The sequence below is a fragment of the Doryrhamphus excisus genome, chromosome 19, assembly GCF_030265055.1.
Source record: "Doryrhamphus excisus isolate RoL2022-K1 chromosome 19, RoL_Dexc_1.0, whole genome shotgun sequence".
Lineage (NCBI taxonomy): Eukaryota > Metazoa > Chordata > Actinopteri > Syngnathiformes > Syngnathidae > Doryrhamphus > Doryrhamphus excisus.
Genome location: NC_080484.1, coordinates 6,526,977 through 6,596,438, shown reverse-complemented (window position 1 = coordinate 6,596,438; position 69,462 = coordinate 6,526,977). Strand labels below are relative to the sequence as shown.

The 69,462-nt window shown below is 42.7% G+C and overlaps 10 protein-coding genes across 20 annotated transcripts in view; 8 read left to right on the top strand and 2 right to left on the bottom strand.

Moving 5' to 3' along the window:
• The window catches only part of LOC131107414 (myocyte-specific enhancer factor 2C-like), a 12,326-nt gene extending 9,270 nt beyond the window's left edge, over positions 1–3,056 (top strand). For 2 of the 4 annotated variants that reach the window (XM_058057415.1, XM_058057418.1), the window contains exons 6-12: positions 1–161; positions 458–499; positions 587–750; positions 845–868; positions 1,092–1,218; positions 1,283–1,412; positions 1,482–3,056. The exon at positions 1–161 is cut by the window's left edge. In XM_058057415.1, coding sequence (XP_057913398.1) covers positions 1–161; positions 458–499; positions 587–750; positions 845–868; positions 1,092–1,218; positions 1,283–1,412; positions 1,482–1,797 — 964 coding nt within the window. In that variant the 3' untranslated portion in view covers positions 1,798–3,056. The remainder of the gene's footprint in view (positions 162–457; positions 500–586; positions 751–844; positions 869–1,091; positions 1,219–1,282; positions 1,413–1,481) is intronic. The other 2 variants (XM_058057416.1, XM_058057417.1) reach the window with 1 other exon arrangement.
• A 2,035-nt stretch (positions 3,057–5,091) lies between these two features.
• LOC131107549 (arrestin domain-containing protein 3-like) lies at positions 5,092–10,658 on the bottom strand. Of its 2 annotated transcripts, none has more exons than XM_058057684.1 (8): positions 10,138–10,658; positions 8,318–8,399; positions 8,091–8,238; positions 7,912–8,017; positions 7,532–7,788; positions 7,294–7,447; positions 7,071–7,219; positions 5,092–5,911 (listed from the first exon to the last, which is right to left on the bottom strand). In XM_058057684.1, the coding sequence occupies exons 1-8, from the start codon at positions 10,415–10,417 to the stop codon at positions 5,834–5,836; spliced, it is 1,254 nt and encodes a 417-aa protein (XP_057913667.1). In that variant the 5' UTR covers positions 10,418–10,658; the 3' UTR covers positions 5,092–5,833. The 2 variants fall into 2 exon arrangements, with proteins under 2 accessions (XP_057913667.1, XP_057913668.1); XM_058057685.1 differs by having other exon boundaries at positions 7,912–8,014; positions 10,138–10,654.
• A 1,830-nt stretch (positions 10,659–12,488) lies between these two features.
• On the top strand, positions 12,489–23,724 carry LOC131107416 (multiple C2 and transmembrane domain-containing protein 1-like). Of its 7 annotated transcripts, XM_058057425.1 has the most exons (21): positions 12,489–12,927; positions 16,601–16,709; positions 16,778–16,920; positions 17,078–17,157; positions 17,228–17,351; positions 18,287–18,325; positions 18,534–18,680; positions 19,449–19,579; positions 19,648–19,840; positions 19,917–20,010; positions 20,071–20,173; positions 21,402–21,504; positions 21,572–21,673; positions 21,735–21,809; positions 22,065–22,184; positions 22,250–22,363; positions 22,435–22,482; positions 22,565–22,674; positions 22,884–22,993; positions 23,066–23,163; positions 23,270–23,724. In XM_058057425.1, exons 1-21 carry the CDS (start codon positions 12,550–12,552, stop codon positions 23,339–23,341), a joined length of 2,493 nt encoding a protein of 830 aa, XP_057913408.1. In that variant the 5' UTR covers positions 12,489–12,549; the 3' UTR covers positions 23,342–23,724. The 7 variants fall into 7 exon arrangements, with proteins under 7 accessions (XP_057913408.1, XP_057913411.1, XP_057913410.1 ...); XM_058057428.1 differs by lacking the exon at positions 18,287–18,325 and having other exon boundaries at positions 18,537–18,680; XM_058057427.1 differs by lacking the exon at positions 18,287–18,325.
• Positions 23,725–24,378: 654 nt separating this feature from the next.
• On the top strand, positions 24,379–26,197 carry LOC131107418 (zinc finger and SCAN domain-containing protein 2-like). The gene is made up of 2 exons (XM_058057429.1): positions 24,379–24,512; positions 25,010–26,197. Exons 1-2 carry the CDS (start codon positions 24,437–24,439, stop codon positions 25,831–25,833), a joined length of 900 nt encoding a protein of 299 aa, XP_057913412.1. The 5' UTR covers positions 24,379–24,436; the 3' UTR covers positions 25,834–26,197.
• A 1,101-nt stretch (positions 26,198–27,298) lies between these two features.
• On the top strand, positions 27,299–28,936 carry LOC131107155 (histone H2B-like). The gene has a single exon (XM_058056899.1). The coding sequence runs from the start codon at positions 27,320–27,322 to the stop codon at positions 27,692–27,694; it is 375 nt and encodes a 124-aa protein (XP_057912882.1). The 5' UTR covers positions 27,299–27,319; the 3' UTR covers positions 27,695–28,936.
• An 824-nt stretch (positions 28,937–29,760) lies between these two features.
• On the top strand, positions 29,761–31,484 carry LOC131107685 (histone H4). Its single transcript, XM_058057935.1, has one exon. The coding sequence runs from the start codon at positions 30,680–30,682 to the stop codon at positions 30,989–30,991; it is 312 nt and encodes a 103-aa protein (XP_057913918.1). The 5' UTR covers positions 29,761–30,679; the 3' UTR covers positions 30,992–31,484.
• A 332-nt stretch (positions 31,485–31,816) lies between these two features.
• Positions 31,817–32,584, top strand: LOC131107682 (histone H2B-like). The gene has a single exon (XM_058057932.1). It carries the CDS (start codon positions 31,833–31,835, stop codon positions 32,205–32,207), a length of 375 nt encoding a protein of 124 aa, XP_057913915.1. The 5' UTR covers positions 31,817–31,832; the 3' UTR covers positions 32,208–32,584.
• An 881-nt stretch (positions 32,585–33,465) lies between these two features.
• Positions 33,466–35,029, top strand: LOC131107680 (histone H1-like). Its single transcript, XM_058057930.1, has one exon. It carries the CDS (start codon positions 33,782–33,784, stop codon positions 34,385–34,387), a length of 606 nt encoding a protein of 201 aa, XP_057913913.1. The 5' UTR covers positions 33,466–33,781; the 3' UTR covers positions 34,388–35,029.
• Positions 35,030–36,540: 1,511 nt separating this feature from the next.
• LOC131107681 (histone H2A-like) lies at positions 36,541–37,190 on the top strand. The gene has a single exon (XM_058057931.1). The coding sequence runs from the start codon at positions 36,647–36,649 to the stop codon at positions 37,025–37,027; it is 381 nt and encodes a 126-aa protein (XP_057913914.1). The 5' UTR covers positions 36,541–36,646; the 3' UTR covers positions 37,028–37,190.
• A 1,567-nt stretch (positions 37,191–38,757) lies between these two features.
• Positions 38,758–39,443, bottom strand: LOC131107684 (histone H4). The gene has a single exon (XM_058057934.1). The coding sequence runs from the start codon at positions 39,423–39,425 to the stop codon at positions 39,114–39,116; it is 312 nt and encodes a 103-aa protein (XP_057913917.1). The 5' UTR covers positions 39,426–39,443; the 3' UTR covers positions 38,758–39,113.
• Positions 39,444–69,462: the final 30,019 nt, after the last annotated feature.

The following is a 69,462-nucleotide window of genomic DNA, read 5'->3' as shown; positions in this document are numbered from 1 at the left end:
CATGGGCGTGACCCTCCCTGGCGGCAACCCCTCTGGACTGCTGTACTCCCACCCGGGCCTAGGGGGCACTGTAGGCAACCACAGCCTGCTTCCCATACATCACCCCTCCCTACAGAGGAACAGCATGTCTCCCCAGCGCCCCCCCAGCACTGGAGACACAGGTGTCTAGTGTGTGTGTGTGTGTGTGTGTATATAGTGTATCGTGTGTGTTTATAGTATGTAGGTGTCTATAGTGTAGGTGTGTATAGTGTGTGTATGTATGTTTATAGTATATGTGTGTATTGTGTATAGTGTATGTGTGTATGTTTGTTTATAGTATATGTGTGTGTGTGTGTATAGTGTATAGTGTGTATGCGTTTATAGTCTAGGTGTGTATTGTGTAGGTGTGTATAGTGTGTATGTGTGTATGCGTGTATAGTGTAAGTGTGTATCATATATTTCCATGTGTGTGTTTCAGGCCTGCTGGGCTCAGAGCTGCCGAGCACCGTGGTCAGTGTGGGTAAGACACCATCATCATCATCATCATTATCATCATCATCAGTCATTGAAATAAAAAGGTTTTGTTTTTGTTGTGTTTTAAATGGAGGCTACAGCAGCCAGTGCCCCTCCCCCTCCTCGCTCATGTCCCCAGGGGGCGTGGCCAAGACCATCCAGGACAAAAGTCCTCCTCTGCCCATGAGCATGACTCGCAAGTCCGACCTCCGACCCCTGATGGCGGCGACCAACAAGTGCGGCAACATGCCGAGCCTTGTGAGTCTCACGCCTGCTAAGCGCTTTTATTGCCCCCCCCCCCCCCCCCCCCCCCATGACTAACTGCCGTCTGCACCTCACTGCTGCCCTCTAGTGTGAGGACTTTGACCTCATGCTGGTAAGATCACATCTTTCTTCTCTTTGCTGATTGGCTCAATATTAGCTGGTATTCCTAACTTATGAAGATGATATAAATATAGATATGACAACATCTATCAATATTCATACAATTCATACATTTCTTTCTCTATTGTTGCCATGGTGACCACTAGTTGTTGGCCACTAGAATGTAGTCGCCTTTCCAAGGCTGAAGCGCTTCTCACATTCTTGTGTCATCGCAGAACCAGCGGATCAATCACTCGCAGACGGCGCAGTCTCTGACGAGCCCGGCCGCCTCCGTGTCCGCCCAAACTCTTCCTGGCGGAGGGATGGGCGGCTTCCCGTCCTCGTTGTCCTCTTACGGCACAGGTGAGTTGGCTCAGGACCACCCGGCGTTCCTTTAGAACCTGGCTGAGCTGCTGTGTTCCTGCAGAGTTCTCCCTGGGTGGAGACCTCTCCTCTTCCTTGTCTGCCTTCGGGTCTTCTGGTCTGGGATCAGTGAGCGGCGGCTGGCAGCAGCAGCAGATCCAGAACCTCCAGCACTCGCCGCTGGGACACATGGGGTGAGTAGCACGCTGCTGCTTGTTTGAGGATGACGATGAAGATGACTCTCCTTCCTTCCTTCCTTCTAGAAACTTATGCCACAATTCCAACCTCAGCTTCCCATCCGGACACCAGAACCTGCACATCAAGTCCGAGCCGGCGTCCCCACCCAGAGACCGCGGCGCCGCGATGGTGGGCACCAGGCTGGGAGGTGGGGCCTCGCTGGCGGGCCAGTCCCCTGCCAACAGCGCGTCCAGCTGCGGGAGCTCATACGAAGGCGGCGAGGAGCACGACGACCATCACGGCGGCGCCGACACCTTCCTCCTGCGGCCGCCGGCCGGCCAGGACGACCGCCGTAGTCCGTCGGTCAAGCGCATGAGGCTCACCGAGGGCTGGGCCACATGATGGGGGGATGGGGGTAGGGGTGGGCGGGGGTCAGCGGCCGCAGGGGGTGGGGTTATTAGAGACGTTACCTTCTAGTGTTATTATATGCTAATGATCATATTAATCATGTGATGAGTGGGTGTGTCTTTGTGTGTCAGTCAGGATGCTGGTTTCCATGGTGATGCTGACAACGTTAAAATAATCAAACCCTTGAAGCTTCAGTAAAAGATCCTCGTGAAACTCCAAAGGGTTCACAAAAGAACCCTGAGGAACCCCGCAACTGAAAGTGACCTTATAATAATAATAATAATAATAATAACAACGCACTTTGTGCTCTTGGAGGAATCGTATTTATTTAATGATACGTTTTTGACTCACAAGTCCAAGTTTCAGTTGTTTGGGGGCGGGGTCAAAGATATGAAAAATGTGAAACGCACAAAGACTGCAGACAGCCAGGAAAGTGTTAATGAAAGTTGTTACGTTTTAATAAAGTTATTAGGCGTTAACAGTTCAAGCGTCAGATGGCAGAGAAGGTCAGAGGAAACAGGAAGTGTGAGGGCAGTGACAGGAAGTAGAAGTGGGAAGAGGATGTTGGAAAAAGTGACTGCTGATCCTTGGTATGAGGGGCGGGGCCAGGTCGGGCCCCGCAGCCAATCACAAACCAGCCTGTGGGGGCGGGCGGGGCCCGAGGTTCCCCTCCAGGTCACGAGTAGTGTTAGCATGTAGCTGTTAGTTTGTTGTGCGTTAGCATTAGGGAGGACTGCGGGACAGTGATGCTTGAAGACGGTTATGAAGTCCAAAGTTCTGCTGGTGTGCACCCTGGTGGTTGCCATGGTGATTGATCGGGAAGATCCTTGACGGTCGCAAAAGTGTTTGTGGGCCTGTCACCATGGCAACATGCAGTGCCTGGCGGGCCAAGCGGGTCTGACACCAAACTTGGTCGGCTTCTGTTTGAATTTTTGTTTCCCAGTGTGGTCACCAGGCTGAGGGTTGTTTGGACATTTGAATATTTTGCTGATAAAAATGTATATTTGGAGGCCAAACCCTCAGCAGCTTCTGAACAGAACCCACTGTAGTTTAGAACCCACCCAGCTCCACATCACAGTGTTGTCGTCTGGAACGCTGCTGTCGAGAAAAGGGGCGGAGCCCACAGGGAAAGAAAACCCAATCAAATGTTTTATTTTGGAGCAGGTCACACACACACAAAGGTTCTGTTCAACCACGTGATCCTGTTGCTATTTGGAAGAAAACATACGAAATAAATATACATGCTCTGTCAACGTCTCTGCCATATTATTGACAAAGATCACCAATGTTGATTACCAATGTAAACGAGCTGCAGTTTTAGCAACTGGACACCAGGTGGCAACAAAGTGCAGCAGAAATTCTATTCAGAAATTCAGAGTTTGCGATGGTCATGTGACTTCCGTAACAGGTAGGCTCATTTCCAAAAGCTTTTTGTTGTACCATTAAAGCTAATTTGAAACGGATTTAACTCTTGTAATGCTTTAATAGGATGTTATTACTATATTTATTAGATAAAATCACAGAAAACAAGCTAGGAAAATAGCACGAGCCTTCCAATTGCAATGGAAACTGACGTATTTGTTAGCCAAAATGCTATTAAGACTGTAAATGTTACCATGTCAAAGATTTTCAGTCAATATGCATCTCTTAATTTTAACATCACAGATCTTCACACTACTATTATTTTTTTTTAAATGTCTTTCTGCTGCATTCCACTCCACAATTAAGAGTTAACATGTTTAATATTTGTTCTCCATCACATTCAATGAGTTTGATTTCTTCTAAGGTTTAGTACTTGTGACTGATTTTAATATGATAATGTGTGTTTACACTTCAAAAAAAAAAGAAAAGTTGACGGTTTGCATGTTTGTCGATGGTTAGCAAGGTGTGTGTGTGTGTGTTATTCAGAGTTTGTGAGCTTTCAAGGTCACATTGTTTGGCCTGCAGCCTGCATGTGTGTGTGTGTGTGTGTGTTTCGTTCCCAAGACCAAGTCCAACAGTCAGCATATTTACAAATTATGATTCAAATGATGAATTCTCATCTGGTTCCCGTGACGACATCTAACGTTGTTTTGTGACGTGGTAAACATGCTCCTGCCTGTTTTTAACTTAATTGTTTTATGAGTCGCAAAGAAGCCACAAGAATAATGTGTGTGTGTTAGTACTGTTGTACTGCAGGGAGAGCACTTTCACTCCATTCTACTATACATGGACTTCAATGTACAGTAATACACTGGATAAACACGAACACGTTAGCCATGCTAGCTAATTTCTGTTGAGTCGATGATGTCATATTAATAAAAGGGTTTCAATAAAAATATTGAATAAACTCATTTTCTTTGTTAAAGTTAACTGCTAGCAGCCTGATTGGACCACACCGAGCTTAATGTGTATCTAATTCATAATCTACTTCGTAACGTCCACAAAACAAAGTTGTTCGCTGAGTTGTGGACGAAAACCCGGAAATGCTACAAGTTGTGCGAGTAATGAACGAGTCGTTCAAAACGTTTTTTTTTATGTCGTCGTACACGAGAACCCAGATATGCTGAAAGCTAGTGGAATAGAGTGTGAGCCATGAATGAGTTTAAAAACTCACAAGAATTACCCAATCGGGCCTCTCTGGTACTAACTCCTGCGCCGTGATTTCACCGACTCACGGGTGCAAATTGTTTGTGACATCTGACTCAAGTGAATCAGGTACCCGATTCAGTAAATAGAATGGAGTTTCCCATCACCACAAGCTAGTCTGTAATTACCTGTTTATATAGGCGCCGCACACAATCAACCTCCTTCTCCTTTTTATTGATCGGTGCACCCATCGCAGCACATCCCTAGTACATCAGTCCGTATTGCAGTTTTTCAAATACCTGGCTATTTCATGGTTGACTGTGGCCTATTATAGTGCAAAATATTGAAAGACCAGTTATATAACTAGGCATTGGTAATGAGACGATACCATATATTACCTTTCAGACTGCAGCGAGACTGGCTACTGATCCAGGAGAGCCGACATGCTATGGCTGGCATCAAGTGGGGGGGAAAAAAAGCATCTCCTCTCATTCTGTGTGGAAGTGGTAAGTTTGTCTTTTTTCACCAATCCATTTGAGACACTTAGAATAAAGAAACTAGTTAGCTTGCCAACTTGCTATGCTAGTGTCTGTTACGTCCCTGCAGTGATCACGTAGCCTGAGCAATGTGATGGGAACATAGAATAGGCATGTAGACGTAGCAAAAGCATTGGAAATAAAATACTGTCGACTAAAGTAAAAGTTAGAGCAGTAAAAAGAGTTTCCACAAAATAACTTTTATTTTTTTTTTATCAAAAATTGATCATGACAGCAAGAAAATCATCACATGAATAATAATAATAATGCAGAGAAATGGAAGATATGCAAAAGTTGTGCTAAAAAGGACATGAGATATAAAAATATTGCACTTTGTACTTTTAGGAGGAAGTTTGAACGTCAAATTCATTCTTGTGTAAACATTTTCACTTTGGATGCTCACTTTACTTTTTTTTTTTACTTTAGAAACATCAACAGGCGACTTGTGGTTCTCCAAGTTGGTCGTTTGTGCTGATGCGCGCGCACGCACAAACACGCACACACACACGCACACACACACGCACGCACACACACACACACACACACACACACACACACACACACACACACACACACACACACACACACACACACACACACACACACACACACATTCATACAGTTTAAGTGCATCGGTGATGTCATCATCAGTTATTTTCTTCAACATGACCTTTGCCCTCTGATCCAGGACACACAAGTACTTCAGTTGTGGGCGCGGTCAAGTCGTTTAGATGTCCCGTCCGGAACGTCCTGTACTTGTCCTCGGGGGGCACGCCGGGCGTCTGTGAACATCAATCAAGCGGTCATTGGATCCCGGGTCAGGTGACCTCGGTGGGGTGGAGTCGGGTGGGGGTGTTTAGCAGGGGCGACTGGTGTTGATGTTGATGTCATGTGACAAGTCACAGCTGACGGTGTGGCTTCCCTCCTCAGCGAGACGGACACGTGTCCAGTGTCCTCGCCTCCAGGACGGAACACGCCTCTGCCGGGTCAGGATAAGGGTCCACCTGAGGGGGAGGGGCCACAAAAACGACGAGCAACACTTTACTTAAGGTACACAAAATGGCAGTAGTTCATGAAGAAAAAAACACCTAACCCATCAATGCCCGTACTACAACTACTTGAACTTATACTACTGCGAGAACTTTAAAATACTACTACCATAACTTTCAACTACTACTACTTTTTCTACTACTACTTTCTCTGACTAGTAGAATGTTAACTGTAAACTACCACAACTTTATAGTGCTACTATAGAACTTTCTACTACTACTACTACTACAACGTTAAACCAGTACCACTCAAACTCACCACTTTAAGTTCAAACAACCACGATTAGAACTTTAAACTGCTTTGTAGTTTCAATTACTACTACTATCAAGTACTACTCATACTAGTACTTTAAACTACTACTACTTAAACTGTAAACTTTCACTACTTTAAACTACTAGTAATAGAAATTGTAACTACTATAACTACTAATAGTACAAACTATAAACTACTACTACTACTAGAACTTTAAAGCACTAGTACTACTACAACAATTTTTTAAACTATGAAGTACTTCTACTTTAACTTTAACTCTGACTTTAAACTACCACCACTACGATTTAAAAATACTATGACTGGAACCTATATTACTGTAACTTTATACTACTGCTTCAACTTTAAACTACAACTCTGAGTATAACTGACCATCTACTACCAGCCACCAACAACTACTACTACTACTACTACAACGCTAAACTATTACTAAAACTTCGAGTTACTGCTATATTAAGTACTTAAAAATACTACAACTTTTCACTATTACTACTTTATCCTTAAACTAGTACTAACAGAACTTGACCAAGTTGGTGATGAAACTAGTACTACTATAAATTGTTGAACTTAACAACTACTTTAATTTTTAACTTGAAGCTACAGTATTTGTACTTCAACTATTATTGGAGAAGTGTACTGCGTAGTGTACATTGACTACCACAGTAGTCGAGGTTGAACTTGAAAGTACTAGTATTTATACATATACACACATGTATGTATGTGTGTGTGTGTCTATATATATACACACTGTATAAATACAGTAATATATAATAGTTGAGTGTAAAAGTATGGCGTTGTGTTGGAAGATGAAGCTGAACCCGACAGGAAGTGTGTTGCTTTTACCTCGGCGTAGAGCGGGGGGGGCAGGTATCTGAACTCGCTGATGTAAGCGAGCAGCGGCGCCGCCTCGTGCTCGTGACGCTCATCACCGCCGCGCAGGCAGTGGCGCCGATGTGCCTCGGAGAAGGCCAGCTCGCTGTAGCTCGGTGGCGCTGGAAACACAAGTGGCCGATTAGAGACGAGGGCGCCCGCACGACAAGAGGCGGGCGCTCTGCCGGCGCCATACCCTCGGGCCGTTCGGGCACGCCCCCCCAGCTGGATACGCTGCCGTGGCTACTGATGCTGGACGTGCGCGAGGCGGCGGCGTGCAGGGGGATGGTCCCGATCACCAGCGGCAAGGACAGAGACAGGTTGAGACCACCTGGGATGTCCACGTACACCTGCAGGGGAGGGGGCGCACAAGGGGTGGTCTCAGCAGTAGTACTACAACAGTAGTACTATAGTAGTAGTATGACACGGCTCACCACAAGGGCGTACTCTACGCGTATGATGGGACAGTCCAGGATGGACGGGGACACTGGGGGGATCTTGAGCAGTTTGCCCTCCCAGCTCTGACTCTTGCCCTGCGCCAGGGACTCGCCACGCAGGTTAGACACCAGCTGCTGGATCTCCTTGCCTTTGCCTTTGGCGAAGAAGGTCTGCGTCTGGTAGAGCGCCGCCTTGGGGACCACCACGCGAGACGAGCAGTTCTCCACCTCGGCGAAGATTTGGATGGAGTCGCCTTGGAGAGAGGGGAGAAGAGATCAGTCTGTCGGACTGAGAGAAAGAGCAGATGTGAGTGAGCGGGAAGAGGAGGAGCAGAAGGAAGGGGGCGGTGTGATGAGCACGAGGGGGCGGAGCTCACCTGGCGTGTAGCCTTTGCGGGCTATCTTGGCGCTCAGCGAGATGGGACCCGAGGCGCAGAACCAGCAGCACAGCGTCTTCTCTTTGCTGCCCGCTTGGGGGGCCTGCTGACGGTTACCATGGTGACCACACAGTGCCACGACCGATGGGTGGGTGGGTCGGAAATTGGGCGGGGCCTACCAGCAGCAGCGGCGTGTTGATGTCTATGTGCTCGAAGACGATGAACTCCTTCTTCACCTTCACCGGTAGCATCCAAGGACGCTGCAGCTCGGCCTTCACCCAGTACCTCACGCTGCCGTGCTTGCCCTCGAACGACGTTGCCAGCGCCCTGCCAGCACCGACGCCGCATGTTTACGCACCAGCACACTACTTTGTGTGTGTGTGTATGTGTGTGTGCGTGCACTCACATCTGCGGCAGGTGGAAGCTGAAGGCAAACTCGTGCAGGCCAGCGTGAAGCAGCGTCACGCCTTCGTCCACGCCGTCCTCGTCTGACAACACAAAGTCATGTGACCCGTCAATCACCCTTCCTTTCTCACAGTACTCATCGTACTTCTAATAGTAGTATACAGAGCTTCTCACAGTGGTGGACAGTAGTAGTTCTGGTAGTAGTATACAGGCGCTGCAATTGTAGTATACTGTAGTAGGTCTAATAATAGCATACTGTAGTTCTAATATATACTTATAGTATACAGTTCTAATAGTAGTATACAGTAATAGTACTCATAGTAATATACAGGATAGTACATATATGTATACCAGTCCATGTACATGTATACCAGTCCAGGGTGTACCCTGCCTCTATTCTAATATTATATACTACTATAGTACTATACTATAGAACTACTACAGTAGTTTTGTCGTATATAATAATTTAGTTGGTCCAGTAGTATATATTAGTAGTATATATGTACTGTATAAAATAGTAGCCATATTTGTAGTGTAAGTATATAGTAGTTCTTTATAGTTCTAGATAGTAGTGCAGAAGTACATATGTAGTACTTCTAATAGCAGTATATAGGCAGACACATTACAGTAATATATAAATGTGTAGTAAATTGCAGTAGTTACTTGTAGTAAATAATAGTTCAAGTAGTATATATGAGTTTTAATAGTGGAACATAGTTGGTACAAATAAGAGTATATGGAAGTTGTAATGTACTAGTTCTATGAGTAGTTATACAAGTATACAGTATTTATAGTAGTTTATATGTATATGTTAAAAGTTGCAGCCAGATGAGAGTGTCAATTAAATGTAAATATAGATATAGTCAGCTTTGGTGTCGACGTGCACGCGCTTTCATGTAGCAGGAAGTCGAGCGAGTTGCAGCGTGTGCGCGTTTTGTTATGCTGTCAAGAACAGCGTGTGCGTGTGTGCGTGCGTGCGAGCCTGCCAAGTCGCCGGCAGCGAGCAGAGCAGACCGGTCAGAACCAGCCTGAGCAGCATCCTCCTGGCCGGATGACTCCGCCTCTCATTGGAGGAGAGACAGACATAGCAGACAAGAGCTCGCGCTGTGATTGGCGAGAGGCCACGCACGCCCCGCCCACATCTCCACAACCATGTGGCGCTTGATCAAGGGCGGGTGGAGGATGTAAAGAGGGGTAGGGGGAGGAAGGGCGTGCACTCGTTGACAAGAACTTGACGTCACGTGGTGACATCCAAACATTCACTAATTAAAACAACAAACAAAGACTTTCACAGTAAAAGTCTTTCGAGGGGATGGACTAGCCAACTTATTATATTATACTTATGTTAGCTTTGTGGAAAGGAAGGTTTGTTTAAAGTTACCGTCTTAAAAACAAACATGACGTCACACACGAACGAAGGACCTGCGGTCCCACAACTCCTTAGTCAGCAAAACGAAGATGGAGAATGTGAGACAAGACATGAACCATCTTGTCCTTCATGGCCTTTCATAACATACACACGCACGCGTGCACACACAGCACACCCCCCCTCCGTCTTGCAGGCAGCCTGCGCGTGTGTGCGTGCGTGAGTGTGAACAGGTTTGAACCGCTTCTAGCAAACAAAAGGGAGTTGTCCTCCTCTCCTTCATGCCATCACTTGACTCGTTAGTGTCGCCTGAAGGCCGGCCTGGTTCTCTGGTTCTCAGCCTTTTGTACCTCATATGCCAAAGTGTGTGGAAACTTTTGCTGAAAGCGTCAATCATGATGGTGGTGGTGCGTGTGCAAGTTTGGCCGAGCGAGGTAGATTACGGGGGGGCTCACCTCTGTCCTCGCCAATGAGACAGTCCCTGTGGTGCAGGTACTCCACCTCCTCGGTGTAGTTCTGCGTGTAGGCCGTGTTGGCTCCGGCGTTTCGGGACTCGGTCCAGCGGACCTTGGCGACCCCCCTCGCGGTCACGTCCAGACTCCTGACTCGAACATCCCCGGTGACGTCCACCAGAACCCGGCCCGACACCAGCTCCCCCCCGGAGAACACCGGCAGGTTGTTCTCGTTCAGGGTGTCGAAGCACACGGCCAGAGCCCGAACTTTACCCAGAACCATGACGGCGGATCCAAGACGAACAAGACAAGTCCTAGGAGGGCAAGAGCACAGCCCAGTGGGACTAGGTCCCGGTGGCCCTCACGGAGCCGGCCCGGCGTCGGTGCTGGCTCATCAGGTTGGACCCTCTCAGCTGATGGTGGCTAGGTTCGGCTCTCCTCCGCTCGCCTGTGCGTTTAGTGCTGCGGCGCGCGCAGACAGGCTGCGCTCTTAAAGGCGGCGTGCATGCGCAAAAATAACCTCACTGGGCGTGTGCGCGCAAGCATGTGTCCTCCCGCAGCACCTCCGCGCGTACACGCGCCGATGACTATGAGAGAGGGGACGCGATTGTGACGTCACTCGCTAAAGCCATCAACCAATTCGTCACTCAAACACAACCCGGAAGTGCAGCCCGGAGCACAAACCCGAGTGGACGCTTCATTAGGTACACTTGCACACCACCAGGTGCCAAATAGTAGACACAGATGCACAATAATAAACATCATAATTGGAAGTGTGACATAACTGCCCCGATGACTTAGCGTCATGACGGCATCCTGTGTTCTTTCACTGCTGTTGTCTTTCTTTGTGCTGCCCCTGGGGGGCGTTCTAACACAATGACTATGACTATTAGATGACTAGCTGGACAGTGTACCCGACAGTGTGTGTATTTGGGCACACGCCTCACATTTCCGCAAATATTTGAATTGAAAAGAAAGACACTTTGATACAATGTAAAGTAGTCAGTGTGCAGCTCGGAAAACTGTAACTGGCCTTTGCTGGAGCCTATCCCAGCTGTGTTTGGGTACACCCTGGACTGGTGGCCAGCCAATCACAGGGCACATATAGACAAACAACCATTCACACTCACATTCATACATATGGACAATTTGGAGGGGCCAATGAAGCTAGCATGTTTTTGGAATGGGGGAGGAAACTGGGGAGAACCCAGTGGTTGCCAGTGGTTGAGGCATGAATGGTTGTGTGTTGACTTATTTTGAAGGGACAGCTATACACTGACTATGGTTGTGTGTTGACTTATTTTGAAGGGACAGCTATACACTGACTATGGTTGTGTGTTGACTTATTTTGAAGGGACAGCTATACACTGACTATGGTTGTGTGTTGACTTATTTTGAAGGGACAGCTATACACTGACTATGGTTGTGTGTTGACTTATTTTGAAGGGACAGCTATACACTGACTATGGTTGTGTGTTGACTTATTTTGAAGGGACAGCTATACACTGACTATGGTTGTGTGTTGACTTATTTTGAAGGGACAGCTATACACTGACTATGGTTATGTGTTGACTTATTTTGAAGGGACAGCTATACACTGACTATGGTTATGTGTTGACTTATTTTGAAGGGACAGCTATACACTGACTATGATTGTGTGTTGACTTATTTTGAAGGGACAGCTATACACTGACTATGGTTGTGTGTTGACTTATTTTGAAGGGACAGCTATACACTGACTATGGTTGTGTGTTGACTTATTTTGAAGGGACAGCTATACACTGACTATGGTTATGTGTTGACTTATTTTGAAGGGACAGCTATACACTGACTATGGTTGTGTGTTGACTTATTTTGAAGGGACAGCTATACACTGACTATGGTTGTGTGTTGACTTATTTTGAAGGGACAGCTATACACTGACTATGGTTATGTGTTGACTTATTTTGAAGGGACAGCTATACACTGACTATGGTTGTGTATTGATCCGCATACTGATCACAATATTATATTTTTCGAGTGTATTATGTTTTTAAACTCATGCTAACATATTGTTAGCATGAGTGCTAGTGAACATTAGCAAGTCGGTGAGTTCAAGCCGGATTAAAGGTGCTTTGTGTGCTCCTGTTGAGGTGTGGATGGACGTATGGCAGCCTAAAATAAAGTATAATAGGTGTCAAATACAAGATTATTCTCCGTGAAGGTAAACGTCCTTGTTTAGTTTGGAGGATGGGTGTCCAAACACCCGCGGGCCCTCCGCTAGCTGCGGCCCTGCTCAGCCTCCAGCACAAAAAAAGTGCAGGGAAAGGGGGCGGGGCTTCCGCGGAGGGGGGGGGGGGGGGCAGGACCAACTCGACGTGCTTGTGTACCTCGCGCGGACTCGAACACGGACCCACAGCTCTCAGGCCGCGCAGGATGGAGCAAGGCGAGAGCACCTGGAGGCAGCACTTCCTGTCCCGAAGCAACAAGCCGTCAAGCAGCAAGGACGAGAAGCCACGAAGCAGCTGGTTGTTCCGCAGGAGCAAACGGAAGGAAACCGCCGATTTGGACCGGGTCATCTCCCTCTCGCAGCCCGACCTCATCTTCTCGTCTCGCCCCGACGAAGAGCCCAAAGAACGGCCACACTGCGGCACCGGCAAGTCCGCGGTGGCCCACTTGGTTCCGTCCCACCACAAGAGCTCCTCTCTCGGTTCCGCGGGCCTGGAGGGACTGGACGGAGCACCAGGAGGGGGGGCAGGGGGAGGAGAGGAGGCGACGACTACAACTGGAGAACAGCTGGACGAACAACCTGCAGTAAGACACACGAACATTATATTATGATCATATTTATGTAATGCTTTATCATTCTATTTACAATTCCATATAAAAATTCACATACACATATATTATACATCATAAAAATAAGCAATGGAATAATTAAAACATATTTCATTTAATAACAGAATTTATTTTATTTATCCAATGACTGAAGCTTTTAAAATACATATAAAATATGTATACATATGGATAAAATATTTCTAGAATTTATTTGTATATGTATACAGTAGCTGCACAGTGGTTGAGTGGTTAGCGTGGGTTCCACCCCCATTCCAAAAACATGCTAGGTTAATTGGCCACTCCGAATTGTCCATAGGTATGAATGTGAGTGTGAATGGTTGTTTGTCTATATGTGCCCTGTGATTGGCTGTCCACCAGTCCAGGGTGGAACAAAGACCGCTGGGATAGGCTCCAGCACCCCCCATGAGTCTAAGCGGTAGAAAATGAGTAAATATAGGACATGGTTACTTTAGGACGCCCGTGCGGGGCGTCCTGACATGAAAGTGTCCAAAGTTAGCTTGTGGAGACCACACCCACCAAGGACATCGCCCCGCCCCTCAGGCCAGCATGTGGTCATTGTTCACACGCAGGTTCAAGTGGCCTTTGTGGGACCTTTGCTGTGAAAGAAAGCTAAGGGTTGCCGCAGAGGACAGGAGGTTGAGGTCAGGGTTCATGTGACAGTCCCGCCCTCTCACCTGTTGCTCCGCCTCCCCTGAGCTTCCATACCTTGCACCTCATCCGTGCTAGTGTTCTGCAGTTGAGTTGTCCGAGTTGAGTCGCGCTTGGTGGGTCACGTCTCGCCATCCAAACAATGACTCCTCTTCTCTGTTTGGTGAGCACCTGCCGTCCCTCCCTGTCCGTCTTTGAGCCGATGCTGGACGGAAGCATGTGTTTGCTCACATGACTTCAGAGGTCTTTGTTAGCAATCACCAAGACGTGTGTGTGTGAGAGATGGGATGGTGTATAATCTGCTGCTATGACATCACTTCCTGTCTGCTAATCTCTATAATCTTCTCCAACGCTGGTTAGCATGTGTTGTTTCCAAACGAGCTGCAAGAAAAAAATGGAGATGTTGTTGACTCTTTAACTTGTCTGATGATGTTTCAGCAGCTTTTTAAGTCAACACACACACACGCGCTCACACACACACACACACACACAGTGTGCTGTTGCTTGACAGGAAGTAAGCGTGTTGCAAGCGACACCTTGCAGGCAGCATTGCAAGTTTCCTCCAACATGCTAACAGTAATTACAATTAGACGTGGTCACATGACTTCCCGCCCGCTATCAAGTGAAATGTTCCATGGTCTTGATGGAGAACATAGTGATGTTCCATCCCGCCACGACTCTGTGGAAATAAACATTGATTCACGGAGTATTTCCTTTGCGCTAACGGTGATGGACAGCAGCTCCACATCGTTCCCTGTCCAGGCCTGCGGGCGTGATGGCTTGGAGAACCAATGGGATCATTGAAGGCGTATGTCCACACGTGCACGCCACAACAACAGGTGGCGCTGTAGCTTCATGTTAGCAGAAGCCTGCAGAAAAGACAACATAGTGTACGACTGATATTTTGTAATGTAGACATGCTAACAAGTTGTATATATACAGTATTAGCGCTGTCAATGTTTTAATGACGTGTTAATGATCTACTGTCGCTGTTTTTGACTTATTACGGATTCCATGGCCTGCCAGAGACTGGAGCAGTGCAGGTATTGTTTTTATTGTCATATACAGTGCTACCTTGGCATAAGAGTGGCCACACTAACCAGTGCTTTTCACATTTTGACATCTCACTGATGATTTTGGCATTGAACTGCCAGCTAAATTGGACTACCGGCTGCTATTGCTATTGCTGAAGTCCAGTGTTTTGCTAGCATTAGCCATTTAGCATGGAACTACCACAATGATGCACATTAGCACTCAAAGTCATCAAATCTTACCTTTATGGGTTCCCACATAGTATCAGCATTTGGGAGCAAGTATGAGGGGAAATAAAAAGGTGGAAAATACATCAAAATACATCCATACAGCCGTCTGGGCATCTGAGAACGGTGCAGCGGTGCATTCAGTGACCGTCAGAAAAGTAGGACCAATCGTAGCTCGCGTAAACATTCAAAAACTGGGGGATTTCTCATGAATAGTTGGAGCATTGTAATAAAATTATATATACTGTAATATAATGATGAATTTCTATGTATTTTAATGTGTTTTAAAAGAGAAATGACATCATTATTGAGTTAGCAATTATATTAGCAATGTTTTATGACTATTGCCATATGTTTTAGGTATTTTCATTTGTACATTTCATGAAAGAAAGGTGCATTGAGGCAAATCTTTAATAATAATCCTTTCTGAATGTTCCTAAATAGGCTTTTTTACTCACAAACATTTAGAATTTAAAACCAGTATCATAAATGAACAAATCTTATTTTGAGCTGACACAAATAAACCAAAACATGTTAGAATGAGAGGTCTCACTTGCTCACATTTTGGATTTGCTGAACGTTTGTGGGCGAGTTTAAGAGCTAATATGTTCCCCATAGTTCCCAAATTGATATCCTTTTACATCAAATTGGATGTTAATTATTGTTGTAGTTGTACATCAAATCCTTTACCACAAAGATATTCCCCCTACTTATTATAGATAAAAATGTATTCCTGTATGCGATGAAATGCGATGAATTCAGAGTTAACTGTGGCCAAAATGTGATTAATTGCAATCAAATATTTTAATCGATTAATAGCCCTAATATATATCTATATATAAATACAGGGAGGGGGTTGCTAATAGCCGTTTCCCTTTCCCCACCACAATTAGTGGCCACATTAGACGTCAGCCATGCTGTAGAAAAGCTAAGGCTAAAATGCTAAAGCTACTTAGCATTGAGAGACGTCTTGAAGTAACCTCTTTTCTTTAGAACCTTGGGACTGTCCAGTCTCTACTTTGGATGGGATTGGGGATCCAACACATATGGCTGGAAGTTAAAGCCCACATTTTATTAACATACATCAACTCCTATACCGTTAGCTAGCACCACAAACCCGGAAGTCCTTTCAAGTACTCGCTAGTGTGACCAACCACAGCGGAGTGGGCGTGCTTGCAGGCGTGCTGAGGGTGGAATACATTAAAACAGACATTTTTTGCAGGAAACACCAAATCCAAAGAAATCCATGTGAATAGGTGCAGATTGTGGAAGATCTAGAAAGCTTAGTGTGCTTGTTATTGTGTGTAGCTGCTCTTTAGGAGTCCATAACTCAATACCAAGGGGCCAACATAGGTCCCTTTTAATTCTTCAACTTTCTGCTACTTGCTTTTTGTTTTTAGTTTTCTTGTGTTGTCTTCTCCATTCGGGGATCTCTGTGTGGAGTTTGCACGTTCTCCCCAATGGTCCCCCCCCATGGTTGTCCAAAGTCAGCTGGGTTAGGCTCCATAATAAGCAGCATAGAAGATGGTTGGATGGATGGATAGCTTTCTGGTGAAGCGAGAACAAATAGAAGAAAATGTGTTGTTGCTCTGATGTCCAAGAATGGAAAAACACTTTGGCAGGAAGTTACTCCGCTTCCATTTCCTGTCAGGATTCCTCCCAGTCCTAATGGACTCAAAGGCTTTGTCTGCTGGTAAAATGTTGGTGATGTCATCTTGCAGGGTCTGGGTGCCGGCCGGGCTTCGAGGGTCCCGCCTGAGCGGGCCGGGATGTACAAGCTGGACGTGGAGCTGCGGCGAGGACACAACCTGGCGGTCCGGGACAGAGGAGGTAGACCCATCACGTCGGTTCTGGTGTGGCCTCTGGTAGGTTCTGGCAGGTTCTGCTGGTGCTTGCAGGCAGCAGCGACCCGTACGTCAAGCTGAAGGTGGCGGGCAAAGAGGTGTTCCGCAGCAGAACCATCCGCAAGAACCTGAACCCTGTGTGGGACGAGAAGACCACGGTGCTGGTGGACAACCTGAGTGAGCCCCTCTACGTCAAGGTCAGCACACGTGCACACGCACATGCACACGTGCAAAGTTGTTGATGTGAAATGAGAAGAAGAACCTTGTAAACGATGCAGGAGGTCCATTTGGTCTGTTCAGACATGTTGAACTGCAAACTGGTCTTCTAAGGTTCTGGTTCTGGTTCCGGTGCAGGTCTTCGACTATGACTTTGCTCTGCAGGACGACTTCATGGGTTCGGCTGAAGTCCAGCTGGACTCTCTGGAGCTGCAGAGGTACGGAATGTTGTCACAGCAGGTTCTCAAAGCGCTAGCGTTCCACATGAGCCTTGTCTTTGTGGACCAGGACCACTCCTGTCACGCTGGTCCTGAAGGATCCGCTGCACCCAGACCAGGACCTGGGTACGCTGGAGATGGCTGTCACGCTGATACCTAAACACAGTCCACTGGAGGAACGGAGAGACTCCATGGTACGCATGTTGTTGACATCATAACACATGCTTACACACACACACACACACACACACACACACTAATGATGCAATGCATGCCGTCTCAAGACTTTTGTTAACAAAGTGAGTTTAGTGCTTTAGCTTTAGCGTTAGCTCACAGGCTAACCGTGTCACGGTTGTAGTCCTTTTAGTTTCACTTCACAGCAGGGGCGTCCAAACGTGTACTGCTACACAGGACGCTAAATAGCTGGTCCATATAAGTATGAATGTGGGTGGGAATGGTTGTTTGTCTATATGTGCCCTGTGATTGGCTGGCCACCAGTCCAGGGTGGACCCCACCTCTCGCCCCAAGACAGCTGGGATAGGCTCCAGCATACCCTCACCCTAGTGAGGATAAGCAGTATAGAAAATGAATGGATACAGTATATACAATATGTATAATTGTAATATATGATATAACTATACTTTACTTTTTATACATTTCTGAAGAAGTAACTGTATTACTAATTCAGTTACTTTTTGGGGAAAGCCACTGGTAACTGTCATGACTTTTCTTTGGAGAATGTGGGAATTACAGTGATATTTAATAATGCATCTCATTGAAAATGAGTCCTATTGTATTGACAGGGCTAATAGTGAAAATGAGCTAGCATAGCCGTGACTGTAAAAGTGGATGGGATTCAAATAACTTGAGTTAAGTTGTCATGCTGTCGTCAAGCTGCTTGTCTGTGTGTTAGCGACCCCTGGTGGCCCAAACTCATCAAACGTCCAGTTTTCCTGTCAATTCCACCAGGTTCGTCCAAAAAGCTCTTGTGATTGGTCGCAGCCAAACAGAGCTAATTAGCATACAGATCATTAGCATAAAGCTCACGAGCGCTTTGATGAGTTGTGGGCAGGATGTGTCGCCCTCTAGCGGCGACGCACTATTGTGACGTACTGTACTGTATGTTCAGACCATGCTGCTCAGGAAGTCCTGGAAGAGATCCACCAAGGTAACCAACATCTTCCTCTTCTTCCGCTCATCATTCGCAGGCTGTGGGCCACTTGTTGCTCATGAGCCTAATGTCCTCATCGGAGGTGTCCCATTTTCAACGTCCTCATTCATAGTCGTGTTTGTTCACATCTTTGCTTCCATAAGCGTCCATGTTTGGTCATGAGGGTCATACTGTGTGTGTGTGTGTGTGTGTGTACAAACCTTAGCAGTCGCTAAGTCGTAAGTCTCAGCTGTGGCGAGGCCTCGTCAGCATCGCTCTCATCGAGGGGCGGGATCTGGTGCCGATGGACCCCAACGGGCTGAGTGACCCGTACGTCAAGTTCCGCCTGGGACAGCAGAAGTACCGCAGCAAGGTGACGCCGTTTTTCTTTTACTCTGACACTTCCTGTTTCATGGAGTCAGCGTTTCCTTTCATTTTCTTACCTGGTACATATTTCTTCATTGAACCAGAATGTATGCAATATGGCCTATATACATTTATTTCATCATATTCATCAAATCAATACTTGATATAATAACTTCAATATAAAATATAAAATATATAAATAATAATATAAAAATATTTTTCATAGAAAATATATGTATTAAAAATATTATAAAAAATTTAAAATACACATATTTCTTATTTCTAAATAATATGAAAAAATAAAAAGAATTTAAACATTTTAAAATAACAAAATGCTCCCTCTAATATTCATTAATTTGCATTATTTATAGATAAAATACATATGGATTTCACTTATTCTATTCAATATGTCATAAATATATAGAATATTTATAGATAAATGCATAAAATAAATAAAATAATTTAATAAATTAAAAAATATAAAAAATATATATTTTTAAATATATTTAAGATATAAAAATAAAAAGTAAAAATTGAAATAATACTAAATAAATTTAATAAGAAATAATACATGTTGTATTATTTTAGTATAAAATATTTACTTTTATAAACGAATATATAAGTAATAATTAGAAGATCTTTTCAATACATTTGTAATTAGTATTTTGTACTGCATATTGGAGATATTTCAAGGTTGTATTGAAGTAAAAACTAGAAGTACAGTACAGAAGTAAAGGAGGCTGGGGTTGGTATTTTTGTCTCTCCAATTGTTCAGACGCTACCGAAGACGTTGAATCCGCAGTGGCGGGAACAGTTTGACCTCCATCTGTTGGAGGAGACGGGGGGCGTGCTGGAGGCCACCGTGTGGGACCACGACACGGCGTGCAGAGACGACTTCATCGGGCGGCAAGTCGGGCGTCTTTTTGGACCCGCTGTCGGTCGCCATGGTGACGGGCTCATTCGTGTCCTTGCAGCTGCCAGCTGGACCTGTCTTCGCTAGCCAAGGAACAAACCCACCGCCTGGAGCTCCCCCTGGAGGAGTCCGGGGGCGGGGGCCACTTGGTGCTGCTGGTCACGCTGACTGCCTCCGCCCACATCTCTATCTCGGACCTCTCCGTCGCGCCCCTGGACGACCCGGGGGAACGCGGACGGATGCTCGGACGATACGTGAGTGGCGCTCAGCTCGTTTGAGGGAGGGGGGGCATGAGCCTGGCGCTAACGGTCCTGTCCTGTCCTCCCACAGGGGGCGCTGCGGTCCTTCTCCAACATGAAGGACGTGGGCGTGGTGCAGGTCAAGGTGCTGCGAGCGGAAGGCCTCATGGCGGCCGACGTGACTGGTGAGGAAGTTAGCCGCATCCGCCCGGCGAGCGTCTCATGTGTGAAATGTTTGATGTCAGGTAAGAGCGACCCCTTCTGTGTCGTGGAGCTTAGCAACGACCGACTGCAGACGCACACCGTCTACAAGAACCTCAACCCGGAGTGGAACAAAGTCTTCACCTTGTGAGGCCTTTCACGTTCTAGCATATGCCCTGCTACACGGCTGCCGCTACGGTACGGGGTGTCCAAAGCGTGGCCCGGGGGCCATTTATTGGTCCTTAGCACCTTGGAAAAATAAACAAGAAAACAAAATAAATGGAACAAAGTAGAAAGTTGGTGGCCCTAAAATGGAAAATAAAAATACAGTAAATACACGAAGAAATAAAAAACAAGAAAACAAAATACAACAGAAAAATGACACAAAGAGCACATTTGCCATTTTTATACATCGCTAAATTCAAATACATTTGATGCATTTCAAATAAATAAACAAAAAACAGAAAAAAATGGTGGCTTTGGCAATGTTTAATTATATTTTAAAATTAAATTATATATTAAATTAAATTATATGTATATATAATAAATCAATACAATAACCGTGATAACATACCATAACTACTTTGATAGTTATCTTATTTCATCCAAAAAACAAGAACTTAAAATAGATTAAAAAAGCAGTCTCCTGTGGTGTTTGAAACAATAAAATAAGATATAAAATACGGAAAATAAACAAAAACAAGAAAAGTAAGAAAACGACAGCAGAATTGCTTTTTTCAAATTTTTTTAATTTATAAAACTCAATAAAATAAAAGTAATTTTAGGAGTATAAAGTATAATATTAGGAGGAAAAAATGTAATCTTGCAAGAAAAATGTGAATATCATGATTTTTTATTTTATTTTAGCAGAATAAAGTCGAAATATTAAAGCAAACCAAAAAATTGCAATATTGTCAGAAACAAGCAAGATTATGGAAAGTTAGGTTGGGAAAATTTATAATAATATGAGAATAAAGTAAATAAAGTAAAAATATTCCTTTATTTACTTTATAATAAATAAAGTAAATAAATAATAATAAATAATAATAAAGTAAATATTCCCAGAAAAGAAATGGATGGGAAGAACGTTGACGTGTTTGTATGATGATGATGATGATGATTATTATTATTATTATTATTATCTATAGTGGGAGTAATATTATTTAGTATTATTTAGAAATGAAAAGACAAAAGGAGCAATAAATCCTTCATAGTTGTGTAGAAGTGCTTGATAAAAGTCAAATGGAAGTCGGATAGAAGCGCCCCCTGCGGCAGACGGTGGTAGTACACGTAGCTGAGCTTGGCACGCTAACACCCATACATGCGTACGCAATGAAGGTGTACTAATGTGTGTGTGTGTGTGTGTATGTGCCAGTAATGTGAAGGATATCCACTCAGTATTGGAGGTGACCGTGTTGGACGAGGACCGAGACAGGAGTGCAGACTTCCTGGGGAAAGTGGCCATTCCTTTGCTGCACGTGAGTGGAATTCATCCTTGGAATGTACTTCACCTGTCCTTCATCATCACGTACGCACGTGTGTCAGGTGCGTAACGGCGAGCGGAAGTCGTACGTGTTGAAGAACAAGGAGCTGAAAGTCCCCACCAAAGGACTGGTCTTCCTGGAGATAGACGTCATCTACAACACGGTCAGTCCGACACACGACCTTTCACCCTGGACCGGTCACGTGACCCTGGCTTTGTCGTCAGGTCAAAGCGGCCTTGAGGACGGTGGCCCCTGCCGAACAGAAGTTCATCGAAGACGAGCCCAAAGTCTCTAAAAATGTACGCCGGCATCTTCAAACACTGGCTACACCGGGTTTGGTGGGAGGGGCCTGTTGATGGGGGGTAAAGTCCTAATTATTATACCCATAAAGTCCAAATATTATGAAAAGAAAATGAATGGCATGTTTGGCAACAAAAGTTAGGACTTTTCCACCATGTGGTCCCCATTGGGATGACATTGGGACCCCCCGGGGAGGGGCTAGAGTAGTTTGTGGTGGGCGGGGCCATCTGATACTAAGTGTCATGTGCCATCAGCTGCTCCATCAGAATCTGGTGCGTGTGAAGAGGAGCATCATGGTGGTCCTCAGCTGGGGGGCGTACATCAACAGCTGCTTTGAGTGGGAGTCGGCACAGAGGAGCATCATCTCCTTCCTGGTAACGCACGTGCACACGCACACGCACACAACGTGACGTGCGTGACCTCTGCCCCGCCCCCTCAGCTCTTCGTGGTGGGGGTGTGGCACTTTGAGCTCTTCATGCTCCCGCTGGCGTTGCTGCTGCTGCTCGTCTGGAACTTCTTCTTCTCACGGAGCCGCGACGCCGCCGCAGACACGGTGAGGCGTCACTCCACATGTATCTTCCTGAGATGTTTGTGCTGTAGCCGCTCCGCCTTCTCTCGCCGCAGCCTGTGGACGCCGTGTTAGAGTGGGACGACGAGGACGAGGACGACAAGGTGACCACCGCGTCGTGAGTTAGCGTGGCACGTGACCTCGGTGACGCCCAAGCAAAGACGCGTGTTTGTCCATCCCCGCCAGGACGCCGAGCCGCGAGGCTTCATGGACAAACTCTACGCCATCCAGGACGTCTTCATCAGCGTCCAGAACATGCTGGACCAGGTGGCGTCCTTTGCGGAGAGGCTCAAGAAGTAGGTGGTCCCTGGGGAGGGTGGGAGGTGTCCTCATCGGACACCCTGCCAGCAGAGGGCGCTTCTTGCTGTCAACAGGAAATAAACAGGAAGTATTGTCAATAGTGGAAAAAGTGGAGTTTCCAGGAAGAGTATTGTTGGGGGGATCTAAAATGGCGGAAACGTTCATGACGCTGGTGGAAGTCTTAACTGACTTATTGTGTTGTTAGCGTGCTAAACTGGACCGTGCCTTTCCTGACCTGCTTGGCCATCACCGCCTTGTGTGTGGCAACGTTCTTGCTCTACCTCGTCCCGCTGCGCTACCTCGTGCTAGCATGGGGTGAGCTCACCACAAACACACACACATTAACACATTGACACACACATGAACGCTGAACCGTTGCGTCCCCAGGTGTGAACAAGTTCACCAAGAAGCTGCGTGACCCTTACATGATCGACCACAATGAGCTGCTGGACTTCCTGTCACGCGTGCCGTCTGACGTCCAGGTGGTGAGTGACTTTTGATGGCAGCGTCCGGAAGCTTTTCAAGAGACAGGAAGCAGCTGTGGTGTCCCTCAAGGCTCTGTCCTCTGACCCCCTTCTCTTCACTCCTTAGATGCAGTACCGCCAGCTGAAAACAGACTCGGGTCAAAGTCCAAACAAGCGCAAGAGGACCTACCCCAGCTAGCAAAACACATGAACCGTGACTTTGTTAGCGTGTAAAAAGGGAAACAAAGATTGTTTATGTTGTTGATTTTATCAGCACTGGATGCTTTTAAAGGTGCATGTGAATAAAAGTGCACGTGAGGCAGCTGTTTGGGGATGTTTTCATGTTGTTGGTGCCATGTTAGCATGCTGACACCGACAAACTTTTCACAAACGTGGACGCTCAGCTCTGTGGTGCACGTGGAAATCACATGATGTCTTCCTGCTGCATGAAGAAATATGCAAAAAATGTGCATGTGCGCATGTGTGTGTGCATGTGTGGACTTTTTATACCCTTGTGTGTCATCAGTGACGTTATGTTGCATTTTCGGCATTTAATGCATTAAAAGTAAGAATGAACGCTGATATGTTGTGGTTTGTGTAATTGAAGCATTGCTGACATCTAATGGTGAAAGATGGCATTACGTTATCAGCACACGTTTGAAATTCCTCAGTTTCCATGCACTGGTAATTCAGAGGTACAATTTTCACCTGCCACCAGGAGTACACATGGTGGTTAGTGGGGAAACAAGTGGAATCGAATCTGGGTCCAAACCGTTCCCCATCCAATGGTAGTGGCCAAACTACTAGGGGTGTTATATACACTTTTGTCCAGGGGTAGCGCTGTGGCATCTCAAATATTCAGTGCGGGATAACGACATTGAAAAAAAATTCTTTTTGCTCGGTTTATGATATTTATACTAAATATTAAAGCTCTTGATATCCAAATTGTAAATGAACGGGTGCCACGGTTTATCCGCTATTTTAAATTGTAATCTACTGGACCAGTTCAACTGGTTTCTGGACTGGCTCCTGTGTTATATGCGAGTTACTAGTTCCGGGTCTCGTTTCAAAATAAATATCCGTGTTTCTAATGTTTGGCGAAGACGAAAAGAACAACCGATTTTGCTGTTTAATATCGAAATATATCTATAGCTGTGTCATTATCAAGGTGGCTATTTAAGTTGATGTAATTAGAAATAGTCACGCCTCACAGCCTTGTAACTTATTTTGAAAGGCTCGCCAGTGAAGGTCTGCTTTCCGAATAGACTAGTAAAAACATCCCAATTGAGTATCGATGAGGAGGAGATCCACGGAGATGGACCGGCGCCTGCGATTAGTTTCCAATTCCGAACGAATACTGGAAAACGAAGGTCTGTGTGGTGTTTATTTTCTGGAACGCAAACACAGGAGAGTCGGTGCTAGGCTAAAGTTAGCTGTAGCAGTCACCCAGACTGTTAGCCGCTGCTAGCATCTGCTACAGTGTTGGGATGTATGCAAATGAGGCTTTCTGCACATCCGGTTTATTATTTAAATGTCCTACTTGTTTTCCTTGCGGGCCACCTTCGAAACCACAAACTATTCATGGTCATACAAGTAGCAGCTGCTAACGCATCAGTGCGTAACTACTTTTTAATAGTGATAGTAAATGAGAATGTCATTAGAAGCAAAAGCAATTCGCGAAAAGATAAGCAAGTGAATGAATTGCACCTTTGGGCCACACACAATGACCGGATGGGCCAACACTTGATCTGTTTTGGAGGTGTTCTTCAATGAAAATGGATAAAGGCAGCAGTGGTGTTTCTAGTTTGGTCGTTTTGTGCCTGCCAACTGGAAGACCATCTGTTCCTGTTGCATCCCTGTATTTCAGTTTTACCTCCAGACGTCTTGAAAGTGATCGTGGTCAAAGAGGAGCAGCAGGAGTGGAGCTCGGAACCCGAGCGGGTCGATCTCCATCCGGCACGCGTTCAAGACGAAGAGAACAAACTGAACCGAAGCGATTTCTCGTTGCCACGCGTTCCCGTGAAGAGTGAAGGTGACCGCAGCCCTCCTACGTCACATCACAGCCTAACCGGCAGCCCGGCCCGGCGAGTGGCAACAGAATCGGACGAAGACCGCAATGGGGGGTTAGAAATGGACCCTAAATTCCATACATTGCACATGGACGCCGGCACTTCTGCCTCCTCTGACACGGACGACAGCGAACCCTCGAAGAGTAACGAGCACTCTGGAGGCGCGCAGACGAGGCTCCCCCCTTCCAAGAAACGCTTCGACTGCTCCGAATGCGACAAAACATTCGATCACAAGCGCAACCTCAAGAGACACATGAGGCGCCACACGGGGGAGAAGCCCTTCTGCTGCTCCGTGTGCGGCAAAACCTTCCGCCAGCGCTCCAACCTTGTGGTGCACTCCCGCACTCACACGGGCGTCAAGCCCTTCGCCTGCCGGCTGTGCGACACCAGCTTCAGCCAACGCATCTCGCTGGTGCTGCATGTGAGAACGCACACCGGGGAGAAGCCCTTCCCGTGCTCGGTGTGCGGGGAGCGCTTCTCTCGGAAGGGGACCATGATGTCGCACATGCGGAGGCACACGGGTGAGAAGCCGTTTGGGTGTGGCGCCTGCGAAAAACGCTTCGCCTTCAAGTGTCAGGTCAGCAAACACAAGTGCGTTGGTGCCAACGGCAGCGCGACATGAACGCATTGGACTCCTCGTTGTGTGTTGTCTTTTTCAGGTCTGCCCGATTGTTGTTAGTCTTCCTAGTCAGCAACTTACAGCTCTTACATCCTCTTAGTCCGGTCTGTCCCTTTCGCTGCTTCTATAACCGCGACCAGATGTTCACTTTGTTGTGATCCATGTTGAGGAACATGTACCTTGTATTAAATGCATTGGCATCTTGCCACCGCTGCATGGCCATAGGATCATGATTGCGTAATTGTTGTATTCTGTGACTAATAAATATATATTTTTGTACCGAAGTGTTTTAAAGATAATCTATATCAGGGGTCTCAAACTCAATTTACCTGGGGGCCACTGGAGCTAGGGTCTGGGCAAGGCTGGGCTGCATCAGGTTTTCCAAAAAAAACCAAAACACATTTATTAAAAACAGAAAAATATACAAACTTTTTCAGTGCTTTGGTTCCGATTTTCTACAATAAAAGCTCTGATAAAACATTCCACTGTTCTCAAATATCTTAATTTTTTTAATTTTTCTGCACAAAATAAGATGAAAAATAAATAAACAAATCAAGAATAAAGAAAATCAATAATAAATAAATTAAAAAACTTAAGAAACCACATATAGTTGGTGGGTAGACAAATTATTTTTTTCAGATTAAAATGAACAAAGCATTATTAGAGCCCTGTAGACATGACAAAACACGACTATAGTCACATTTATACTCTTTTTATTTACAACATATTACAACATAACTGCAGGGTCTTGAGACACATGCTAACTCGCAAACTAGAGAGCTAGCGACCTAAACGGTAGCCTTCAAGTTATTTCCTTTAAACTTAAATAGCCAAAAACTTACTACTTCCACACGGATAGGGAGGATAACTATTAACAGTTATTTAACCTTTAACAAGAACATTAATCAAACGTAATAATTTCTTGTGGGTACATGATACCATACAGCATCCATATCAAACTTGCGCGGGCCGCACGAACAACTTTCATATCAAGGCGGGGGCCTCAAACTAGTGTCCTGCGGGCCACATTTGGCCCGCGGGCCGCGTGTTTGAGACCCCTGATCTATATCTATTCCGTTGTAGTCTCAGTGAATCAACTCCACACAAAAACACTTCTATTGGATTGTGTATGTATTAACCAAATAATACAAAGTAATTATTATCAAAAATATCAAAACCACTCCATAATCAGGAAAAAGCCGAAAGAAACAAGCAATTATTAGGATAATGATGATTTACATTTGAGTACCGGCTCAAACAAGCAGGAAGTGTCTCCGGAAGATGGCAGTAATGGAACATGCTTGGAGGCGAGCTGTCGTAACGAGGAAGAAAAAGTACAAACACGCATGCGCTGACACAAAGCGTTCGTTTCAGCCAATCAGAGAAAAGCACTGCCGCATTCTAATTTGCATAACGACCTCTATAAGAGCACTGGCTGCCGCATTGTAGGTTCATCAGTTCCGCAACCAACCTGAACAGGATCGTAGCAATGCCTGAACCCGCCAAGTCCGCACCGAAGAAGGGCTCCAAGAAAGCCGTCTCTAAGACCACCCCGAAGGGCGGTAGGAAGAAGAAAAGGAGCAGGAAGGAAAGCTACGCCATTTACGTGTATAAGGTGCTCAAGCAGGTGCATCCCGACACCGGCATCTCCTCCAAGGCCATGAGCATCATGAATTCCTTTGTCAACGACATCTTTGAACGCATCGCTGCGGAGGCGGCCCGTCTGGCTCAGTATAACAAGCGCTCCACCATCACATCCAGGGAGATCCAGACTGCCGTGCGTCTCCTGCTGCCTGGCGAGCTGGCTAAGCACGCCGTGTCTGAGGGCACCAAGGCCGTCACCAAGTACACCAGTTCCAAGTAAAGACTTCCAGTGACATCGTCACCCAACCAACGGTTCTTTTAAGAACCACGCACTTCATCTATGGAGCAATAGACCTGTTGGCCTTCCAAATTGAATGGTTAATTACCATTAACTCCGCTGCTACTACAGTAGACATTACTTCCTTGTCTAACTTTCAATATTACTTTCTATGCCGCAGGTGATATTACATTAAATTTCACACTGGCTACTGAGCTAGCAGACTGCAGCCAACATACCACACCTCAGGTCATGTGGAAGTGGTACTTTTTTTTTAACTAAAGGTGGAACTGTGCTTCAGCACTGGAATTTTGCCCATCTTTCACAACTGTTAGGCATAACATAAACATTTATTTCCTTTGTCTATTTATAACCACAGATATAGTTAATATGAGCTAGCAAACAATGCACGTCATTTGAGACACACAGACTATGAAGCGTTTCATTGTTTGATAAACATGCTGTGATCATGCAAGTATGTTATAAATGATACTTACAGTATCTTGCTGTATTTTGATGATTTAAAACGTTTATCTTACGCTACTCCCGTCAATAACAGCAGCAAAGACACATATATATGAAGGCTCACTCCCAAAAATTTATATATAGATCTTATGTTTGTTTTTTTGCACAAGAGGCAATAAGAGGTCACTTCCATGAGGCCACACATGGGCAGAAGTTCATTTGATAAAGTGCCACTCACATTGACTCACGCGCAGTTTAGTCCTAAATGTGAAAAAGGTTATCTTTGTAAATAAATTATTTTGATGACGGGAGTCATTTCGTTCTTTTGGTATGTCCCATGTTCATATAGCCATAGAACACAACATTGTGTTATACAGTTTATAATAGTTTATAATCTATGGCACTGGTACTGGGCCATTTACAACCCAATGCTCATTTTCTTATTGAAATGTTGATAAGCCAGAACACAAAACTTACATGCAGGCTGCTTTTACTATAACCAAAGAAAAATATAACCACTTGATTTTTTTAATCCGTGGCCCTCGGTGTAAAAAGTCACCATTCAGACAGCTATTGGCGTTATTTTCTTGTTGCAAATATAGTTTAAGACTGAACTACTTGTGAGACTAAAAGACTACTGAAATTGGGACACATTGGAGACAAGGTGATGTCAAATGTGCTGTAGGTTAAAAGTATTCATGCCCACTTGTATCTTATACTTTATTTGACTTTCACACTTTATACACATTTTTACACCTTTGTACTTTTATACTGTTATCATTCTGTGAATCTGGTACCTTGTACATTATTCATTATTATACATTTTGTATTGGAATAAAATGATAAAGCAGACCAGTGCACATTGTTGGATCAAACAACCTTTTCGCCTTCTTATCTTATTTATTTTGAGTGGCTGAATTTCTCATTGCTCTTTCTTGATTGTGGTTTATTAGCAAAAAGAAGAGATTAAGTGTTGAAATACGTCTTTTGTTTTGATTCATACGAAGACTATAGCAACATACCAAAGCGGGCGTCCCTTGAAACCGATTGGCTTATTTCAAATGTATTTCCTCCAATGCTTTATCAGCTGTTGCACGCGCAGCCCCAAAGGACCAATCAGCGTCGCCATGACGTTAGGACATGCCTATAAAAGCCAGTCGCCGTGTGCTGAACCGTACACCCAACTGACACAAAGCCATGGCAAGAACCAAGCAGACAGCCCGTAAATCCACCGGAGGCAAAGCCCCCAGGAAGCAGCTCGCCACCAAGGCTGCCCGTAAGAGCGCCCCTGCCACCGGCGGCGTCAAGAAGCCTCACCGTTACAGGCCGGGTACCGTGGCTCTCAGGGAGATCCGTCGTTACCAGAAGTCCACCGAGCTGCTCATCCGCAAGCTGCCCTTCCAGCGTCTGGTTAGGGAAATCGCTCAGGACTTCAAGACCGATCTGCGCTTCCAGAGCTCTGCCGTCATGGCATTGCAGGAGTCCAGCGAGGCTTATCTGGTGGGTCTTTTTGAGGACACCAACCTGTGCGCCATCCACGCCAAGAGAGTCACCATCATGCCCAAAGACATCCAGCTGGCCCGACGTATCCGCGGAGAGAGAGCTTAAATTAGAAGGCTTTCTCTACCAAAACGGCTCTTTTAAGAGCCACCACATTCAAACTAAAGATATTCCCTATTTGTCTGAAATGTAAACTTTATTACAGTTTTCAACCACTTTTACCATATCGCCAATCCCCCTGCAGGAGCCTATTAGGGTGGACAATACTAGTGGTGTGTCGGTAATGAACAAACGGGTCAAAAGAACAAGTCATGAATGGACGGCCAACCAGTGTCGGTCATCACAGTTTTTCAGTCAGCTAACCCCACCCGCCCACAGCGAGGTGCGACAATAGTTTAAGACCGGCAAGCACGCAGATAGCCCCGCTCTGCAAAAGGAATGGTGAACGCAGAGTCTGCAGCCAATCAAAAAAAAGCATTTGCAGCTGAACGGTATTTTAGGGGCGGTGACCTTGTTCATTTCTGTTCACAAAATAGAACGAGTTCTTTTGACCCGTTCGTTTATGCTCTCGGCCGACGGTACGATGAGACCTGTGCGCCGCAAAGCACACCTCGCTAAACACAAACAAACAACTGGCGGTACAAACTAAGAAAAAATGCGCATAAAAGCAATAAAGGAGTAAACCCTCCTGTGTAATAAGTTTTTGGGGGGTTCAAAAACCAGGGAGAACACCGTGTTTTACAATTAAAGTGTATATAAGACTCTATATAACACCGAACTCATCACAATGCTATATTTTGACTGATAAAATGTTTATTTGATTAGTTATGTTAAAAAAGTAATTCTTGTAATTGTGCACGAAGTGAATACAATTTGCAGTACAAGTGATAACATGTCAATGCTTTGTGCTGAGTGAAGCTCCGCCTAGCGAGACTACTATAGCGGTCCTCTACCACGTCCGCATTTACTAAATAAGAATCCCGGCTGCATAGCATCTTGTATCTCTTGACAAACACTTTCAAAATGTCTGGAAGAGGAAAGGGAGGCAAAGGATTGGGCAAAGGTGGCGCCAAGCGTCATCGCAAAGTTCTCCGTGATAACATCCAGGGTATCACCAAGCCAGCCATCCGCCGTCTGGCACGTCGTGGCGGCGTCAAGCGTATCTCTGGCTTGATCTACGAAGAGACTCGCGGTGTGCTGAAGGTGTTCTTGGAGAACGTCATCCGTGATGCCGTCACATACACCGAGCACGCCAAGAGAAAGACCGTCACCGCCATGGATGTGGTCTACGCCCTGAAGAGGCAGGGACGTACGCTGTACGGCTTTGGAGGCTAAGCGCTGTCTTTCACAATAAGAAACCAAAACGGTCCTTTTAAGGGCCACTCAACACTTCTCCTTAAGGCTGTTCCTTCTATTTATATTGTAGTTTTGACTTTACCTATATATATATATATATATATATATAGTCAAGCTAATTTACAATAGAAAAACATTACGTTTATATTGAAAATACACACACTATTAAGAAAATGGCTGTTTGTTTTTACATGCCTGTGGACATTCCAGGCAGGGGCTCGTATCCCTGGGCATTATAGGCAGTTCTGTTCAGATCTGTTTTGTTCCCCCATTAACTTCTCAGAAATATAGGTCGCACTTTAATGTACTTGTATGAGAATTGTATCATGTAGGATGACAATTAAGTCTAACTGTGCTTTAAATCAAAGGGGAAAAATCTATTTTCATAAGACGTTTGGCTGGGAGTCCGCCACTGCATATAACAATATAGAGTATGAATTAGACTCCAGTTGAGACAATTCATGTTTAAGCACGGCCGTGTAGTTTAAATAAAATTTGACAATTGCATAAGACGTGTTCAAGGGTATATTTAATTGTTTCTAACAGTTTAAAATGTATATGTTTGTTTAAAATGTTACTTGTAAGTCGTAATACAGTGTACTATCGACGGTTTTTCAGTGTAACAGAAGAAGTGACGTCATGATAAACGTTTCAGTCGCGGGTCTTTTTCCGCTCAAATACCACCAATCAGAACAAGAGCTGCTTCCAGCCAATCAAAAAGAAGCGTTGGCGCATTAAAATTTGCATGAAAGCAATTATAAGAGCAGTGGCACGGGCAGAGTGGTTTCATTCGCATTTGAAGAATCTGTACTTCGAGAAAATGCCTGAACCAGCCAAGTCCGCGCCCAAGAAGGGCTCCAAGAAGGCCGTCACCAAGGCTCCCGGCAAGGGCGGTAAGAAGAGGCGTAGAGGGAGGAAGGAGAGCTACGCCATCTACGTCTACAAGGTGCTCAAACAGGTGCACCCTGACACTGGCATCTCCTCCAAGGCCATGAGCATCATGAACTCATTCGTCAACGACATCTTTGAACGCATCGCATCGGAGGCGTCCCGTCTCGCTCATTACAACAAGCGGTCGACTATCACATCCAGGGAGATCCAGACCGCTGTGCGTCTCCTGCTGCCCGGTGAGCTGGCTAAGCACGCAGTGTCTGAGGGCACCAAGGCCGTCACTAAGTACACCAGCTCCAAGTAAACTGCTCCAGTAGAACCCCAACAACCAACGGCTCTTTTAAGAGCCACACACCTCCTCTGCAGAGCAAGCTACCTTTTTAATGTACCTATTTCTTCACTGTAAATGAAGTAATGTAAGTAGAAGTTTAGATAATTGTAGGCATCATCACTTGTACAAAGTCTATGAAATGAAAAATTAATTAGAACCTACATGTAGCGTGACGTGTCACAGCTATGTAAGTCCAAGTATTATAAGTATTACATTATAAGTATTATATAAGTCCAACTATTCTTATAACAATGTTGGTATTAATACCAATATGTTGGTATTACAAATTTCCCCACTGAGGGACAAATAAATGCATATCTTAATATCGACATTTGACTGATTGCACGGGAAGTTTGAATGCAGAATTCACAGCAGGTTGAAAATAAATTAAAATATCCCAATGTAGTACATTTGCCCTTGTTTTCCTGTAATCCAGGGGTGTCTAACACTAAAATGTTAGTTTGAATTTATGATTGATCTGTGAGCACATGACCCCATGTAGTATGTACATGTAGTATTCATTTTACCTCGCATGTATAAGTATTTCTGGTGAAAATTACAACACAACTGTGGATATCAACAATGCATTTCAACATCAAGATCAAATACATATATATAGCAAAATAAACACATGAATTCAATAGTTGTATTCCGTTACAGCTAATAGGTGTGATCAATCTTGATCTTGTAGTCTATTTCTATCATCACTAGTTTGCAGCGTGCACAATGTAGCCAGCCACATAAGTAACAGTAGTATAAGAGTAGTAGTAGTATATAAAATATACTATCTAGAGAAGGTACTAACAAGAGCCTGTGCAGTGTGTCTTATGGATAGCTGTACTGTATGTGACAACATAGCAAGACATAGCTGGAGCATTACAAATAAAACACTGCTGCCTGCCCCTTTCATAAAATCATTTAAACTATTTGAGCTTGTTGGAGATATTTGCTTACCTGCATATAAAACTATTTCACTATTTCACAGTGGTAAAGTGTTGGCACAGTAAGCAAGTGAATCAGGAGTCTTGGTCAAGCATCGTGTGTTTGCTGCCACCACAAAAACGTTGTCTCGCTCCAAAATGGTTGTCAATGTGTCTCTTTTTGGACTTGCAGTCTCTGAGCGAACATGTTTTGTCACCGGTAAAACAGTTTGTGTGCAGTTGAAGGTCATCTTTGACTATTTAATGATAGAAATTGTTAGGTAAAGTCGCTCAGCAGTGTTGGTGAAATCAGTGACCTGGCGAAGTTTAGAGGCTGTATAAGCAACATATAAAAAGGAAACAATGTATAAATGACTCTAATATGTAGATACACTCGTCATCTATCGTGCCAAATATATTTTATTTTTTAAAATGTCTTTCTAGGTGATTTTTAAGCGGTTTTTATGTGCAAAGAAAACACAACTGAGGAGACGCCGGCAGTTGGCGACATGGTTGACTCTCCACGGTTCTCATGAAGGGTTTAAGTACCGCCTCTGGCTATGGGAATCTTATCACTCGTCAGACTTCCTAGCTCACTGGAACGAAGCGAATCCTATTGCAGCGAACATGGCAGAAGTAGCACCAGCTCCAGCCGCAACCCAGGCGAAAACGACCAAGAAGAAGTCCGCCAAGCCCAAGGCCCCCGGAACAAGCGTCAGCGAGCTCATCGTTAAGGCCGTGGCCGCGTCCAAAGAGCGTAAAGGCGTCTCTCTTGCCGCCCTCAAGAACTCTCTGTCAGCTTCCGGTTACGATGTAGACAAGAACAGGGCCCGCGTCAAGCTCGCCGTCAAGAGCCTGGTGACCAAGGGGACTCTGGTCCAGACCAAGGGAACCGGCGCTTCCGGATCCTTCAAGATGAACAAGAAGGCCGAAGTGAAGCCCAAAGCTGCCGGTAAAGTTAAGACCGTCAAGAAGCCCGCGGCGAAGAAGCCTGCGGCGAAGAAAGCCGTGACACCCAAGAAGGCTGCCCCCAAGAAGCCCGCTGCCAAGAAATCCCCCAAGAAGGCCGCAAAGAAAGCGACAACCCCCAAGAAGGTAGCAAAGAAACCCGCTAAGAGCCCCAAGAAGGCGGCTAAAAAAGCTCCAGCGGCTAAGAAAGCCCCCGCTGCCAAGAAGAGCCCCGCCAAGAAGGTGACCAAGCCTAAACCCAAGAAGGCTCCCAAGAAGAAGTAATTCCATTCAACACTTCCCTTCAAAAAGGCTCTTTTAAGAGCCACCACATTGCCTTTGGAGAGCAGTATCATTCCTTGATTTACTTGTATTGCACACAAAATGCCATCGTCCAATCCCCATGTACACACTAAATGTATTTACTAACAAATAAGACAATACAACACAAAAACACATCAACATAATGTAGGCCTTTTACTGTAATAGTTTGTCACCAGCAGGTGGCAGCAGAGTCCACATTAAACTGGCAGCATTGCATATACAGTACTACTACAAAAACATTACCTTACAAATCCCCTACATGGCACGCTTCGCGTTTGTGAATATAAACCTTTATGTGAACAGTGCTCATTTCGATACGTTGGAATCATTTTTGTAACACTATTTAAATGGAGATTGCTAAATCAGCCCGAAGCCTCGAAGTTTGTGTCAGACTTCCTGATTCACACTGCTTCAAAATAGTGCTTAGGACTTTGTGTAGCTCTGCGAATACCACGTGACCGATTACTTTCGACGCTTCCTACGTCACAGCACGCATTGCCGGTTCGAAACCAACCGCCGCCTGTCATTGCTTTGCCGGGTTATTTTGTGTTTGCAATAACCACCAAGCAAATGAACAGTGTTGACTTTGACTTGTAATGAGAGCATGGGCGAGTTCGTTTGTGCGCTCATAATGGCAACCCGTGTTTCACTCATTTTAGTGAAATAGATTGCTTTGACTTTGAAATGTTGCTTCTTCACGGAAGTTCTATTAACCAATTGACTTGACACCGAACTGCTCGATTTAAAAAAATGGGTCTAAAAAACATTATAATGTAAAACATTGTATAAATGTGAATCTAACGTGGTATGTAAGATGCTGCCTCATAGCTAGCTGAGCACGTCAGAAGCCGTTGGGCGGTTTCTTTGGATGATTGGCTCATTTCGAATTTCTTTTGTCCAATGGTTGATCAGCATTTGCGCGGCCGGTTCCCAAACGGACCAATCAGGGCTAGCTTGTCACTATAAAAGCGCAGCTGGCCGCTTTCTTACCAAACTTAGCTACACCATGGCAAGAACCAAGCAGACAGCCCGTAAGTCCACCGGAGGCAAAGCCCCCAGAAAGCAGCTCGCCACCAAGGCTGCCCGTAAGAGCGCCCCTGCCACCGGCGGCGTCAAGAAACCTCACCGTTACAGGCCGGGTACCGTGGCTCTCAGGGAGATCCGTCGTTACCAGAAGTCCACCGAGCTGCTCATCCGCAAGCTGCCCTTCCAGCGTCTGGTTAGGGAAATCGCTCAGGACTTCAAGACCGATCTGCGCTTCCAGAGCTCTGCCGTCATGGCATTGCAGGAGTCCAGTGAGGCTTATCTGGTGGGTCTCTTTGAGGACACCAACCTGTGCGCCATCCACGCCAAGAGAGTCACCATCATGCCCAAAGACATCCAGCTGGCCCGACGTATCCGCGGAGAGAGAGCTTAAATTAGAAGGCTTTCTCTACCAAAATGGCTCTTTTAAGAGCCACCACATTCAAACTAAAGTTACAGTTCCTTATTTGTTAGCATTTCAGCGGTCCTGACAGTTATAAATGTATTATATGTAATAGTACATGGAGATGGTGACTGGTTGTCATAAACATGAACTTGCGTAGATGCAGGAGAAGCAGACTTTACCTACAGATACGTGTCTGCCATTGTCAACGCTATTAACAATGGTGAAAGCTCATTTGTTACAATTCGAATATTAACCGTCCATGCATCCACGAAATGCCCAAATATTAAAGCGTGGCCAATGAAACTAACATGTTAAAGGAGGAAACCCACGCATGCACGTGGGGAACATGCAAACTCCACACAGATGGCCTGGGGTGGAATCGAACTCGGGTCTCCTAGCTGTAAATTGGATTATAAATGATTATTTTGTCATTGCACCTACGAAATAAATAAATAAAAAGGTGATTTAGAAACAATATACTAAACGATCACAACCACAACCATACACTTGTTTTATAAGAAGAAAGAAGCCCATAATATATATATATATACAGTCAATCATATATATGGATGGATAGTTTTTGGGGGGGTTGGGGTTAATTTACGATTCAAAAAGAGCAAGAGTGGAAACCGCGCTCAAATAAAACAAGCCCTTTCCTGATTGGACAACTGTTTCCCCGCCACCACTGACCAATCACTGAGCAGCACTGACGTTCATAAATACACCGCTCCCGCAGTCGCTGAGTACTCGTATTTTGGTGACCTTAGAACCAACATCGACTCTCTGAAAACATGTCTGGACGTGGCAAGGGTGGCAAAGTCAGAGCTAAGGCCAAGACCAGGTCTTCGAGGGCTGGCCTGCAGTTTCCCGTGGGTCGTGTCCACAGACTGCTCCGTAAGGGTAACTATGCCGAGCGCGTCGGTGCCGGCGCTCCCGTCTACTTGGCGGCTGTGCTCGAGTATTTGACCGCTGAAATCCTGGAGTTGGCTGGCAATGCTGCTCGGGACAACAAGAAGACCAGGATCATCCCCCGCCACTTGCAGCTGGCCGTCCGCAACGACGAGGAGCTTAACAAACTCCTCGGCGGGGTGACCATTGCTCAGGGTGGTGTCTTGCCCAATATCCAGGCTGTGTTGCTGCCCAAGAAGACCGAGAAGCCCGCTAAGAAGTAAAATCTCCCAGACCAACATTCAAACAAAGGCTCTTTTAAGAGCCACACACTTCCTCCCAGAGAGCAAACCTTTCTTCAGTGTGCTGTAGCACAAGTACTTTTAGCTTTCATATGATTTAGTAGTGTGCAATTCTGGTTTGATACCCAGGAATATGGAGCTAGTATTGCCTAAAAAAAAATTATCAAACTATTTTATATCCCTTTGTTTGACTTTCGGATTAGTAGAAAATAGTTTGGGTAATTTGGGTAGTTTGGGTAATCGCTGCACTTAATTTTGTAGACTGAACAAAAAGATCAGTCCACAACAAATACAAAAAAAGGGGAGCCCCCCCCCATCATTCCCAATCCTTATGTGAAACATGAACACATATTTTTCCCTTTTCCGTTCATTCTCACATGAGAAAATGAGTTTATATCAGCAAGCTAGCAACGAGCATCATGGGAAATACCCATTTTTACACAAGAGACTTGTATATTAACCAAGCTACAGCCATAGAATTATTATAAGAATTATTATTGTAGCAAATAAACTACTATGACATGTTATCAGTGTACGTATTCATGCATAATCACAGCATGGATTTCAAACAATGCAACACATTGGTTGCGGCTTTCTAAGCGCTTCAAGCTAGCTGATATCAACTACTTTTCATGTGTTTTAATGCACAGAAAAACAATTAGCGATTGGGAATTCCAAAAAGTGCCTTTCCCCTTTATTTTGAGGTAGCGGGGATGCTAATGTATATACAGTGTGGTAAAAGTGCTAAAAGTAGGGTTACAGTTAATGAAACAGACATTGAAGTAGCTTTGGATTATTTGTCCTCCCTTAAATAATAGTGTTTATTTGAAAAAAGAAAAACAGTTTTATTTTCAATTGTGTTGTCACTGACTAATATTTTGATTTGATGATCTGAAGCATAAATGTGACAAACATGGCAGATGTCCGAGGACTTCCTGACTACTGCCGATGCCCATTTTCTAATATAGTGTTATAGGAGTTGATAATGAATGAATAAAGTCTTTGGGCAGCTTCTTGAAAAGTGATTAGTCCGCGTTTAGTAATTTTGACGTTGGCAGTGGAAGTGTGGTCATTACATATTTTTTGGTGGCCTATCCATGTCTAAAATATCTTGTGTAGACCCACTGAAAACCCTCAGCAGATGTCCTGCACTTATCTTTCTTTAAAAAAATAGGCATATTTCACAGTTTAAAATAAATCATGATAAATGAAATCACCCCATTATATCAGTATACTTCACGGTTCAAAATACATGCCTTGTATTTATTTAAAAAAAATAAATCTTGTTCCATATTCTTTATGCCATGATATGAATTATATTGACACACTGGACACAGCAGTTAGTTAGTTATGTTAGCCAACTATTAAACTTAACAAGGAAATGTGCGCTTTGGATAAAAGTGCTTGGTTTTGAGAAGAACCGTAGGATGACGGTGTCACTGAAGGACTTTACTTGGAGCTGGTGTACTTGTTGACGGCCTTGGTGCCCTCAGACGCGGCGTGCTTGAGCGCGAGTCGATACACGTATTCGAGTCGAGACACCTTCATGCAAATCCTTCTGTGCCAACGCTCTTTTTTGATTGGCTGACGCCAGGTCACTACACTCAAACAACTGCAATGTCTGTTTCAAAGTGAAGCAAACGTTTTCTCGTCACGAAAACCCGCGAACGTGGACAGAAAAGATACCATCGTTTCATTTGATTTAACTTGAAATGTGCCCAACAACTTTTTTTCAGATTTCAAGTCACTTGTGATTCCTCACAGAGCATATATGAGAATACAAATTATGCATGTTTTTTCCTTTTAATGTAGTTCACATTGTTTTCATAGAGCTGGATTATTCGATGCACGACTGTCGGTGACAATGAAGGATAAAAGTAGTAATGGTCATTTCCAGTGACGTCCCCATTTTCACATTTCTACGGTTGGCGACGGCTGTTCAGATAAGCTCAATAATTAGCAATTATATAGGTTTACTAGAAATTCAAAAGGAAATTGCAGCTCTTTGAAAAGTGCGTGGTCCTTAAAAGGACCTTTTGGGTGTTGGTTGTTGTGATGTCCAAAAGATTTAACCTCCGAAACCGTACAGAGTGCGTCCTTGTCTCTTCAGAGCGTAGACCACATCCATGGCGGTGACGGTCTTTCTCTTGGCGTGCTCGGTGTATGTGACAGCATCACGGATGACGTTCTCCAAGAACACCTTCAGCACACCGCGAGTCTCTTCATAGATCAAACCGGAGATACGCTTGACACCGCCACGACGAGCCAGACGGCGGATGGCGGGCTTGGTGATACCTTGGATGTTATCGCGGAGAACTTTACGGTGACGCTTGGCTCCTCCTTTACCAAGACCTTTGCCTCCTTTTCCTCTTCCAGACATGATTGCTTCAGCTAGTGAACAACGTAGACTGATACTGGCCTTGATTGTGGCCGGCGTTCTTATCACATGACTGCGGACCTGAGAGAGGACAGCGGATGTAATCATGTCAAGGCGGTGCTTCACTCAGAAGCCCCTCCCTTTTCCCCGTCATTCCACACAATGCTGGTCTTTGTTTTATATCAAATGCAATGAAATTCACGAATAATTAACAGACAGAAGAAATAAATAGGTTTAGAACACAACTATATCAAAATTCAAATATATTCCACATTAAGTCCCTGCTCCCACAGTATAGAGACCACTATGGGTCCGATAAAGTACATTGGGACAGGAAAAGAGGCCTAACGGCTCCACTGCTGAGAACAAGAGCACAAGACGAACTGAAAAAGCAAAGCGTGTTGCTGTAATTGCGCTTTCCTGCCAGAAGATGACGACACACGCAAGCTCAACAGCAACGCTATTTTTTTCGAATTATTTTAATTACTGCTATACGATACCAAACATTTCGTTTCCGATTCGATACTGAGCAAAATTCGGACGGTATCACCGATACCAATACTTACAATTCAAATGTACCTTATATGATAAAATTGTAGTATTTGTTGTAGTTCATATCATACAATACATTGATGTGTTATTAAAAATATAAAAATAAATGCAAATTATTTTAATAAAACGATCAATTCAATCAATTAATTCTTTTAATTATGAATTTAGGTAAATCAGTATTATTATTATTTAATCTATTTATTTATTAGTGAATTTAATTATTTTAGTATTTAATATTATAGTATATAGTATTTAGTATTTAAAATAATAATAATAATAATAAAACAATGAAAATAAATGCTCCAGTATAAGAATGACGTCTTCGTTCTCGATCCGTTTCCAATTGTTCAACGTTGCAACGGACAACGATAAATAAATAGACAAACATGACGCGGCAAATGTATTGATATTTTTTGATATATTTAGAATTGATGCTTTGATAATTCAGTACCGATCTGCACATTACTCTTAACAGCTGATTTTATAAACATGTTGTATTTTATTGGTAACTTAAAATGCTTAAAATACTGAATTTATTTTAAAAAAGCAAAAAAAAAACTTTGATGCACTCCATGGCCACTAGATGGCAACATTTTTACACAAACCAGTAGTTTGTCAAGAACACCTATAAGAGACACTTGAAGAGGTGCAGTAAAACCACAACACCGCTGCAGAGAAGCGATCGCTGGGCCGTGTCTGAGGCCAGCCAGCCTGATCTGGAATCATTTCCCTACTGTTCTGGTTCCTCTAGCACGGTGGCACAAACGCTTGGTTTCCTGTCTTGGATCTGTGTTCTGCTTTTTGTGTTTTGCGTCGATGTTTGTGGTTTGTTGTGTGGACTGGCTCGTTCATCACGGCAGCCGGTCTACTAGCTTCCGCCAACTTGCCACTTGAACTTTTCAAAGTGTTCCTGTCTTTGCTAATCATTTGTTTACACAAGAACATTTCTTAACGTCCTCCGTGCGCGGTAAATATTGTTGTGTGATTCTGAGTCGAGTGCGTCACAGTGACGTAAGCTTGACCCGCAGTCCTCATCGACCTAAGTGTTTTAGCTTGCATGCCTGCACTCATCAATTCCATTTTTGCAAGTATCCAAGTATCAACTCCACTTTTTACACTTTTTTTTGCCATTGTTGCTTTATTTTAAATTGTCTGAAAACATCACCTTTCCTCTTCAATTTATTTTTGCAATATTTTGGCTTTATTCCCAAAATATTTTGACTTTATTCTTATCACCTCCTATTTCTTATCACATTCCTATTTTCCCCAACCAAATTTTCCCCAAATTAAAATACAGCTTTATTTTGTTCTGTTTGTCTATTATGATTATGTTTATGACTATGTTATGTTTTCTAATGAGCTGAGCTTCCTTATAGCTTAAGCTGTTAGCTTTTCAGTGAAGAAATAGAATAAAGTATTATTACACATTATTATTTCAAGTCTATGATAATAAAATGTTATTATGTTTCCAGATTACATTAATTTATTTTCGGAAAATGATGACTTTTCGTGTTAGATGACTAACTGTTTTTGTCTTCTTAGATATTCTCCCATTTTTGCCTTATTTTTTAATTTTCTTTTCTTTCTTTTCAAATCTTCAGAAATGTTATTTTTGTAATATTTTGATTTTATTCCCACCATACGATAACTTTTCCAAAAATGATTCTCAGAAATATTTTTATTTTAATTCCCCCCAAATATTTCAATTATTTTAATTAAAAATATATTTTCTTTAATATTTTTTAATTATTTAACTATTGTCCGATTAATGTCTAATTCATATCCATAATTTTTGGACTTTGTTCTCCTAACTTTTTCCACAACATAATTGAGCAAAAAATGAAGCTAGCTTAGCACGATAGCGTAGCATGATGTTGTTGATCTCCGACTGGCAACAATACGGTACCTAAAAGACGTGTGACGCCTTGCAAAGACATCCAACAAGCAGTGATGCTTTCTTTGTTGCTTTGGAAACATTTGTGTCGGCACACAGCTTCAAATTGTTTGGTGACACCCAATCCGAGCCGGGGCCTCGGCGGGGGATGCTGGTCTTCTCGGCATGCGGCCTCGGGGGACGTTTTGGGCATGCGAGCGATGCCAGCAGCCATGATGAGAGCTGCCAGCGTGATGTTCCGGTCAGGGAACCTCAGGGGTGTTTCCCAACGCAAACGAAGGCTGTAAAATAGATGAGTTCCTCTTGGCCACCATGACACTAAAAACAATAAAGAGTATCTATAAGCGCTGTAGAAAATTGTTAGATGCTGCATCCCAGCACATTGAAGGAAGCGGAGGCCATTTTGACTCACTTTCTACATAAACAATGTTACAAAACACCATAAAGGTGTGGAAAATAATGGATATTAATCGATACATCGATGCGCATGCGCGCGATGCGAGCGCATCCGCTCATTCAAAATCTAGATTCATCGCGATGCGTTCGGGGGTATCGGTAAAATCCGATACAAGCGCCGTTTTATTAATGTTCAACTTCACCCCATATCCTGTTCCCCAGGCGCCATGGATGCACCATCATTATTTGGCGTTTTGTATTGAATACGGACGGAAGCCGTAGCAAAAAAAAACTAGCAAAACAGCATGGACGTTCGCACGCAAGCAGCAGCGAGGAAGTTTCTATATTTAACCCCCCCCCCCGCAACGTTTAAAATGTTTTGTTTGGAAACACTACGGATTCGCAAAGAACGGCGGAATGTTCCACAAAACGTCAGTCATTTGACTAGAATGCCGCGTTAAGAAGCCATACAACGGCAGCACGATAAACATGCGCCCCCCCCCCCCCCCAAAAAAAGGGAACACCCCAACACGGACAAGTCTACCCCCCCGTCTGGTTCCTGGTCGGACACCGGGGAAGAACCAAGCAAATCAGGTCAGTGGATCTTCAGCTGCTTTCCAAATTGTCCAGGAGCTATTTGTCCATCCCTGTAACAAGTGCCCCCCCCCCCCCCACCTCCCATCTCTGAACGAGTGTTTAGCACAGCAGGTGACAGTAGAACAGCAGAGCAGTTGGCTTCTTCCTGAATTTGGAAACAATTCTAAAAGGGTAGAAGAGTTGTGTATCGAATCATCATCAGTGCTGAGATTCACATCCCTAATTCCTACATACAGTGCTTCAATCAGGCGTGGCCACAGTTTCACTCCAGCCAGTGAAACATGCAATATTATAGGAATCATGTCATAATATTATGGGAATAAAGTCCTAATATTATGGGAATAAAATAACAAAAATGATGGGAATAAAGTCATAATATTATGGGAATAAAGTCCTAATGTTATGGCAATAAAGACATAATATTATGCGAATAAAGGCCTAATATTATGGGAATAAAATAATAAAATGATGGGAATAAAGTCATAATATTATGAGAATAAAGACATAATATTATGGGAATAAAGACATAAAATTATGGGAATAAAGTCCCAATATTATGGGAATAAAGTCATCAAATTATGGGAATAAAGTCCTAATATTATGGGAATAAAGACATAATATTATGGGAATAAAGTCCCAATATGATGGGAATAAAGTCCCAATATTATGGGAATAAAGTCATCAAATTATGGGAATAAAGTCCCAATATTATGGGAATAAAGTCATCAAATTATGGGAATAAAGTCCTAATGTTATGGGAATAAAGACATAATATTATGGGAATAAAGTCCCAATATTATGGGAATAAAGTCATCAAATTATGGGAATAAAGTCCTAATATTATGGGAATGAAGTCCTAATATTATGGGAATAAAGTCATACAATTCTGTGAATAAAGTCCTGATATTATGGGAATAAAGAGATAATATTATGGGAATAAAGTCCTAATAATATGGGAGTGAAGTCCTAATATTATGGGAATAAAGACATAATATTATGGGAAAAAGTCCAAATATTATGGGAATAAAGTCATACAATTCTGTGAATAAAGTCCTGATATTATGGGAATAAAGACATAATATTATGGGAATAAAGTCCCAATATTATGGGAATAAAGTCCCAATATTATGGGAATAAAGTCATCAAATTATGGGAATAAAGTCCTAATATTATGGGAATAAAGACATAATATTATTGGAATAAAGTCCCAATATTATGGGAATAAAGTCCCAATATTATGGGAATAAAGTCATCAAATTATGGGAATAAAGTCCTAATATTATGGGAATGAAGTCCTAATATTATGGGAATAAAGACATAATATTATGGGAAAAAGTCCAAATATTATGGGAATAAAGTCATACAATTCTGTGAATAAAGTCCTGATATTATGGGAATAAAGACATAACATTATGGGAATAAAGTCCTAATAATATGGGAATGAAGACATAATATTATGGGAATAAAGTCCTAATAATATGGGAATGAAGTCCTAATATTATGGGAATAAATCTTCCATTTTTGGAAGTTGCGTCCTCCATTTTCATGAAAACATCCTTCAGTTATCCTTGATTCATCCTTGATTCATCCTTGATTCATCCTTGATTCATCCTTGATTCATCCTTGATTAATCCTTGATTCATCATTGATTAATCCTTGATTCATCCTTCGTTCAACCTTCATTCATCCTTCATTCATCCTAGATTCACCCTTGATTCACCCTTGATTCATTCTTGATTCATTCCTGATTCATCCTTGGTTCAACCTTCATTCATCCTTCATTCATCCTAGATTCACCCTTGATTCATCCTTGATTCATTCTTGATTCATTCCTGATTCATCCTTGGTTCATCCTTCATTAATCCTTCATTCATCCTTCATTAATCTTTCATTCATCCTTCATTCATCTTTCCTCTTGTGCACACGTCAGTGATTTATGGATACACTCGTCTACGTCGATCTACATTGCATCTAATGTGAGCTGGTGGAAATAGGCTGCGGCCGTTTTGGCCCCGCCCCCTTGATCAAGCTGGCCTGAGTGGTGCTGCAGCCTGCCGGCCTTGAAACAGGAGCCTTGCCATAAGACACGCATGCGACTTAATTGCTGCAAGATGTAACCTGGCCTGCAGCCCATCCTGGCCCACGAATACACTCACTCACTTCTTTTTTCTAAAGTGTCTTACTAAAAAGCAGGGGGCGGGGGTGCGGGCTGGGGGGTGTATAGCCCACAGGGAGGAGCAGGCTGAAGAAACTCTTATTTGTTTGCTGGCAAAAGACAAAAGTCTTCATGGAGATCTAACAATACTCTCTTCATCATGGAGCAATCCCAGATATATAGACTATCGTACAATATCGTAGAAACGAAACGAAAGGAAACAAAAGGAATATATAGGCTGTCTTTCCTTCGGGCTTTCAAAGGCAACAACACAATGGATCAAAGATGATATGAACGCAAACATGCTCCATTCATCACGTCTTCCTAAACACGCATGATGAGAAGAACTCACAGAAAGACACGCTACAGTGGGGGCAGGAGGGAATATACGGCAACCCCTCCTTTATGGGGGGGGGGGGGGTAATCCATTCCAGACTCCACCGTGATAAGTGAATTTCCACTAAGTAGGATTCCTTATTTTTAAATGAAATATATTCCAAGTTAGAGCATAGAAAATGTCTTTATCACCTTCTAAATACATGTTTGGAGCCCTCTGGACTTGATATAACACCCCTATAGTCACCTTTACACTCATATTAACCAACATAGTAGACATATAAGAGGAAATCAGACATTAAAATAACTTCTGGACTGACAAAAATAGCTACTTGAAGTAATTGGGACCACTGCCATGGATACGTGTGCTAGCATCTCAGGGGCACCGCCCCACTCCTCCCCGATCACTGCAATTTCCCTGACTTTTGGATGATTTCTGGCCTTTTTTTGTGGGGGCTGCGCGAGATGGATGATTGGACATGGATTATGAGATGGATTATGAGATATATTATTATTATTATTATGAGGATTATTGTTATTGTTTGTTTGGATTCTAGCTGGACATTTTGTGACACAAAGTCCAAGCACCCAGACCGCATCACATGTCAACAGTCACATGACACAATCCAACAGTGACTTGCTTGCTTGCAACATTTTTCCAGACTCCAGGATGAGGAGGAGCATAAGTATCGGGACACCGACACTGTGGTTGTAACGTGAGAGGTCGGACGTCAGATGTGATTAATTTCAAACACATGAACGTTTGGAAGGATTAGTACTGTAAATCTCAACTTAATAACACTCCCTGTCATGTTCATTCCAATTCCATATTTGACAGACTCCAGATCTTTGCAGGGGGTCGGGATGGGAACGCATCATCCGAAGCCCAGAGATGTTTATTTCTGCACGCCATTGAGTGCACAATGCTTTCCAGTCTGAGGGCATCTTCATCTAACTATCTCTGTGTGTCTGAGACAGGATGCCATACTATATGACATAATGTATACGTACATATGTAGTATATACTATACAGTACATGTCTGCTTGGGGGGGGTTGCCACCCAGGACCAACAATAAATGTTGCAGAGCATGGCAAGCAATTCATACGCCTCTAAACATATTTATTTTTCACACAGAGCTCAGTTTGTGCCATGTAGGCTATATACAGTATGTACATTTCATGTACATTTGATGCTTCATCATCACACATCATTATCAACTTGGAGCAAGGGTATCCAAAGCGTGGCCCACTGAGGTTTTTATCAGCTCGTGACACATCCTAAAAATATCATTTGACAAAAAAAGGGTCAAAAAATACAATTAAGCAAGGGAAAAAGTTATATTATGTATAAAATATAAAAAATAATAAAAAATAAATAAAATATAAAAAAGTAATATTATGAGAATAAAGTCATAATATTGCAAGAAGTACATTTTAATTTAGTTGGAAAATGAAAAAAACTTTTTTTGTGGAAGAAAATCATAATAAATATCCTATTGTAAAAGGAAAAAGTTGCACTTTTACCAGAACAAACTCCTAATATTAGGAGGAAAATAACATCAGAGCATTAAGTTGAAATATTACATTAAAAAAAAGACATGACTTAAAAAAAGTCATGATATTATGAGAAAAAAAGTCAACAAAAGTTGTAAATTATGAAAAAATAGGTTAAGGAAAATGTTTTGATATTACAGAAATACAGTGAAAATATTATGGCAAAGTCATAATATTGCAAAAAGTACATTTTAATTTAGTTGGAAAATGAAAAAACTTTTTTGTGCAAGAACGTCATAATAAATATCCTAAAAATGTGGTATTGTAAAAGGAAAAAGTTGCACTTTTACCAGAACAAACTCCTAATATTAGGAGGAAAATAACATCAGAGCATTAAGTTGAAATATTAAATTAAAAAAGACATGACTTAAAAAAAGTCATGATATTATGAGAAAAAAAGTCAACAAAAGTTGTAAATAATGAAAAAATATGTTAAGGAAAATGTTTTAATATTACAGAAATAAAGTGAAAATATTATGGGAAAGTCATAATATTGCAAGAAGTACATTTTAATTTAGTTGGAAAATGAAAAAAACTTTTTTTGTGGAAGAAAGTCATAATAAATATCCTAAAAATGTGGTATTGTAAAAGGAAAAAGTTGCACTTTTACCAGAACAAACTCCTAATATTAGGAGGAAAATAACGTCACAGCATTAAGTTGAAATATTAAATTAAAAAAAGACATGATTAAAAAAAGTCATGATATTATGAGAAAAAAAGTCAACAAAAGTTGTAAATGATGAAAAAATAGGTTAAGGAAAATGTTTTGATATTACAGAAATAAAGTGAAAATATTATGGGAAAGTCATAATATTGCAAGAAGTACATTTTAACTTAGTTGGAAAATGATTTTTTTTTTGTGGAAGAAAGTCATAATAAATATCCTAAAAATGTGGTATTGTAAAAGGAAAAAGTTGCATTTTTACCATAACAAACTCCTAATATTAGGAGGAAAATAATCTCAAAGCATTAAGTTTAAATATTAAATAAAAAAAAAGACATGATTAAAAAAAAGTCATGATATTATGAGAAAAAAAGTCAACAAAAGTTGTAAATTATGAAAAAATAGGTTAAGGAAAATGTTTTGATATTACAGAAATAAAGTGAAAATATTATGGGAAAGTCATAATATTGCAAGAAGTACATTTTAATTTAGTTGGAAAATGAAAAAAACTTTTTTTGTGGAGGAACGTCATAATAAATATCCTAAAAATGTGGTATTGTAAAAGGAAAAAGTTGCACTTTTACCAGAACAAACTCCTAATATTAGGAGGAAAATAACGTCAGAGCATTAAGTTGAAATATTACATTAAAAAAAGACATGATTTTAAAAAAAGTCATGATATTATGAGAAAAAAAGTCAACAAAAGTTGTAAATTATGAAAAAATAGGTTAAGGAAAATGTTTTGATATTACAGACATAAAGTGAAAATATTATGGGAAAGTCATAATATTGCAGGAAGAAAATGTACAAGAATAAAGTTGGAACTGTAGGTGTGACAGAAGAGTTCAAGGTGGAGGTGGGAGTGCATCATGGATCAGCTCTGGGCCCCTTCTTGTTTGCTGTGGTGATGGACAGGCTGACAGATGAGCTTAGAAGAGAAGCAGAATAAAGCAGAACTGGAGGTAGCAGAGATGAGGATGCTGAGGTTCTCATTGGGAGTGACCAGGATGGATAGGATCAGGAAGGAGTACATGAGAGAGACATTACATGTTAGAGGCCTTGGAGATGAAGTCCTTTAGGCCAGACTGAGATGGTTGGGACATGTCCAGAGGAGAGATAGTCAATATATTGATAGAAGGATGCTGCCAGGTAGGAGGCATAGAGGAAGGATGCCATTTTGTTGTAATATTAATAGAAAAAAACTTTTTTAAAATGTTGTCTCTGGTCCATCGTGGATACTTTTTTTAAAGTATGTCTCCAGTCTACTGTAGACAACCACAATGTATCGCTCTGGTGGTCCTCATGCACCAAAATGTCCAAGCTCTCCCACGAGGACTACATGGATTCCAAACCATTCCTCTCCTACATCGCTAAATTGTGTACCTGAGGACTTCAAATAGCGGCGTACGCTGTGATTGAATTACCTTGTCCCATTGTAGGGCGGTCAGCCGACTTTGGGTCTCTCTGGTTGGCCTCGTTCTCCCCACATGAGGTTCTGATGAGGCTAAGTGGAAGCATGCGGTCCCATGCTGGCTCCCAGCAACACATGGGACAATATTGGGTTATTAATGAGCAGAATTAGAGACAAAAGAAAAGCGGGGCCATGCTGCTCTTGCTTCTGAGGAAGTTATTCAAAGTAAAGCGGTGTTTAAATTAGGAATATCGCCTTCAACCTCAGAGGGCACAGCTGCATGTCGCTGGATTTGTTTGGCTCAACTTTTGACCTGGGTACACTTTTTACTGGCTAATGTCACAAATGGTGGTGACTTTTTTTTTACGTCAAGCTTTTTTTTTTAAATTAAAAAAATCTGAAGTAATTATAAAAAAAATAATTAATAAGTAATAAAATAGAGGAGTATTTATTGTATTTATTTGAGTAGAATGAAAATAATAGTTTCAAGAAAAATAATTTTTTTCCACTGGAATATTATGAAAAACAATATTAAAAAAACTAATAATAAAGTTGTCATTTTTGCAAAGTTAGGTTGCGTGGAAGCTAGGAGAATAAAGTCCAAATATTACGGGATAGAAGTCTTAATTAGGAGAAAATATTGAAGAAGTTGGAAAATTAAGAAAAAAAAATAATCAGAAAATAAGAAATGGGAAAAAAAAAGTCAAAATATTAACAAAAAAGTTGTATTTGTCTAAGCCAAAGGTAGGATGTGCTGTGCTGTGCTTGTCAGGGAAATGAAATTACATTATTACATGTTTGTTCTTGTAAAATTGCAACTTTTTTGTATCGTTAAAATATATATATTTTTTACTTTTTACTTTTTTTTTTACTTTTTCCCCTTTATTGTCATGAAATAACAGCTTTATTTCCATTTTATTTTTGCTTCATCTTGACTTTATTCACAAAATATTTTGACTCCATTGGACACCACAATATTTAGCTGTGCTTCTTTTTCACAACATTATAACTTAAAATTCAAATTATTAAAATTATATTAAAATAATAATTAAAAAGTATTTTTTAATTAATAATATATTTCCTTGACATTTCAAATGTATCCTATTAAAATTATGTTTTTCCCCCTTCATAATATTATTATGTTATTCTGGTAAAATGACTTTTTTTTCTTAGTAGATTATAACCTTTTTCACTTTATATTTTGACTTTATATTTTTAAATTGCTGCTGATTTTTCAGTTGTTGCTGTCGTTTTTCATTATTATTATTATTATTATTATAGAATGCATCACAGGCCAATAAACAAATGGCTGCACTTTGGTCCCCACCTTGTCTGGGATTGAGTTCATATTTCTACTATAAGCTACTAAAATGATGTTTTTTCACAATATAATGTTATTTTAGTTAAACAACAATAAAAAAATTAGATCACTTTTTCTCTTGATATTTTGACGTAGTTTTCTTGTAAAATGATTTATTATGTTATTTATTAGTTTTTTTTTTTAGAATGTGTCGTGGGTTGCAAATGGCCCCCGGGCCTCATGTTAGACACCCTCATGTTAGACTGTTGACTAACAGATGCTGGGAGCGGCACATGCTGAGCAGCAGTGAGGTGGTCTCCCGCCTGCCCTAATGGTTTCCTTTTTCACCCCACCCCACCTGAAGCCTCCCCTCAACACCCCCCCCCCCGCCCCCCCACACCCCCCGCGGTGGCCTGTGATTCACTTTGCATCAAAGTAACGGAAGCGACATTCACACTGAGTCAAAGCCTCTACCTTTAACTTTATTTGCCCTCTCCGGTTCTCACAGCGCCACACATAAACACATGAATGTGCACATACACATGCACACACACATGCACATGCACACGTACAGTCCCGCAGGAAAGGGTCCCCGAGTTTGCAGCCAAGTGACAAAGAATTTACAGGCGTGTTTTAAGGACTAGAGTGAGAAAGAAAGGGGGGGTTGGGGAAGCGCCTTATTAAAAAGGTGCCAAGTGAGTGTGGCGTCTGGGGGGGGTGAAGGCGGGGGGGTCATTGTGCTCTTAAAAGTGCACTTCAAAGCCATGACAGTGTCAGGGCTGAGGGGGCACCCGATGTGGGAGAGGGTGAAGATGAAGGGATGTGGACTCCGAAAAGAGACAGTACCTGATGATGGAGGCGCAGGGGAAGGAATCCACGCCACCGGTCCCGACTTGAGCGGGAAGACCACATGAGAGAGCGAGGACCGGCACAGGAAGGATGTGTGGGACAAATGAGACACATTGATGGAGCACAAAACAAGAGACCAAAGAAGCTGCAGGAAATATTTGCTACATGCATCATTCCAACTTTCAACAGCGTCCAACGCTGGCTGGCATCCACCTGCGCCCCTAATGACTTCCAAAACCGGAGTAGCTTGACACTGGTCTGGTCTGGGACCCGACTGCTCGCCTTAATTGTTAGCGCCATGTAGCATCAGTGATGGCTAATTATTATCCGTCCAAGACACAGCTGTAAAGCAGATGGCCCAGCGCACCGAGCGCACCGAGCGCACCCAGACTAAACACTTCACAGTCCTAGCAGGAGACTCTAAACAGACACGTGTGATATGGCCGCTCTTACTGGCCAGGGCGCCAAAAACTCCAGGGGATTATCAGAAACCGCCCTCGATAAAACACATGACATATGATATCAATAGGACTTTTTCCTCCGACCTAATTTTCCAAAAATGTATTTCATTCTGTTGGCGCCTCATCATATTACAACTTAAAAACAGACAATATTTAATATTTCAACTCAATCAATCTCCTACTGCTGACCCGAGGTCTGGTCATGGGGGCAGCAGCCTAAGAGGGAAGCCCCCCAGCCACTCCAGGTTCCTGCCCTGGACACCTCCCCAGGGAGGCGTCCTGACCAGATGCCCGATCCACCTGATCTGGCGCCTCTCAGGGAGGAGGAGCCACGCTTCTCCGCCCGGATGACGGTACTTCTCACCTTGTCGCTGAGGATATATAATAAATACATAAATAATGTAGCAAATAGGAGACCAGGGTTCAATTCCACCCTCGGCCATCTCTGTGTGGAGTTTGCATGTTCTCCCCGTGCATGCGTGGGTTTTCTCCGGGTACTCCGGTTTCCTCCCACATTCCAAAAACATGCTAGGTTAATTAGCGACTCCAAATTGTCCATAGGTATGAATGTGAGTGTGAATGGTTGTTTGTCTATATGTGCCCTGTGATTGGCTGGCCACCAGTCCAGGGTGTACCCCGCCTCTTGCCTGCAGACAGCTGGGATAGGCTCCAGCACCCCCACGACCATCGTCAGGAAAAAGCGGTAGAAAATGAATGAATAAATGAATAATGTAGCAAATTTATGCAAAATTAGGTGAGCGATATTTGGAAAATGTAAAAAAACATCAAAAACTTTAGTAGTATAGAGTAGAAAAAAAATTGTAAAAATCTATCACAAATTTGTAAAGCAAAAGTTGTAATTTTTGGAAAATCAGATGAATGCCTTTGATCCAATTAGATCAAAGGCATTCAGCATTCTGGAAAAATAGGCATGTTGCAAAAAGTGGGAATTTTTGTGCTTTGTTCTGTGGATAATTGCTTACTCCTCAGCCTCCATGGGAAAGTCCAGAGTGCTAGACAGAAGGGTTGGACCAAGGGTCTGCTACAAGAGGTCCAATATGGTTTTTGTCCTGGTTGTGGAACACTGGACCAGGTCTTGCGAGGGTGTTGGACTATGCATGGGAGTTTTCCCAACCGGTCTACAAGTGCTTTGTGGACCTGGGAAAGGCATTTGACCATGTTCCTCGCAGCCTCCTTTTGGGGGGGGGTCTGGGAGTACGGGATTGGTACAACCTGAGCGGGATTTTGGTCCGCATTGCCAGCAGGAAGTCCAGTCCTTTTCCAGTGAACATTGGCCTCCGCCAAGGCTGCCCTTTGTCACCCTTTCTGTTCATTATTTTCATGGACGGAATTTTGAGGTGCAGCCAAGGCGTTGAGAGTCTGATTCGGGGGCCTTAGGATCTGATCCCTGCTATTGGTCCCATGGGGTTTTAACCTTCAGCGTTTTCTGGCACGGTTTGCATCCGAGTGTGAAGTTTCTGGGATTAAACTCTGCAACTCCAAACCAGAGGCCATGGTTCGCAGTCGGAAAGGGTTTGCAGGGTGGAGTGCTCCCTCCGGGTTGGGAATGGGGTCCTGCCCCAGGGGGAGGAGTTCAAGTATCTAGTACCGGACCGCTGAGTCGGAAGGCAAAGCCTTATCTCTGACTCGGATAAGCGGAGGAGAATGGAATGGAACTATTCCCGAATGAAGTTAGGAAGACCAAAAAAACGGCGTAATGCTAATAAATTGATGAAAAACGATGAGAGAGTCCAATCGGCTTTGCGTTGTCGAGCACACGTTCCCTGCTTGAACTGACAATAGAAAGGACAACAAAGATGGCTGACGTCATGCTACGTCACGAAGGAGGTATTCCCCCGAGCACCCGTATGAGAATGATTAAAATGACATCTCCTCTTTGTCTTTAATTAGGAGCCCGAGAAGGAGCGTGCATATACGCCGGGCTATACAATAACGAGTCGGACATGAGGATAACGTCAGCGCACAACAGGATTTACCGAGGGCCAGATATCACATCCATCTTCTCACTCTCGCCGCGGCTCTTTGCTCTTCATCTTGCTGTAAAAAGCAATCATCATTAGTGTATGTTTGGTAATCCAATCTTCCCACGCCGCTTTGATCGGGCCCCCACGTCAAAATCCCGGCGAGTCCTCGCAGTAATGAATGAGAGACGGAGAGGATCTGGCCCTCGCTTTTGGTCCTCATCAGGACCTCGCATGTGGTTCTGATCTGTCCAAATAATCACTGTTTATCTGGATGTGCTTATTTCTCTCTCTGGGAAATAAATACAAGCTCCAAACAACATTTCCTCGTGTTGTTCTTCATTTGGTGTCACCTGCTGGAAGTGGGATGGAGTTACGAACCTGAACCTTCAAAAGCTACACAGGGTTTGTTTCTCTAGCGTGCGTAGTCCCCGCATGACGAATGCCGTTAGCATTTCACATCTCTCGTGTGCAGCCGCGTCAGAGCCCGTTAGTAAAGAATTAATCAACAACGCTCACCGGGCTCGATGCCGTCTGATAGCGTTTTTCCTGGAAGTTCTGGAGTTTGTCTTCACAGCTGGATTGTTGTTTTTTTTTACAAGACCTCGGCTCTTGGGAGGGAGTGACAAAGCCAGGAGTGCTGGAGGGTTGCACAACAGGCGAGGGAATTGAAAAAAAAGTGCATAAATAGCCTAGAAAGTCTGAAGGTGACAAGCATCACGTTGTCGTAATACGGTAGCGATGGCTACTAAGTACTCGCTAAGTACACACGTAACACTATATAAAAACCTAAGACTAAAACCGCATGGTTCTCACCATGCATCTCGCTATTATTTATGACAATGTAGCGCAGGGGTATCCAAACCTTTTCCCAGTTGTCCCAGTTTATCGTGTTTAATTGGTCGTCGACCAATACCCACGAGGTAGGATTCAATATTCATACATTGAATACTTTTGTGGTTAGAGCATAAAAAAAACAATCTATGACTTTCTAAATTTGGGTTTTAACATTATTAGAGCCCTCTAGACATGAAATAACACCCCTATGGTCACCTTTGCACTGTGATTACCCAATATAATACACATAATAAGACACAGTAAGCAAGTTTATGACCTTCTAAATACACCTTTGAACATTGATATATGTACATACATACATGAAATAGCACCCCCAATGGTCATTGCGCAAGCTACGGGATAACTGCAGGGACATAAGCTATGGCTAACTAGTTAGCCTCTCCAGTGTACTTATTCTAAACTTAAAGGAAACATGATGGATGAATACATTCTCGTTCATATCCTTCATACACTAAAACAGGGGTCTCAAACTAAATTTACCTGGGGGCCACCGGAGCTAGGTTCTGGGTTAAGCCGGGCCGCATCAGGTTTTCAAAAAAAAAATCCAAAACGCATTTATTAAAAACTGGAAAAAAAAATCAATAAAAAACTATCTTCAATGCTTTTGCTTCTCCTATACACTACACTTTTTCAGTACTTTGGTTCCGGTTTTCCACACCAAAATATCTGATAAAACATTCCACTGTTCTCAAATATCTTAATTTTTATTTTTCTATACACAAAATAAGATTAAAAAAATAAACAAATTAAGAATAAAGACAATAAATCAATCAATCAGTAATAAATAAGTAAAATAATAATAAAACAGCAAATAAGAAAAACGTAAGAAACCACGTACAGTTGGTAGAGAAATTAATTTTTTCATATTCAAATGTACAGTATGAACAGTTATTTAACCTTTAACATGAACATTAATAAAACTTAATAATTTGACCTAATTAGCAAGTTAGCATCGTACTCAGTTCCATCTGGGAGCAGCGTGGTAACTTTAACAACATGTTTGATGAGATGCTTTATCCGGACGTGTATTTTCCGTTTTATTCCAAATCATTTCCGGCATTTATTTGTACCCAGCGTCATAAGCCTTTAGCTTCATTGCTAATCCAAAGCAAAACAGGGCGGGGTAACAGGGTAGGGTAACAGTATGGACGGGGCAAAATCATGTTAATTGTGTCCGGTGTGCACACAGCTTTAAGCTGTCATTTCAACATTAAACTTTGGCATCAAGGTGGGGGCCTCAAACTAGCGTCTCACGAGCCGCATTTGGCCCGCGGGCTGCGAGTTTTAGACCCCTGCACTAAACCATTAACTTTTAGTGTATTAAGTGTAGAGTTTATACATGATGTTCATTTATAAACACTAAAACACCGTTCCTTGACATTGACGGAGCTTTTATTATGCACACAAAATCATCAACTGGCATCGCTATCTTTACTTACAGTATATGATTACTGAATCACTACACAATAATATTAAGACACTTTGTTAACACTTCTACTTCTGTGAAACTAATTATGTTGAAGTCGTCTTCTTCTTCTTTCTCTTTGGGCTTTTCCCTGGACAAACCAATCTCCTCCTTCCTGATCCTATCCATCCTGGTCACTCCCAATGAGAACCTTAGCATCCTCATCTCTGCTACCTCCAGTTCTTCTTCCTGTCTTTTCCTCAGTGGTCTCTAGACCAGGGGTGGGCAAACTTTTTGACTCGTGGGCCGCGTTGAGTTAACAAAATTGTCCGCGGGGCCAGACAATATATTTAACACACATACATACACACAATTTTACACTTATAATTCTATAATTCTGCATTGAATTAGTTGTCTAATTGTATCTGTAAAAGTGTGATACTATCAGCTATATGTTCTCATGTCACTTTTTTTCAGGAGCACTTTAAACATCAGATCACATCCAATTACGAATTTTAATTTTACAGTTTTTTTTTTTATGTTTTTTTTTTACCCGACTTGCAAGTCATGTTGCCAGCTTGTACGTTAAAAGTTGAAATACTTGGAAAGCAACTGGAGGGCCCGATTCAAACGCTTGGTGGGCCGCATGTGGCCCCCGGGCCGTAGTTTGCCCACCTCTGCTCTAGACCAAAGCAAAGTTGCATCCTTTTATTTTCCACTGTGTGGCCCACACTGTGGACAGGACACCCGTGGAAGAGAATGTAAAAACATTAGATGGAAGAGAGAACAGAATATTTCTATTCCCATTATCTGCTGTGAGAACAAAATGTTTCCAAATGTGAACGCTGTGTTTTACCAATATTGCCGTTGCATTTAACCCTTCCAGCTTCTTCTATCTCTCTGGGACAATTTGTCTTTTATGGCTCCCATGACATCATAGCACAGCCCACCCACACGTCCCAGCACTCCCACTCCCAAACATCTCCCCAAAATCCATCACCCCTAAAAGCTTTGGCTCATTGCTCAGTTGATCCTTTGCCATTCCATTATCTTATCTAACTGTACAAGATGACTAACAACTTTGCTTAAAAAGCTCTCAGCCACAGCGATATGCCCCCCCCCCATCTCCTCCCCCCACACCCCCACCTCCCCTCAGCCTAAAACAACAATTACATTGCATCCCAAGGAGTGCTGTTTCTATCTCTGGCATCCTTGTTGTTGTTTTTCTTCTCCACGTCAAGCACATTTCAGGCTGGTGCTGGGATATGCTGGATGTGTGAGAACGACCTGTACAGTAATCCCTTCTTTATGGCGGCTAATTGGTTCCAGTCCTCACCGACATAAGTCAATTTCAATATTAATAAACACAATGTTTTCATGGTTCTGGCAATAAAATGCTGTTTACCACCTTTTAAATACACTTTTTAAAAACATTATTAGAGCGCTCTAGACACAAGATAACACCCCTATAGTCAGTTCTATTCTATCACCCAAAATAGTAGACATAGTAAGAGAAAATAAGACACATTACGCAATGAAAAGCTGTTTACCACCTTCTAAATGCACTTTTTCAACAATATCAGAGCCCTCTGGACATGCAATAGCACCCCTATAGTCACCTTTATACCCCTATTGCCAAATATAGCAGACATAGTAAGAGAAAATAAGACACATAAAGCAATGAAAAGCTGTTTACCACCTTCTAAATGTACCTTTTCAACAATATCAGAGCTCTCTGGGCATGCAATAGCACTCCTATAGTCACCTTTATACTCCTACTGCCAAATATAGTAGACATGGTAAGAGAAAATAAGACACATTAAGCAATGAAAAGCTGTTTACGACCTTCTAAATGTACTTTTTAAAAACAATATTAGAGCACTGTAGACACAAGATAACACCCCTATAGTCAGCTCTACTGTATCACCCAGTATAGTAGACATAGTAAGAGAAAATAAGACACATTAAGCAATGAAAAGCTGTTTACGACCTTCTAAATGTACTTTTTAAAAACAATATTAGAGCACTGTAGACACAAGATAACACCCCTATAGTCAGCTTTACTCTATCACCCAAAATAGTAGACATAGTAAGAGAAAATAAGACACATTAAGCAATGAAAAGCTGTTTACCACCTTCTAAATGTACTTTTATAAAAACAATATTAGAGCACTCTGGACACAAGATAACACCCCTATAGTCAGTTTTACTCTATCACCCAAAATAGTAGACATATTAAGAGAATACGAGGAAGATGAAGCAATGAAAACACTACCGAAACGTATTTTCTCGGCGTATTGATACTTATGCTAATATTGACTATATTATGCTATTATAAAAAATATATATAAATATTGACTCCAGTTGCACAAAATCCTTCAAATTGCCAGAAACATGTTCAGGATTTTTGATACTCAGATATATGATTCTGTCCTTTTTTGGGGCAGATACCATGATGATAACAAAAATAGCTCATTAGAGTTTCATTTAAGAGATGACATCAACATATTTACATGTTTTTTTTAAAGTATAACAATCCAAATCACTAAAGTTCTTTAATGAAGTTCATTACTATAGCATAGTACTGCCAACTCGTATGAGCTATTTTGGTTAGCATCATTTATATTTATCCAAATAAACGTACCCTATGTTATTCTAGACATTCAGATGAAGAAGAACCTGAAGAAAACATATAATATATATATTATCGATATATTAGCTTGAATTGCTTGCATGAACGAGGAAACAATTTATTTGATCATGTGAACCACTTCTAAATTCAGATTTAAACCAGAACTGGGCATCATACCCTCACATGAGTCATGTGACCTAGAGTCAGTACGCATGGAGCATTTTAACCACACGGCGAAGCCCACGGGTGCGTTGTTGTTCTTCCAAATAGATCTCAGCTTTTCGTCCTGCGGTCACCGAAGCAACAGTCGGGACGGGAAACTGCTCGGCTGTTGCGACGTGACCCGGCCGTGAACGGCGGCAGGTGGTTAATGTGTCTCTCATGATATCGCGTCTCAGCTGTCCTGGGCCGTCACTCCATGCGGCACCGAATGCTCTTTTTCCTCCGCGTCCGCATTCACATTTAGCCGGGCTTTTTAATAGCTCAACGCTGACGGGAGATCCTCCTTTCAAATTCCACCCAAACACCAGTGAAAAGTCACGGTTGCTTTCTTCCTGGACAAACAGGAAGCTGTGATTCCTTATTCTACTCATTAGCAGCAGCAGGCCATCACGCCGATGAGCAAGCGTTTCATGTGGGAGTTACTCTCCTGGCTAAAGGCCGCAGGACATAAGAGGACAAAACATGAGGAAACAGACACAGGGTTCGACCCGGGGTGCACTTTGTTGTGGTTTACGTAAAAGCGCCCCGTGTGTGTTTGTGGTATGTCTGGTAGCGTGTTTCTAGCAACGCTTGGTGAGATGCTGAGCTATGATGTGAACCATTTCGGGACCCTAAGGAGAGCTTGGAAATGCAAAAAGAAGAAATGGGAGTGAGACAAAATGCTATTTATTTCCAGGAAGCGTTAAAGTGAAATCGGCTGATGAAGAGTCGAAGAGCGCAGCCTTTAAAAGGCAAAATGTTGCTAAATATGTGGATTGAATGTGATTTAGCGGCAGGGATTCACACCTGCCATCGCTGCTGAGTTTGGACGAAGTAAGACGGTCATTACTAATTTGGGAAAAACATCCCGGGGTCCATCAAAAAATGAGCCGGCCTTGGCCCCAACGAAGGCTGGTCCTGGTGCCGAGGGCGGCCCATAATCATCAGACGCCATCTGCCTGAGAAGAAAACACTTCTTCAAAGGCCACAAAATTGCCTGTTAAAGTAAAACATTATGAGAACAACTTGAAATAGTTAAAAAATAAAAAATGCATAAATGAAGAAAAAAACAGCAGTAATCTTACAAGAAAAGACAAATAGTACAAGAAAAAAGTCAAATTCTAAAAAAAAAAAGATAATATTAAAAAGAAAAAATCATTCAATTCAAGAAAATTCAAGAATTCAAAATTCAAGTCATTTTGGTAGCATAGACTAGAAATTCATTCATTTTCTACCGCTTTTCCTCACGAGGGTCGTGGTGGGTGCTGGAGCCTATTCCAGCTGTCTTCTGGTCGCCAGCCAATCACAGGGCACATATAGACAAACAACCATTCACACTCACATTCATACCTATGGACAATTTGGAGTCGCCAATTAGCCTAGCATGTTTTTGGAATGTGGGAGGAAACCGGAGTACCCGGAGAAAACCCACGCATGCACGGAAAGAACATGCAAATCTCCACACAGAGATGGCCGAGGGTGGAATTGAACCCTGGTCTCCTAGCTGTGAGGACCGCCGTGCCGCCTAGACTACAAATATTAAATATTTATTATTTCTTCTTAGTCATAATGTTAAGATAAACAAAACAAATCCAATAATAGTTGCCAACTAGGTTTTAATATTATTATTCAAATTAACTTTTTTTTTAAAAAGTTGAAATATTTGGAAAATTTTGAAAAAATACAACAAAAATGTGCAGAAAACGACAAATTTTTACAAGAATAAAATTATAACGAGAAAACCAATATCGCTTAAGTAGCATAAAGTTACATTTTGAAATGTTTATTGACTGATGTAAAGTTGTAGAGTTGTGCTTTGTGACATATTTTCTCACAGGCATTTCGTACTGTCGAACATTTGCAGCATTTCTTGATATGCTGGCTTTTGAATTGTATGACCAATTTCTTTTGCCATGGCATTCCGTCAACATTCCATCTGTATTTACATCGTCATGAGCAGGCTTTGACGATGACCTAAAACAAAACGTCACGAGTCACGACTTTCAAAGGCTTCTCAGATCAATCCCGTTTTTATTGTGCGTCCCGCAGCCTGTATTGAGCGCGGATCTGCTTTGTGTACGTCTAGACGGCCTCGTCCTCCGTCCTTCTGCAGGCTTGGGCACGGCCGGCTGCCTTGGCCACATCACACAGTTTCGCGTGCCGTAGTTTGTTTTCCCATCACGGCGAGGACACAATCGCCTTTCAGCTGCTGTCATCCTCCCTTGTCCCGCCTGATGTCACGTGATGCAGGTGGGCCAGTGGCGTGCGTGTACATATACGTGGGGGCTATACAACTGGCCCCAACCCGACACCCGCAATCCGACCCGGATGAATGGAGCGCTGCAGGTGTCTGGTTCCGACGCTGCGGCAAAGTAATGGAAGACAATGGCGGTCGGGTGTGCGCGGCGTTCACATAATGCTGTCACCAGATGACCTTTGACCCACATCTGTCCCTGCCAAGGTTGAACAATCCAGAATTCCCCATCTTTATGCACATCCGGACAGAAATCAATCGATGCTACAAATTCCTTATTCAGGTCCAGGTTGTGGTCCAGACTTCGCTCAGCTTTTGCTTCCCCACGACAGTCCGGTACGATCCGCCTGTTGACTTCACGCTCCAGCCACGCCTCACTCGTGAACAAGACCCCCAAATATTTGAACTCCTCCCCCTGGGCAAGACCTTGCCCCAAACCCGAAGGCTGCAACCTGAAGAGAATGGTACATCGATGCTGTGCTTTTTACTTGACTTTTAGTTAGGAACTTGTTTCCCTCCCGTTTCTTTGAAGGCGGGGCTTACACATCACGTCACATGGAACCAGTGTTGCCATCTTGGCGACATATTTTTCTCCAAAGTGACGAATGACAAATCTGACAGCTTTTTCTGGTGTTTTTGGAGAATTTTCTGGTTTTTTTTTTCGGGACTATCGATCCACAGTTAGTGTTCTCACTGAGCAGCAGGGGGTGCTACTGAGAGCCCACCCCCAAAGTACTGTCAGCCTAGCATAGTGGCACTCCACGCATCCGTCAATCACGAATGCACGTCTCAGCTGGGTTGGACGTTTAAAAGAGCTTTCTTAATCCTCATTAAATAACTACTCATTAGGTAGGTAATGCATGTATTATGTAATTATTACACCGTCTCTTTGTTTATTTGTTATTCTAATCACCCCCACACTCAAAAAGTCTGGTCTCGATCCCAATAACCTCTCCAATTTCCGACCCATATCCAACCTCCCCTTTCTGTCCAAAATCCTTGAACGTGTCATAGCTGTTCAACTTCAATCTCACCTCAACTCCAACAGCCTGTTTGAATCCTTCCAGTCCGGTTTCCGTCCCAAACACAGCACTGAAACAGCTCTTCTTAAAATCACCAATGATCTTCTTCTCTCCTCCGATTCCGGCCATCTTACCATCCTCATCCTCCTAGACCTCACCGCAGCCTTTGACACCATTAGCCACTGTATCCTCCTGTCCCGCCTCAAAACCAGCCTGAACATCACCGATTCTGCTCTGTCCTGGCTCCAATCATACCTCACCAACCATCAACAGTTTGTGCACATAAATAGCTGCTCCTCCTCCATAGCCCCTTTACCTCAAGGTGTTCCCCAAGGTTCGGTGCTTGGTCCTCTTCTCTTCATCCTCTACATCCTTCCACTTGGCAATATCATCCGTCGACATGGCCTCAATTTCCACAGCTACGCTGATGATATTCAACTATACATTTCTACCACCTCCATCACCTCCAACATCTACTCCACCCTCACCAACTGCTTAGCTGATATCAAAACTTGGATGGAACAAAATTTTCTCAAACTTAATAGTGACAAAACAGATTTATCATCATCGGTCCCAAAAACACCACAGCGCCCACCCATAATTTCCATCTTCAATTTGACAGCGCCACCCTCACCCCATCCCCGCTCATCCGCAACCTTGGTATCCTCCTAGACCCCACCCTTTCATTTGAACCCCACATCAAACAGTTAACCCGGACTGCATTCTTTCATCTTAAGAACATAGCCCGACTCCGTCCATCACTTACATTCTCTGCCGCTGAATCCCTAATCCATGCATTCATCACCTCCAGAATCGACTACTGCAACAGCATTCTCTACGGTACACCATCCAAAACCCTCAACAAACTACAATATATTCAGAACTCCGCTGCCCGCCTCCTCACCTCCACCCGCTCCCGTGAACACATTACCCCTGTCCTCCAAAACCTCCACTGGCTTCCCGTCCCCCAACGCATTCACTTCAAAATTCTTCTCATCACCTACAAAGCCCTCCACGATCTGACCCCCCCATATCTCACAGACCTCCTCCATCCACATAATCCCCCGCGTCCCCTTCGCTCCTCAGACTCCAACCTCCTGGCACTCCCCTGTAAGACCAAGCTCCGAACCTGGGGAGACAGAGCCTTCTCCATCGCTTGCCGTGCTCTCCGTGCTTGCCCTGACCTTCCCACCTTCAAAAAACAACTCAAAACCCACCTCTTTAAATCTGTTTTTAATGTCTAACCTTCTATATCTGACTGCTGTGCCCCGCCCCGCTTTTTTAACTGTGTACTAACCAATGAATGTTGTATTTTGGTGTGTCTTTTATTCTGTTTACTTGCTCTATTCAACTTCATTCTTTTGTAAAGTGTCTTTGAGTATCTTGAAAAGCGCTATACAAATAAAATGTATTATTATTATTATTATTATAATTACCAGGTTATGGCTTTTTCCTACAGCATCTACGCACATTAGACGGTGACACCTAACATCTTCTATGACAGCCAATAGCTACCTTTCTTACTGAGGAGTTGGCAACAGTGCCTGAAACCCAGAAATGAAACCCATTCATTCGTCCATCCAGTATTGGCTCCCGTTGTACAAAATCATTGAAATGGTTAAGAGGAGCACGGCCGTAAGGACTGAAATATTGATATTGTATGATTGCGTCCTTTGGTTTTCTTAGCTTAGTTATACTTTATCCCCCCTACCACCTCAGTATACTTAAGGGTTTAAAATACATCAATAACTGACTATGATGTCTTGTGTACTGTACACCAGGGGTCTCAAACACACGGCCACGCGGACACTAGTTTGAGGCCCCCGCCTTGATATGAAAGTTTAATGTTAGTGCGGCCCGCGCAAGTTTGATATGGATACTGTATGGTATCATGTACCCAGAAAAAATTATTACGTTTGATTAATGTTCATGTTAAAGTTTAAATAACTGTTAATAGTTATCCTCCCTATTCGTGTGGAAGTGGTAAGTTTTTTGCTATTTAAGTTTAAAGGAAATAACTTGAAGGCTACCGTTTAGGTCGCTAGCTCTCGATTTTGCGAGTTAGCATGTGTCTCAAGACCCTGCAGTTGCGCAATATGTTGTAAATAAAAAGAGTATAAATGTGACTATAGTCGTGTTTTGTCATGTCTACAGGGCTCTAATAATGCTTTGTTCATTTTAATCTGAAAAAAATAATTTGTCTGCCCACCAACTATATGTGGTTTCTTAAGTTTTTATTATTTGCCGTTTTATTATTATTACTATTATATTTATTTATTACTGATTGATTGATTTTCTTTATTCTTGATTTGTTTATTTATTTTTCATCTTATTTTGTGTAGAAAAATAAAAAGTAAGATATTTGAGAGCAGTGGAATGTTTTATCAGAGCTTTTATTGTAGAAAGTCGGAACCAAAGCACTGAAAAAGTTTGTATATTTTTCCGTTTTTAATAAATGCGTTTTTTTTGATGCGGCCCAGCCTTGCCCAGACCCTAGCTCCAGTGGCCCCCAAGTAAATTGAGTTTGAGACCCCTGCTGTACACTATTGAAATACTGTACACTACTTTAAATTTACCAAACACGGACATGGAATCGGATCGGTATCGCCGATACCAGTCAAAATGTCAGAAATGAGATCAATGGTTTTGTACGTCACTAGCGCTCACATTGCTGTAATGTTTACTTGGCTAAAGCCATGTCGTACTTTTACATTTTTTTTTCACTTTTCAGATGCTTTGCATTCATATTAGCATGTCTGATTTGGGTGGTAATGTGGACGACCACATAATAAATTGCATTTCAACAAAAAATCTGAACCTGCAGTGTGAACGTAGCCTCTGGACTCAACTTGCATTTACTTTTGTACTTTAACAGAAGTCGTTTAGCTGTCGTTGGCGCTGAGTGGAACTGGAAAACGAGTCGTTTATTAAAAATCCCTTTTTCCTGATCAGCAACTTGGATTTGCTTCTCTTACTTCACTGCCTGCCTTCAGACTACCTTTCTCTCATTCAAATGAATCAGCCCGCGATTGGTTTTGGCCCTGGTCTCGCTCTCTTAATGATGACCACTGATTGGTCACAGACGTACTTGGCTTTCCACTTCCTGCCTGATGAAATAAACAAGAACGCCACGGGAATCATCAATCATCACAGACAATTACCTCTCTCTGCCTCTCTAGCTGACCCCAGCTCAAAGGTAACCCCCCCACCCCCCCACCACCTTGCCTATCTTGTGTACCGTTTGTTTGTGTCTCTCTTAAGAACCAACATGTCTGGACTGTGACGGATCAGATGTGCCAGTTTATGGGGAATGTCAAACTTCGTTATGCTCATGTAGGACATGCTGACTTTGGGACCAGTTGAAGCCAATGCTTCTAAAGGCTTCTAAAAGTTTCTAAAGGCTTTAAAGGCTTCTAAATTATTCTAAATGCTTCTAAAGGCTTCTAAATTTTTCTAAAGGCTTCTAAATTCTTTAAATGCTTCTAAAGACTTCAAATGCTTTAAAGGCTTCTAAAGGCTTCCAAAGGCTTCTAAAGGCTTCTAAAGGCTTCTAAATGCTTTAAAGGCTTCAAAATGCTTTAAATGCTTCTAAATGCTTCTAAATGCTTCTAAAGACTTCTAAATACTTCTAAATATTTTAAATGCTTCTATAGGCTTCTAAAAGCTTCTAAAGGCTTCTAAGTGTTTTTAAATGCTTCTAAAGGCTTCTAAATGCTTTGAAACACTTTAAAGGCTTCTAAATTATTCTAAATGCTTAAACATTTTTCTAAAGGCTTCTAAATTCCTTAAATGCTTCTAAAGGCTTCTAAATGCTTCTAAAGATGTTAAATGCTTCTAAAGGCTTCTAAAAGCTTCTAAAGATTGTAAATGCTTCTAAAGGCTTCTAAAAGCTTCTAAAGATTTTAAATGCTTCTAAAGGCTTCTAAAAGCTTCTAAAGGCTTCTAAAGGCTTCTAAAGGCTTCTAAATGCTTCTAAATGCTTTAAAGGCTTTTAGATGTTTCTAAAGGCTTTTAAATGCTTCTAAAGGCTTCTAAATGTTTCTAAAGGCTTCTAGAGGCTTCTAAATGCTTCTAAAGGCTTCTAAGTGTTTCTAAAAGCTTCTAAAGGCTTCTAAATGCTTCTAAAGGCTTGTAGGTGTTTCTAAAGGCTTCTAAATGTTTCTAAAGTCTCCTAAAGTCTTCTAAAGGCTTCTAAGTGTTTCTAAATGCTTCTAAAGGCTTCTAAAGGCTTCTAAATGCTTCTAAAGGCTTCTTGATGCTTCTAAAGGCGTCTAAATGCTTTTCAAGTCTTCTAAAGGCTTCTAAATGCTTTTAAAGTCTTCTAAAGGCTTCTAAATGCTTCTAAGGGTTTCCAAAGGCTTCTAAAAGCTTCTAAATGCTACTAAAGGCTTCTAAAGGCAAAAAAAAAAAAAAAAACGTGTGAGACTTCAGATCATGTTATACATGTGTGCTGGCCAGAATGCAAACCACCATTATTTCATGGTCAAAAGATGGATGTGACAAAAAGCAGGAAGTTTATGAACAGCCGGGTTGATTGGCAGCCAAACACAATCAGAATAATTGTTATTATAATAAAATAATAAAATAATAAAATAACATAATAACATAATAACATAATAACATAATAATACTAATAACTAAATAATAATTAGTATTATAATAATAATAAAACAACTCACTCAAAATAATTAGTAAATTACATCACTTTTTATGTCAGTTCATGACATTATTTATGACATTATTTAATTCAACAAATAATAATAAGGTTGCATGATTAATGCGAACGGTCCCGCTTTGTTCAGCGGTCTAACATCTCCCATGCTCCCATTTGTTCTGTGAAAAACCAAGTCCAGGCTGGTACTGGAGGATGGTGGCTCTGCTTTCATTTAGTGGTTTTATGTTGGAAGATAGCAGATAGCCCCAACGTCAGCCAACTCGTTAGCTAGTAGCCATGCCGGCACGGCCTCGTTGTTGTCACCATTCAACATTTTTACCCATGTGGAGTGTCAGCAAATGAACGAATGAATGAATCCGCTTTCTCTGAAAGCCGAACTAATTTCCCTGTTGTATTATTCACCCGGAACTAACACCCTGAGCTGGCCTATCAATATTTCACCAGCGGCCATTCACCTCCACCGAGCTTTGCCTAAGCTCCTCTGGGAGCTTTTGGTTCATCATGTGATGGGGAAGTATCTTTGTGTAATGATTCTTATTCTTACTAATTTGATAAATGATTCCATTATGACGTGTCCGTTTCCAAAACTCATGTTATTATTTTATTAGGCTGTTCAGGTCGCCGGGTTTACAACATTAACACGAAAAAGGCTGCCAATGAAGCCAAAGTCCGCCAAGCGCAACAAACATTTCACAATGGGCCAGAATGTGATGGATCACCACTTGACATATCATAATTCATACGCTTGCACCTGCACTTGTGTATTTCTTATACATCATGTAACATCACTGATGAAAAGCATGCTATATGCTAACATTTTGGCCCATGTCGAGATCCCAACAAACACGCAATGTTGGAAGTAGGGTTGTAAATATCTTTGGATGCACAATTCCATGATACACAAGTTACAATCCGATAAAAACAACCTGCTAATCCCTCCTCCATCCCGGTTACATTGATTCCAGACTCGACCACATTGGATATAGTTCCACAATATACTACAGGATTCAATGTCAATAACATGAAACATTTCCATAATTACACCAAAACCTGTTTCTGACTTTCTAAATGTGGGTTTTATCATTATTAGAGCCCCGTAGATATGGCATAACACCCCTAGAGTCACTTGTAGACTGTTATTCATTGACATCACATTGAGCAGGCTATGGTATCACTACAGACATACAGTAACACACTGCCGCCGCTAACATAGCAAGCTACCAAGATAACTAGTTAGCCTCCGGAATTCATTTATTCTAAACTTAAGGAAGTCTTTCAAACAAAGTGGGGAAGAAGGATAAAGAAGACCAAACTTACCACTTCCACATGGAATGAAGATTTTGAGCTCAGCCTTGGTATGTCTGTCTCAGCCTTGGCATGTCCTTCTCAGCCATGGCATCTCCGTCTCAGCCTTGGCATGTCCGTCTCAGCCACGGCATGTCCGTCTCAGTCTTGACATGTCCGTCTCAGCCTTGGCATGTCCGTCTCAGCCTTGGCATGTCCGTCTCAGCCACGGCATGTCCGTCTCAGCCTTGGCATGTCCGTCTCAGGCTTGGCATGTCCTTCTCAGCCATGGCATGTCCTTCTCAGGCTTGGCATGTCCGTTTGAGTCTTGGCATGTCCGTCTCAGCCTTGCCATCCATTCTCCATGCGGTGTCATGGTACCGTCATCTAACGTCGTGTCTCACAACATTACTGATGCCTAGTGACCACAATACTACATATAACGTACCTTTCAAGATGATTTGATATGATTCGATATGATTCGCTGGCTTGTTGATGAAGGAACCAATTCTATAAAAGTAGCATTGTTTCATTATTTTTAAATACATAACAGAGCCGATAAAAAAGGTTTAGCCTTTAGTCCAATCAATAACAATCACAAAATTAAAAAATCCCCTCAATGACACATTTCTTGAAAAGTGGCTAAAATGAGTCCACGCGGTGAGAAGTTTGCATGTCTAGGAGTGTTTACACTTGCACGTTGTCCCCAGCTGTGATGCGGAATTTGGCGTGTCGATGGTGTGACAAAAGGTAAATTGGTAGTAAACAGGTGGGGGTATGTGTAAAGTAGGGTTAGGCAATCTGGACCTTGGAAGTACCACAATATGAACACATACATATTTAAATTGTATTGGTAAGAAACTGGCGAACTCGGCCGCATGGTGGATGAGTGGTTAGCCTGGAGACCACACATGCTAGTCAGGATGTTCGCTTCATTGGCAACTCCAAATTGTCCATAGGTATGAATGTGGGTGGGAATGGTTGTTTGTCTATATGTGCCCTGTGATTGGCTGGCCACCAGTCCAGGGTGGGCAGCTGGGATAGGCTCCAGCATTACCTTCCTTCTCCTCACCATGTGTCAAAGTCAATGTTTACATTTATCCTTTATACCAACACAAGCCATTTTATTATCATAGGATGTATCTATATACCGGTATATAAAAAATATCCTACAACCCAGTGGTAGGTGGGCGGGGCTGTTTGCGGATGCGTTGTAAACACGACACGACAAGCGATAAAACAAGTCATGCGGGTCATGTCTTTCCAATCAATGAATCTAAAGATTTATGGCAACAATGACTCCAATGGCATCAGATAAAATGATGTTAGCATAAAAGTGATCCAGCAAATTCTTCCAGTCCCTGCAGGGTCAACAAGTGAAGCTTTTGAAGGTTGTTTGTAGCGCCATACGTGATGCCGCTGCAGAGTAAGCAGCAAGTAATGTCAAGGGTTGACGTATGTTTCACAGATGCAAGGTTGTGTGAAAATACGCCATGGCTTTTCCTTTTGAATGTATAATTAGCCTTGTTATGACTTCATGTTGGGTCACAGGCTTCA

Bases quoted from the DNA above. Each gene is read 5' to 3' on its own strand.
- LOC131107155 (XM_058056899.1), top strand. From the start codon at position 27,320: ATGCCTGAACCCGCCAAGTCCGCACCGAAGAAGGGCTCCAAGAAAGCC.
- LOC131107416 (XM_058057421.1), top strand. From the start codon at position 12,550: ATGGAGCAAGGCGAGAGCACCTGGAGGCAGCACTTCCTGTCCCGAAGC. The intron at 20,174-21,401 runs GTGAGGCCTTTC...TGTATGTGCCAG, and splicing joins TGGAACAAAGTCTTCACCTT to TAATGTGAAGGATATCCACT. The intron at 21,674-21,734 runs GTCAGTCCGACA...CTTTGTCGTCAG, and splicing joins TAGACGTCATCTACAACACG to GTCAAAGCGGCCTTGAGGAC.
- LOC131107549 (XM_058057684.1), bottom strand. From the start codon at position 10,417: ATGGTTCTGGGTAAAGTTCGGGCTCTGGCCGTGTGCTTCGACACCCTG. The intron at 8,018-8,090 runs GTAGGCCCCGCC...GGTAACCGTCAG, and splicing joins TCAACACGCCGCTGCTGCTG to CAGGCCCCCCAAGCGGGCAG. The intron at 7,789-7,911 runs GTGAGCTCCGCC...CCTCTCTCCAAG, and splicing joins CCGCAAAGGCTACACGCCAG to GCGACTCCATCCAAATCTTC.
- LOC131107682 (XM_058057932.1), top strand. From the start codon at position 31,833: ATGCCTGAACCAGCCAAGTCCGCGCCCAAGAAGGGCTCCAAGAAGGCC.
- LOC131107684 (XM_058057934.1), bottom strand. From the start codon at position 39,425: ATGTCTGGAAGAGGAAAAGGAGGCAAAGGTCTTGGTAAAGGAGGAGCC.
- LOC131107681 (XM_058057931.1), top strand. From the start codon at position 36,647: ATGTCTGGACGTGGCAAGGGTGGCAAAGTCAGAGCTAAGGCCAAGACC.
- LOC131107418 (XM_058057429.1), top strand. From the start codon at position 24,437: ATGAGGAGGAGATCCACGGAGATGGACCGGCGCCTGCGATTAGTTTCC. The intron at 24,513-25,009 runs GTCTGTGTGGTG...CCTGTATTTCAG, and splicing joins ACGAATACTGGAAAACGAAG to TTTTACCTCCAGACGTCTTG.
- LOC131107680 (XM_058057930.1), top strand. From the start codon at position 33,782: ATGGCAGAAGTAGCACCAGCTCCAGCCGCAACCCAGGCGAAAACGACC.
- LOC131107685 (XM_058057935.1), top strand. From the start codon at position 30,680: ATGTCTGGAAGAGGAAAGGGAGGCAAAGGATTGGGCAAAGGTGGCGCC.